This window comes from Phoenix dactylifera, chromosome 11 (genome assembly GCF_009389715.1).
Source record: "Phoenix dactylifera cultivar Barhee BC4 chromosome 11, palm_55x_up_171113_PBpolish2nd_filt_p, whole genome shotgun sequence".
In the NCBI taxonomy this organism is placed as follows: domain Eukaryota; kingdom Viridiplantae; phylum Streptophyta; class Magnoliopsida; order Arecales; family Arecaceae; genus Phoenix; species Phoenix dactylifera.
This window is the reverse complement of record NC_052402.1, coordinates 19,875,425-19,947,513: the sequence shown is the minus strand read 5'-3', so window position 1 is coordinate 19,947,513 and position 72,089 is coordinate 19,875,425. Positions and strand designations below refer to the sequence as shown.

At 38.7% G+C, this 72,089-nt stretch overlaps 3 protein-coding genes across 5 annotated transcripts; 2 read left to right on the top strand and 1 right to left on the bottom strand.

Annotated features, from left to right (window-relative positions):
• Nucleotides 1–13,983: 13,983 nt before the first annotated feature.
• LOC103720497 lies at nt 13,984–14,361 on the top strand. Its single transcript, XM_008810217.2, has one exon. It carries the CDS (start codon nt 13,984–13,986, stop codon nt 14,359–14,361), a length of 378 nt encoding a protein of 125 aa, XP_008808439.1.
• A 13,383-nt stretch (nt 14,362–27,744) lies between these two features.
• Nucleotides 27,745–42,336, top strand: LOC103720496 (NEDD8-activating enzyme E1 regulatory subunit AXR1). The gene is made up of 15 exons (XM_008810216.4): nt 27,745–27,883; nt 29,251–29,423; nt 29,496–29,659; nt 33,242–33,352; nt 33,479–33,558; nt 33,633–33,783; nt 33,888–33,981; nt 35,677–35,765; nt 39,251–39,324; nt 39,412–39,574; nt 39,925–40,010; nt 41,330–41,413; nt 41,516–41,696; nt 41,768–41,873; nt 41,979–42,336. Exons 1-14 carry the CDS (start codon nt 27,843–27,845, stop codon nt 41,849–41,851), a joined length of 1,575 nt encoding a protein of 524 aa, XP_008808438.2. The 5' UTR covers nt 27,745–27,842; the 3' UTR covers nt 41,852–41,873; nt 41,979–42,336.
• Nucleotides 42,337–43,798: 1,462 nt separating this feature from the next.
• LOC103720495 (protein RRP6-like 3) lies at nt 43,799–62,417 on the bottom strand. Of its 3 annotated transcripts, none has more exons than XM_039131846.1 (12): nt 62,116–62,417; nt 60,492–60,730; nt 60,307–60,405; nt 59,147–59,230; nt 55,829–55,912; nt 52,775–52,898; nt 51,391–51,578; nt 51,258–51,296; nt 48,515–49,026; nt 47,936–48,434; nt 46,101–46,750; nt 43,799–44,073 (listed from the first exon to the last, which is right to left on the bottom strand). In XM_039131846.1, the coding sequence occupies exons 1-12, from the start codon at nt 62,336–62,338 to the stop codon at nt 44,001–44,003; spliced, it is 2,814 nt and encodes a 937-aa protein (XP_038987774.1). In that variant the 5' UTR covers nt 62,339–62,417; the 3' UTR covers nt 43,799–44,000. The 3 variants fall into 3 exon arrangements, with proteins under 3 accessions (XP_038987774.1, XP_008808435.1, XP_038987773.1); XM_008810213.4 differs by having other exon boundaries at nt 52,775–52,895; nt 55,826–55,912; nt 60,492–60,733; nt 62,116–62,415; XM_039131845.1 differs by having other exon boundaries at nt 60,492–60,733; nt 62,116–62,415.
• Between the last annotated feature and the right edge of the window lie 9,672 nt (nt 62,418–72,089).

The following is a 72,089-nucleotide window of genomic DNA, read 5'->3' as shown; positions in this document are numbered from 1 at the left end:
TTAAATTTTTAATTTGAATTTCCAATTTTGATATTTTAAATCTTTATTTGAAATTCAAATTTTAAATTTTAAATTCAACATTTAATTCTTAATTAAATTTATTATAATCATGGATTCAAGGTGTCAATTTTTTCAAATATAAACAATTTATATTTAAATTTGTGGTATAATAAATTTAAACTGAAATTTCATAACATCAATTATGCATAATTCAAAAAAATAAACTATTTATTTTATATGAAACAAATTAATCTCAATTTTGTGCTAGGACACCTTTTCACTATAAGGGGTTAATCTTATAGCAGGACAACCTTATAATTTTAGCACAAGATTGATATTTTATTATTAAATCTAGATCTAATCTAATTTAAAAATTAATCAATGCTAATTCTAGATGTTATAGGGCCAATTCCATCGGCCAACCTAACTCTGATACCAGTAGAAGGAAAAAACTTCCGAGTTGTCCGATAAAATCGAACGCCGGCATGAAATCAGTTTTAAATTTTTATTTATTTTATTTATAACATTATAAATATTAAATTTAACTTTATGTAAAATTATCTCAAGCCCGCAGCGGAAAGTTGTCGAGGTAATCTGGATCTGGATCCCTGAAGGTCTTGAAGCTCTGCGAGGCTTGGATCTGCAAGCCTCTACTTCGCAAGAAGGTTGGATGATGTCTTTACTCGTGCAAAACAATCATTTGCAAAAGGACCCTTGGAGAAAGGAAATCAGAAAAAGGACTTCCCTTTTCTTTTTCTTTCTTCTTCGGTTTCTTTCTCCCGTTTCTTCACAGCACGCCTGGGCCACAAACAGCCCCATCTCTTGATCCTGATCACAGAGGAAGAATGGAAGGAGGGAGAGGACACTGAACCTGGGTCGAACTCCAAACCACCAGAGAGAAAGGACTCCTTCCTCTCTCTTCTTCTTCTTCACAGAATCAACCTCTCTCTGTCTGACGTTTTCTTCCCAAGAAAAAATTCTCTCTCTCTTCTTCCAAGAGAAAACGGTGGCCTACAAATAGACCAACGCTGAGAGGAGTTAAGAGGTGTAAATGGTCGAGCGTTATAGAATTCATTCATTATCAAATATGAATGAATTTGATAACGATTGTTTCAAAAACAACCGTGGAATAAACAGCGATTAATGCTAATTACTGTCGGATTTCAAAAATCAAACTGAACTGGAATGTTGGCGGTTCAAAACCGCACATTCTGGTCCAGTCGGCCGTCGGGCCGGAGGCTAGTTGGCCGCGCAATCATCGGTCCAAAGGGCCGCGGACGCGTGGAATAGAGCTTCTCTGTTTCATGCATCCCAGGTAAGAGTCGCTGCTCACAAAAAAGTGTTAATGGTCCATGAGGGAAAGTGGTCCACGGGTCCATGAGTGATATTCACGGTCTGTAGCCAATTCAAATGGGAAAAGTCAACTTCTAATTCAAATGGGTCAGCCCATTTGATCATAAGTTAGCTTATTTGGTTCTAAACCAAATTGGCAGCCCATTTGAATGAATTTTTGACCCGAAAAAATTCCACATGAGTCCGACTCTGGGAGATTCAATTGGGTCCAATTTTGGCTCGATCCAAGTCACGACTTAGATAGAACAAATATGAAATTAAATTCTCAATTAAATCGTGATCGAGCCCATACACTAATTTAGACCCAATCAAATCCAATCTCAACAATTGAGTCCCTGATCAAGTTCAATTACATTAATTGAAACTTGATTGACCCGAAATACAGACTTAATTAGTTTGTTCATCCATGAAATTTAGCATGTACCTTATGTTCAGTGCTAGCTGAACATAGACAGAACCAAATTCCAAATGACCCACAATTGTTAATTCTTAATTAAATTGGGTCAAGATCTTCCTACTTAGTTTGACTAATGTGCGTGACTTCCGATAGGTTCGAATACTAAGCCGGTAGTACATGGACTACTCCATGCACTAATCGAGTTGACCATCTAGCAATAATACCCGACGTCCGGATAGGTCGAATATGCAAAGCAACATTCAAGAACCTAGACGTATGGTTGTTGCATAATTCATCCCTATGACCATCGATGCTCAAGATGACCTTAGAGTGGACTGTCGAACTCTGGGTCAGTCATCCATAGTGTATTTCAATTAATCAAATCAAGTGGACCTATCACTTGGTTTACCCTGGCCAAGGTTTTACTGAATTGAAATACAGCGAGACATCAACTCATATAATCTAGAGCGGTCAATCCCATCTTGACTCATACACAGACTTCGCGAGTACTTGATTGCACCCAGCATCCTTTCGATCCCTGAATTAGAAATTCAGGTCGTCCAGTGCCTAAGTACAGTGAGTTGCTTGCAAGTCACCGTGACAGTCTCAAGTCTAAGGGGTACTTATACCCATACGCTTTGCTAGCTAACTCCCGACAGTGGAGTGCTACGCAGGTGAGTCACTGTTCAGTGACGATGTACTCCTTACATCTTACCAGTATGCCATACAGTGTCTCCACACTTCTTGGTTTAAGAGGATAACCAACTAAATGGCACACAACGACCTATACTTGACATAGCTATCGTCCAATTGATAGCTCATTATTTAGTTGCGAACTGGTTTAAGGACTAAATGATAAAACCTCCTTTATCCACTAAATTAGTCTAAGGACTTCATCACAATACATAGAGGTGGGCAACGGGCCGTGCCGGGCCGGCCCGGCCCAGGCCCCCCGGGCCCAAAGACTAAACGGGCCCGTGCCTGGCACGGCCCGTCCAGCACGGAAGGCCAGCCCGGCCCGCCCAGGCCCCTCTATGGTAGGCCGGGCCGGGCACGGCACGCCACGGGCCGGGCCCGCGTAACGGGCGCAAACGGGCCGTGCCAGGCACGGCCCGCAACGTCTCCAAACGGGCCGTGCCTGGCACGGCCCGTAACGGCTCCAGACGGGCCGTGCCAGGCACGGCCCGTCTGGAGGGGGGAGGAAAATAGCCGTTTCCAACGGCTATTTTCGTGAAAATGACCCTTTTACCCCTCCCAACAGTCCAATAACGGCTGAATTGAGGGGTATTTTGGGAAAAAAAATTTTTGGGCTTCTATAAATAGCCCATTCCTCCCTCATTCTCACCACACCAAACCTCTCATTCTCTCCTTCTCTACTGCTATTATTTCTCTCTTCTAAAGTGCTCTTCTAGCAATTTAATTTTTAGTTTGTTCAAGTGCTACACAAGAGGAGGTTCCTGTTGAGAAGAGAAGGTCGCTTCTGTTGAGAGCACAAGAGGAAGCTCGGAATCTCGGCTCTGCCTCTGCCCTCCGACCCTCTACTCAATTCCTCCTTGCGGTTAGTTTTTATTTTTTGAATTAATCATAGATATGTCATCTTTTGAGGAAAGTCAGTTTGGCATTCCTGTTTCTGAGGAAGAAGAAACTAATCCCAACCCCCTGTTCCTAGTTTCTCTAGAACTGGTGAACCGAGTGAAGGTCAAACCTCTTCTCGTAAGAGGACTAGTACTGTATGGAATGAATTTGATAGAGTTATGGTTGAGGGAGTCTGGAAAGCTAAATGTAAAAAATGTGCCAAACTTTATAGTTGTAGTAGTAGTGGAGGAACAGGGCATTTAAAAAGACATCAAGAGAGTCATAGAATGCATGATTCTCATGCTCAAACTCAAAGTACCCTTAATATACAAGGGGGATTACTTGTAGGTAATTTTGCATATAATCATGAAAATCAAAGAAAAGCACTTGTAAAATGGATAGTTAAGGATGAATTACCTTTTAGTTTATGTGAATCTTTTAATTTTGAAGAATATGTTCAATTAAACCTACAACCTGCTTACAAAAGAACTAGTAGGCGTACATTTAGAAGAGTAGCTATGACCAATTTTTTAGGCAATGAAACAAAATTTAATTGAAACACTTTCTACTTTAAATGTAAAAATTCATTAACTTCTAATATTTGGTCAGCATCTGTAGGTAGTAATTGTTTTATTGCCATTACTGCTCATTATATTGATAATGATTGGCAATTAAATAAACGTATTCTTGCTTTTCGTGCTTTTGATTTTCCACATTCTGGGCAACAAATTTCAAATATAATTTATCAAACTGCATGTTCATATAATATTAATGATAAAATTATGTCTATTACTTTTGATAATGCATCTAATAATAATTCTGCTGTTGTATTATTAAAAGACTCATTGCATCCCTTATTAGATGAAAATTTACTGCATATTAGATGTGCATGTCATATCTTAAATCTTTCTGTTCAAGCTGGCATGGGCATGATTCAAGATGTGATTTCAAAAATTAGAAATGCAGTTTCTTTTATTCATGCTTCTAGATCAAGACTTCAAGAATTTAAGGAATTATGCATAAATCATGGTAAACGTTTTAAAAAATTTAAACTTGATGTAATTACTCGTTGGAACTCCACATATAGCATGATACATGATGCATACCCATATAAAAATTTATTAAGTGCATATATTAATGATCGTGGATTAGGATTTATATTGACTGAAACTGATTGGAATAAAGGAAAAAATTTTGGAAGATTTTTTGCTTAGTTTTTATAATGCTACCAATGTTCTTTCTGGTATTTATTACCCTACTTCATGTTCATTTTTACAACAAGCATATATAATTAGTCAAAAATTTGCAGAACATAGATATGATGATGTTTTAATGCCTATTATTGACCTAATGGAATCTAAATGGAATGAGTATTGGGACAGGATATGTCCTATGCATAACTTAGCTGCTGTATTTGATCCTAGAGTTAAATTAAATGGCGTGCTAATTTTACTTGATGCATACTCTGAAAATATGAATCAAGATGCTGAATCTGCTAAAGATGAGGTAAAAAAACTTCTTTATGATATTTATGCTATATATGATGAAAAAATTCGTGGATCTAGAACACAAATACAAACCTCTATTTCTCCTTCTAGTAGTTCTCGTTCGTCATCTATTTTTTCATTCATTGCACAGAGAAGACACACACATGCTTCAAGTTCCTCTTCATCTTCTTCATCTTTAAGTAGTGAACTAGAATTTTATTTACGAAATAATCTTCATTCTGCATATGATGAAAATCAAATAGAGAATCTAGATGTATTATCTTGGTGGAAGAGTGTTAGAAATCAATATCCTGTTATGTCTGCAATTGCACGCGATATTTTAGCTGTGCCGATGTCTACGGTAGCATCGGAATCCGCTTTTAGTGCAGGTCGGCGTGTTCTTGACGAAAAGAGAAGTAGGATGACGGGCGAAATGGTGGAGATGCTTCTCTGCTTCAAGGATTGGCTGGATGCTGAGGCAAGACTTCAAGATAAAGGTGGACATAATACAACATCCTCTGATGATGATGATACAAACACTACTGAAGACTGAAGACTGAAGACTGAAGAGTGAATACTGATTTACTGAATCACTGATGATTAGTAAGATTTCTTAATTTTTTATAATTGTACATTTTTATTGTATTCTGGAGGTCAGACCAAGGTCCAAACCTCGGCCCTTTCTTAGTTTCTTATTGTATTCTAGAGGTCAGACCAAGGTCCAAACCTCCCTTCATGTACCATTTTGATTTAAATTAATAAACTGGTAGGGGTCTATGCCAAACCCCCCACCATTAAGGTGGCTTTATATTCATAAATCATAAATTCTTAGTGTTCAATATTTATTAATTTATTAAAAAAATTTATGAAGCATTAATTTTTATCGGGCCGAGCCGGGCCCAGGCCCGGACCGTGCCAGGCCCGCGTGCCAGCCCGGCCCAGGCCCTTATGGGTCGTGCCGTGCTGGCCCGCGGGCCGTGCCGTGCTGGCCCGCGGGCCGTGCCGTGCTTGGCCCGCGGGCCTAGACCAGGCCGTGCCGGCCCAGGCCCGAAGCGGGCCGTGCCAGGCGCGGCCCGCTGGCCAGGACCCTCTAGCCCAGCACGGCCCTCTCAAAGGGGCCGTGCCAGGCACGGCCCGGCACTGTAGCTGGCGGGCCGTGCCAGGCACGGCCCGCTTCGTGCCGTGCCGTGCCGGGCCGTGGGCGGCCCGGCCCAGTGCTCATGTATAACAATACATAGGAGTTCAATTTGAAGATGTAACACTTGTGATGAATAGAAAAATGCCAGAATAAATTTTTATTCATTTTAATAAAACATATACATACACCAATTTCTTACAATTAAAAAATTGGCTTTGGGACACAATTCCCAACAACTCCCACTTGGACTAAAGCCAATTTGTACAGTATCTTATACCCATCTTCGATTTGTGATAATCGAACTCCTTTACAGAAAGGGCTTTAGTGAATGGATCAGCCAGGTTCTCCTTTCCATCGATCTTCTGAAGATTGACGTCACCTCGTTCCACGATCTCTCGTACAAGGTGGTAGCGACGCAGAATGTGCTTGGTCCTGTGGTGAGACTTTGGCTCCTTTGCTTGTGCAATGGCTCCAGTATTGTCACAATACAAAAGAACTGGACCGTTGATTGAGGGAGCAACACCAAGTTGATTTACAAACTTCTTGATCCAAACAGCTTCCTTTGCTGCATCTGATGCAGCAACATACTCTGCTTCGCATACGAAATCGGCTACTGAATGCTGCTTGGAACTTTTCCAGCAGACTGCTCCTCCATTCAGGGTAAACACAAATTCTGACATACTCTTACTGTCATCATGGTCTGACTGAAAACTAGAGTCTGTAAACACCACAAGTTTTAAGTCAGATTCTTCATAGATTAACCATTGGGCCTTAGTATTTCTCAAATACTTAAGGATGGTTTTCACTACCTTCCAATGGTTCTCACCCGGATCAGACTGATACCTACTCGCTACTGCTAGTGAGTAAGCAACATCCGGTCTTGTACATGTCATGGCGTACATGATAGAACCTACTGCAGAAGCATATGGGATTCTACTCATATGCTCTCTCTCCTCGGAAGTTGTCGGACAATCTTTCTTAGGAAGAGAAATTCCTTGGCCTATCGGAAGATAGCCCTTCTTAGAATTCTCCATGTTGAACCGCTTCAACATAGTGTCGATGTACGTGGATTGGGACAATCCAAACAACCCCTTAGATCTACCTCTTAGATCGAGCATTTTTGGCTATCATTTGAAGGCTCCCGACCTGATTCACCAAAGGCTGTGAAGCATCTTTTATGGCAGCAGTCATCCCGAAAGACTGCATTTAGGGTTGCAAAAGGATAGAAAGGATCTTCTGACACTGATCTGGAGTGATGGTAAGCTTAGAAAGATCATACAAGAGATCTGGGGCTATGACACTAGAAGTCTAATTAGCTGCAGGAGCTTTTCCTTTGGTAAAATTGAAACCGGGTGGAAAACCATGAAGCCTATAACACTTATCCTTTGTGTGGCCTGATTTTTCACAATGGATGCATATAGGTCTTTCTTTCTTACAAAGTTGTCCCATAGTATTCTGCTTTTGAATGGGTTTTGGATTGAAAGAAGAATGATCATTGTGAACTGACCTGTCACAGGTTTTACTAGCAAACACTACAACTTCAAGACTTTGAACTATGGCAGTGAACTCACGTTGCCTTTCTTCTTGCAGTACAAGTGCAAATACCTTGTTGACTGGTGGTAGAGGGTCCATCAGCAGGATTTGCCCATGTACATTTGAGTAGGAGTCATCTAACCCCATCAGGAATTGGATGACTTGTTCTTCGGATTGATATTCTTGTTGCTACCGAGGTCTGAAGTTTGCTAACTCTTCCCAGAGTCCCTTCAAGCAAGTGAAATAGGAGAACACACTCCCATGATTCTGAGAAAGAGAGGAGATCATCTTCTGCAATTGGTAAATTCTTGGACCATTGCTTTAGCTGAATCTTTCTTTCAAATCGAGCCAAATTTCTCTAGCTGTTTCCATGTAGATCACGCTAGTGCTCATCTCCTTCGGAATAGAATTTAGTATCCATGCAGAAACCACCATGTTGCATCTCCTCCAAGCTGCATGGTGTGGATCATTTGGTGGAGGTTGGAGGATGCTTCCATCAACGAACCCTTCCTTGTTCTTGACACTCAAGGCCATGATCATTGACCTACTCTAAGTGGAATAGTTTTCCTCATTCAAGATTATAGAGATGAGCTGTAGACCTGTGTTGTCACCGTGATGTAGGAAGTATGGGCTTGCCAAGTCTTCAACCACGCTTAGAACTGGCAACGGCACCGAGTTGGCACTGCTGTGGGCGGAGGCAGCTATGGGAAGATGCTTTCACAGCTCTGATACCATGTAAAGAAGTTTCAAGAAAGTCTGTCCGAAAACAGGGGAGATGAGGAGAAAAGAAATGCAACTTTATTTCTGAATGAATCGAATTGCTTCTTCTCCTTACATGATATGATCTATTTATAATGATACATCAACTGAATAACTAATTAACAGAAAGACTAACAGTCTAACTAAAAATGGTTAAATCAGTTATTTGGTGGTTAGCTTCGGTTGCTCTGTTCTTGAAGTGAAGTGAGGAAGATTCTTCCGAGTCAAAGTTGGAAGTCAAAGGAGCTAACTACTTATGTTTCAATAGAAACCCTTGGTGAGACGCCAAGGTTCTTCATTGGTAGAAGCTGGAAAGGTGAGATTCCTTCTCTTTTTTTATGCCAACCTTGGGTTCTTGAGCGAAGGTGAGACTCTTTCAATCAAGACCTAGTTATCTTCCTTGTATCTTCCTTGCATCCATCATCACCACGCCCTAACTCTAGCCCTAGTTCAATTATTTCCCACTTCCTTAACTTGGTCGCTATCCATAGAACCCAATCTCTTCATCATCATTATCTTTTTCTTCCTTCATCCTTCCATCAATCAAAATCCTAACCGCTACTTGAGAAAAACAAAAGAGAGGACAAAGATCAGCCCTTCCGTTCGAGTCCACCACATAAACTCCACCTCCGTTCACTTAGTGATTAATGTTCAAGAAATCTGCGAATGCATGCAACATATCCACTTTGAAGACAATAAAGCAATTAATCACGTCTAAAGCTTTTTAAGATTAACTCAGTGATTACTCTGATTGAGAAATCCACGAATGCATGCTCCATATCCACTTTGAATACAGAGATGGTGCAAAAATACAATGAGAGTCTCACACCAAATGACGAAGATATATGAAAGAGAGGAGATGGTGAACACAGGCATTTTTTGGAAGCAACTGTTGTTTCATAGTCTCTCTAAAATTTGCAGGACGCCAGCACTTTTAACGATAAAAAAAAAAGTGACCAAGGCTACAAGATGTACTCAGGGGTTTTCTTTCTAGAGACTCACTGGAGAATTCTTATTTGGATATGGTGCTCTTTTTATATGCTTAGATTTGTACTTAGATTACACAAAGTTGAAAACTAAAAGCTTGCGTTTTACTTTTTGAGTAGCTTTTTATGATAATTGTTTATGTGTTATTTGAGTCCATCAACTTAGACTAGAGAAAGAACAGGCCAATTTCTAATATGCGCCCATAACGAGCTGATAGAATGCAGGACTTGTAGTGGAATCGTTGTTTCTTTTATATACCTTTGTTGTGGCATAGTCAGAAAACTAATATTTGAGGATTATATTGTGCATAGGCATGCCGTTATACTAATATTTGAAGATCATGTTTTTGTCCAGACATGTGCTTAGATGAAGATTACTTCTAACTTTATCTGAATGCTATTCTTTTTCAATCGTATGATATTGCTCATTTTCATGAACTTCAAGGTTTTAAATTCTAGTAAAACGGGAGCCATCTGATCAATCTCGTCCCATTCATGTGAGAAAATAGAATCAAAAAGGTTATGACTCCGAAACCCATCACCCATCTACATTGGGAAAGAAGAAGAAAGAAGAATGAAAGGAAGGGAGGAAGGAAGGAAATGATTGAAAAAAAAGAAAGAAAAAAAAAGAAGATAAAGGGATAAAAGAAATTAATGAAGGAACAAGTAAAAGAAAGGAATGAATTTGTAACAGCCCAATTCTTTTGGCTAATGGGCCGGCTCAAGAGGCCAGGGCCCATTAGGGATAAAAGAAATTAATGAAGGAACAAGTAAAAGAAAGGAATGAATTTGTAACAGCCCAATTCTTTTGGCTAATGGGCCGGCTCAAGAGGCCAGGGCCCATTAGCAGGGCCGAGCATGCCCTGTTGCACATGGGCAATCCCAGTAGAATCCTAGCTCTTGGGGCAATCCAAACTCATTTAGTACTCTAGAATTTCTTCTATTTAAGATCCTCCTCCTCCATTGGAAGCCATCACCAATTCCTCTAAGGATTGCCACCAAACTCAAGTTCCCTCTTCTGAGACTCTTCCTTGGATCTTCGTCAAAGAAGCCATCGAACTACCTCGTTGGACCGTGGTAGGCTTCTGAGTCACTTAGCTGAGCTAATATAATTTCAAGAGGGAGGGTGAAGTAATGTTAGCCCTGCTTTCAGGGTCCACACCTTGTCTTCTATCTCTATTGTTTTATATTTTTTTCCACTCGGCTTATCCTACTAATCTCTTTAACCAAACAAGGGCTTCTGCACCTTATTAAGATGGCATGCTGTGATTCAACTTCTCCTAAATTATACCAACTGTATAAATTGCATTAATTTTTTAAGACTCGTTTGGTTCGTAAAAAAAAAATTATTAAATTTTTTTTTGAAAAATTAGTACCGTGGATTTTATGTGTTCAGTTGATGATTAAAAAAATGGTACATTCCAAACCAGCTAATATTTAATTAAATATTTAATTTTTTTAAGAAATTAAATAAAATGTTTGTTATGTCTTTAAAAATTTTAGAATATTTTTGGAAAAAAAATATCTCATTTCCAACAGGTGAAAATTAAACTTTTTCATTATTTTTTCAAAAATTATTGTTTTATTAAAAAAAACAACTAAATATAAAATGTTTTTTGTTTTTTATTTTTTTATTCCCCTATGCTCATTCAGCAAATCAAACAGGTCGATATCGTGATATAAAGAAGTACATATGAAACTGGGATATCCATGGCGTGATCTGACATTCCTCTGGGTATACGAATGAGAACTAGGCTTCTTCTTTTCTCTCCCACTTGGGTCGTCAGGCTGCATGCAGCCCCCACCCTAGCTTTTGCCAAAATATTGTTATATTTGATCACCACCAATCTCTATTGAACTATCCGTAGCTTAGCCCGAGCATAATTCAATAAAATTATTTTGATCAAACCGACCAGGATGCCGAACACCCCACTTGGTCAGCCTATGAGGATGTTGGAACTCAAGATTTTTATTTTCGAAATAATTATGATGAAATTCTAATGAAAACTATAATTTTGAGATATTAGGTTCTCAGAAGAGATTTTAAAATTAATTAGATCTATTAGTTGATTTTATTTGCAAGGTAAGTAATAATCTGTCTTTTCTAGATTTTTTATTAAGGCTGCAAATGGGTCGGGTCGACCCGTAACCCGACCCGACCCGACCCGCATAGACCCGACCCGACCCGAATTTTAGGACCCGCGGGTCCGGGTCGGGTCCTAAAATTGGACCCGAATCATTTTCTGGGTCGGGTCTGGGTTTACCAAACGGACCCGACCCGACCCGAATGGACCCGAAGAGAGAGAGAGGAAAAGCAAAAGAAAGTTTTTTCTTTTTCTTTTTCTTTTTGGCGTGGGTTGTGGTACTGTTGGTCAGTGTGGGAGGATAGCAAGTTAGCAACAAGCATAGGTTCACAGAATCCAAAGGAACGTCAGGATTCTCTCTCGATCTATTACACTGTTGAGACCTCTGGTGTCTCGGTAGTTGCCTTTTTTTTTTTTTTCCTTCTGTTTTTTGGTTTTTGTTTCTTTTAACTTTTGAAGGGAGAAAGTGAGGGAACACTGCAACTGAATATGGGTCATGTGCCAGTTTTCTGTAATGGAATTGGATTTTGGAAGAAGGTCTGGGATTTTTTTTGTCCTCGTGAGAGGGGAGCTGGGAGACTGTCCAATCAGTCATATAGATAAAAAATAGTGTGATATGAAATTTGGCTTGTAGACCGACTTAGTTAGTAAGTCATGGGTCATCTGTTCTGACTGGAGCTCAATTGCAAAGTCTTTCAAGTCATGGGTCACCCAGCACCTCATAATTATGATATGACCAAATTAGATTTGCCCAAAACTTTTTCCAAAAGCACAAAAAAATTGGACCCGATCGGACCCGGACCCGACCCGAATCAAACCCGGACCCGACTCGGACCCGACCCGACCCAACCCAATCTTCAACCGGGTCGGGTCTGGGTCCAAAATTGGGACCCGAACAAAAAATCGGGTCGGATCGGGGTCACCTAGGACCCGACCCGACCCGACCCATTTGCACCCCTATTTTTCATTTGTATAATATTATTTTATATCGACTAAATTGTTAATGGATTTATATATGAGTATTTGAATAAAAAATAGATATGTAAATTAGAGTAATATTTTAATATTGTTAAATTATTTATTATTCTTGCATTATATATGCATATTTTAATTGGATTGTGATATATCTATTATTTTATAAAAAAATCTTTGATGTGTATCAGATTTGGAACTCTCAGCCTATGTTCTAAATCTTGCCAATTGGGGATTATGCATTGGCACTCTCACTATTATTGATTATGGCCCCACCACATGATATAAATGCGATATTCTAGCCCACTCCACAAAGTATAAGTGCAGTATTCTAGCTCACTCCGCAAGGTATAAGTGCAGTTCTGTTTCTAACTTGGCCACAAGGTATAAGTGTCAAGTGTGGCCATGTTAAAGTCTCTTGAGTTGAATATAATTTATTTCAAATCAGATTTATGATTTTGCATACAAATATCTGAAAGATATGAATTTTAATGAATTTATATTTGAAACAAAATTGATTATGTCTTTATACTGATTCATCGTAATTTATATTTATATTTTATTATAGGAATTGTTTAGTTAAGATATTCCTTACTTACTAGGTTGTCTAGCTCATTGTATGATTTTTTACTATTTTTATCATGGAGAGCTATTAGGACGAGATATTAACATAAGACTAGATTTTGTTTTAAATTGATACAAGATTTTGGAATATTATTGATTTGGTAAGGCTTGTAATTTAGTTAGAATTTGAATGTTATTATTTAAATAACTTTTACTGTCCGGTTATGATTGCATGCTCGTGGAAAGAAATTCCCATGCTCCAAAGCGTAGGGTACTTCAAGAAATCAAGCCTTTCGATCATCTGAATCATCGCCGTTGAATTTGATGGCGGATATTTTTCCGTGCATGTGCGCGCGCCAGAAAGCGTACCGCGGAAGTCGCGTCCCACGTTGCCGAGAAAGGCGACTCTCGCGCCCCACTTACCAAAAGCCACTCGCATAATTTCCCTTCTCCCAAAATGCCCCTCACTAAACTTCCTAAAATACTCCTCCACGTAACTGCCGACCAAAATTATCCCGTTATAACGACTCCCATATATCGTCACCGAAGTTACCGTGGAAGTAACGGCCTAACGGATGATAAAATTACGATCATCCTATTGAACCCAAAAGGATGCTCTGTTCAGTAAATAATGACAAATCGAACGACGGCTGCCGCCTCCTTTACGTCTTTATGCAGCGGCAATTCTAACGGAATAATAAAAAGATAACGGCTGTTATTTAGACACGCGTTTTCCTTCCCAAAATGCGCCTCCTCCGCAAAAAATCGAAACACGTGAAAAACGCCAATTCGCGGAAGGCCGAAATTATTGCATGAACCAGGTCCAACGGATCCGTCGGTGGATAACAGGCGCCCCTACTTCGGTTGCGTGGCGAGCGACTATTGGGCTGGTTCACGGCCTTCACTGTGGGCCCCCGGCTTACGTGGCAGTCCCGCCTTCCATTTTAAAATCCACTGTTCCGCACCGGATCGCTGGATTCCCTCCGTCGCATCTTCCCGCCTCTTCACCCGCACCCCTTCTGGCTCCTTAAAACCCCCCAAACCCCTCGACGTCTCTCGTCCGCCCATCTCCTTCTCTCTCTAAAAAGAGACCCCAGTCTCTCTCTCTCTGTCTGTCTCTCGCCTACCTTCCGCCATGAACCGAAGGCTTCGGAGCCCCAACGCCAAGGCCTCGCCGTCCAAGGTCGAGGAGCGGCTCCACCGGTACCTGAGGCCGGGAGCCCTCGCCCGGCTCCGGGACTCCAGGATCAGCGCCCGATCTCCCCGATCTATCCTCAAGATCCCGATCCCCCGCCTCTCGGCTCCCTCCTCGCCCCAGGTCCCGCCGGCGGCCGCCGCCCAGATGGACGGCTCCCCATGCTTCGTCATCGGGACCTATGGCCCTCGGTTCCCGCAGCGGAAGAAGCTTGTCGCCGCCAAGTCCATCTTTTTCGTGCCCTCGAGCCCATCGGGAACCGATGTATCGGACGCCGTTGTGGACTTGTTTATCTCCGATCTCGTTGTAGCTCGCTAAATGGAGATAAACGGGGATTTCTTTTGTGTAGGTTTTTTTTAGTCTTTCTCCCTCTTTTTTTTTAATAAAATTGGATGGTGGTGGATGCTATTTGACAAATTTTGTGACTGTTGTGGATTATTAAATGTCTCATTAGATAGATCAAGAATGCATAACATCGGATTCTTCAGATTTCTGGTTTAGGGCTTTCTTTATCTTGGTTGATGAGATGGAGAACTTGGTGGAATGCGTTCCTTTTGTGGATCTGATGAGAAAGATTGGAAGCATTTGATTCGAAAGAAAGGATCTTTGTAACCCTAGATCACTTCCAATGGATTATGGTTTTCTCCATCTGTCCCCTCTAAAAGATAAAACCGAAAAAAAAACCTTTTTGCTGCGGAAATCAAAGGTTCTTCTCAGATTTGATTAATACCAGTTAACTTTCAGGTTTATAATATAATCGTGGTAGTAATTAATCATCCAGAAAAATAAAACTCCATGTGTTTGTGTCTTTTCCTTGTCGCTTGCCATTCTGATTGGGTGTTGTTCTCCAATATGGCTGCAACTCATCAAGATATTTTTCCCCCCTTGAAACTTAAATAACTGTTTCCTTTTATACTGAGTTTGTTTACTGTCATCTGCATTCTCATCTCTCTGATCGAGTTCAAAGATGTCTCTTTTAATTATCCCCTGGTGCTCCAGTATGACCATTTTAGTTCTCGAGTTAATGATGGATCTTCTATTATTTTATTTCCTTATCTTGCTTCAATAATGTCATATTAGTTGCTTTTATCTAGTAAAGTTGCCACTTGAACTGCCATGTCTGCCTTATCATAGGTACTATATTAGACCAATTATCTAACTTGGTAAATTTGGTGTTTCCACCAATGACTGATTTCGGCATTGAGCAACGAATGCTTACTGTGTTCTTTAAATCAACTTTCCTGAAGAGATTTTAAGTGAACTTTCTTCTGGAGAGTATGGCATTTAATTATGAACAGTTGAGTAGTTTGCATTATCCTATTGCATCAGGCTTAGTTGTTCTTTAATTAATTTCAGTTTATCTTTGATGTGCCTATGGAGTGGCTTGAATAGCTCATGCTTGTTGAACATGATAAAGGAAAAATTTGAATCTTGTTTTCCAATTCCAATCAAGCTTCTCTATGTTCTTCCTGCTCTTTTAATTAAGCAGTTCAATTGTCAAAGAAACTTACACAACTACACTGTTGAGTTTAGATGCTTCTCACTTGATTTAATTTAGAAGTGTTTGCTCTCGTTGATTAATGGTATAACTGTATAAGACTGATAGAACTTGATGATGTCAATTTAATATTCATTTTCCTGAACTTGGGGCTGATAAATTATCTGATTACTCTGAGAACATTGAAATGTTTAACCTGGATAGTTCAATTCTTAAGAGTCTACACATATAGCTTTGACATTTGCTGACCAAGTTCTTTAAGGCTTATGGATAAACATCTGTTGCTTCATGTCCTGAGTGGCATATTACAAAAGAGATGGACCTAGTAAAAGTATATAAATATAAATATTGATGTTTACGAGCTATGCTATTTAAGGCTTATGGATAAGAATCTGTTGCCTCAATGCCTGTTGAAATTTTACTGTCTGATGTCCTGAATGGTGTACTACAAAAGAGAGCCCTAACAAGAATGTACAAATATAGGATTGTGATGTTTGCTGACTATGCTTTAAGGCTTATGGATAAGAATCTGTTGCCTTGATGCCTGTTAAAATTTTACTGACTGATGTCCTGAATGGCATATTGCACTAGAGAAAAGTAATCAACTGCTTAGTCCTGAATTATGACTCTGTTAGCCAAAGTCATCTTGGGTTGTTGCTCAGCAGATAAAATCCATGAAGTCTCTTATATTTAGTCATGCCAAATTAGTTCTAATTTATATTATGCTTATTAAAAATGCTTCCTTTAATCAAATCTCCATCTTGCCATGTCTTTGTTTTGAGGTTTGATCTTGGATCTGGAATATTTTGATGTAGACCTCTTTCCTCCTAAATCTGAAGCTTGAACTTTTTCAATTAATATCAACCCTTTATCTGATTGAAAGAAATTGAGGCTATCAATTGACTTTAATGAATATTCTACTAGGGGTGGATTAGAGTAATGCTATGCAAAATTTATTGTATTTGTTAAGAATGACTATCAAGCATGGTTCATCCAGGCATGCAATTGCCTATTAAAAGCTCTGCTTGGGTTTTATTAACCTTTTGTTCTTTATTTTGATCGATGTAATGGAGAGGCATGATGCATATGGTGCTTAGAAAAGGAAAAGAATATTATGAAATTGCCTTCTAATCAAACTTCTTGATTTACTTTCCTTATTTTCTGCCATATATTTATCACTTGACTGTAGGATAGAATTTGTGTGAACACCTTAATTTCTCATTTATCAAAGTCTTGATTTTCCATTTTTGTCTGCTTTAGATCAATTTGATGTTAGGATTTCCCTACAAAGGATTTGCTTCTATACTTGAGATATTCTTGACTGGTGCATAAATGTAATGCCTGTATTATTGCACCATATGGTCATTTTCTTGAATTACGGGCGGATTTATTTTATCTGATTCTCTGAGTTCATTGAAATATGTTACTTGCATAGCTGTGGTCATATCCTGATATTAGTGTACTTAAGAGGAGCTTACAAATAATATAATTGCATTTGCTGCTGCTATTTAAGGTAAATAAGAGTTTGTTGCCTCAATGCCTGCTGATACTTCGTCACCTGATGTCCTGAATGAATTATTGCAGAAGAGAAAATTGAGTGTTCAGTTTTCATTTTATCCTGGCTCTTCTGTAGTCAAAACAGTAGCTTTTACTTTTACATTTGACTATTCAAAATCACGTCATCTGATTAATGTCCATCTTACCGTAGCATTATTTCTCCTTCAAAGTTGATTTTTTTTTTTTTTAAAGCTGTTTTCCTTATAAAACTTCAGCTAATTAATTTCTTACCACTGCTTTTTTTCTCCTTCAATGATGATTTTTTTTAAAAAAAAATTTCTTATAGCAAAACATTGGATTACAATGCCAAAGTTTATAGCGGGGAAGTTGACTATTTTATGAGCCTAGCAGCCAGAATTTTTACCTAGGGTAAAGAACCAACTTGGGAATCATCTCGGAGTCTCAAACTTATGCTCACTTCGTAAGCACTTTGTTATTAAAAGGATTCCAAATTATTCTCATTCTTGCACCTGCTCGTGCACCCTGTCTCGATTTTGGCAACTAAGTTTTTGAGTGATAAATGCTTGTTTCCTTAAGAGGCCTTTGTTCTAGAACTGCTATCGGAGTTGTAATGCAAAACGTGCTAAATTTTCCAAGTATGACCTGCAGTTAGGATTGACTTGTGTCTGCAAAGTTCTTCTGCTTTTTTATTAATTTCTTGGTTTTTTCATTTGTGTAATATAGAGGCTTGTGTTGTATGGCACTTAATGCATAGTCAATCTAGTAAAGGGAAATATTTTGAAATTACCTTCAAGATAACCTTCTTCCTTTGTTTTTTTTTCTTTTTTCTTTTTTTTTGGCCTTTGCTTTATTACCTGACTATTTAACATGATTTATATTTAGCTTTAACTTCTCATGTGTCTAGATTTTTCACGTTCAGGGTGTTTAACCGTTGGACAGGTTGAGATCAATTCGGTGTTTAGGTTTTTCCAACTATGGGCCTTGGAGCTAAACTGGTATCTTAAATGTGATTGATGCTACTGTTATTTCATTGTTTGAGATAATTGTACCTTGATTTGAGTAGCTTGTGAGCATAACTGATGGCCTTGTTAATGTAAAATTGCTCTTGCAGTATGATTCCAAAAAAATTCTTCAATGTTGTTGCTATTGCTATATTTAAGTTCCTAAAACCATGAGTTGTCTCTAATCCATACATTATGGGTCAAGATAACTTTACAATCTTTATAATCTGAAAGTGGCTCGTATTATGCATCATGCACTACAGTTTCCGTATCTGATTTTATTTCATTGTTTGCGATAATTGTACCTTGATTTGAGTAGCTTGTGAGCATAACTGATGGCTTTGTTAATGTAAAATTGCTCTTGCAGTATGATTTCAAACAAATTCTTCAATGCTTTTGCTATAGTTAAGTTCCTAAAACCATGAGTTATGTCTAATCCACACATTATGGGTCAAGATAACTTTACAAACTGAAAGTGGCTCGTATTATGCATCATGCACTACAGTTTCCATATCTGATTTTATTTGGTGTTGAAACAGATTTTCTTTTGGGTGAATCAAGGATGGGTTGACATTGAAGTCTCTATTAGAATTATTGGTAGCATCAAGTAGTTGACATGAAATATGAGATCAATCTCTTGCCAAATTTCAAAGTTTGGGAACACACAGATTGTATTTATATCATTGATTTTGGTTCATCTCCGCAGCAAAATCTTCATCATCTATTTCTAGATGACTTTGTTTATTGTTTTTACCATTTATACACATGAGAGTGTTACATTCAGTAAACGCTAATATTGTTACAACTTCCCGGATTGGTTTCTTAATCTTTTCCCTTTCTTTTAAATTCTCGCTAGTTACTACATTTTATTTGCTTTCCTCTTGAATCTGGACCTATTAACAGATGCACACATTTCTATATATGAACTTACTATCCATCCTTCAGCTTGTAACCTACGCCATACTTATTATTCCTAAGCACTTCTTCTTTCCTTGAGTTATATATATATATATATATATATATATATATATATATATATATATATATATATATATATATATATATATATATATATATATATATATATATATATATATATATATATATATATATATATATATATATATATTAAGGAAGCAATCAGCTTGGAAGTCTGAAGGGCCACCCCTAAGGACTTTGCTTCTTATATGCAAAGGCTAAGATTACAGCACATCACCTCCCTTGAAGCGCCTCGGAAGAAGATCAGTCTCTGCATGATGAATTCAATGTTCTGTTTACTGATTTTTCAAGCAAGTGCTATGTAATCTATTTGCTTTAACTCTACTCATATTTTTCTCTCTTTTCTATGCTGTATCATATTTTGTAATTGTAAATAAAATAGATGGCTAAGCCTTCCTTATATTCGGGAAAAAAAGTCTACGAATGGTTAGGGAGAAGGGATACATATTGAATCCAATGCGCTTATCAAACCATTTGATGATATGATACGTAAATACTCAAGTATGATGCACATCAAAAGTAATAATATCATAGATATGAAAGCATTGTGCCGGATTAAAAATAGAAAAAGTTACAAAGACATCTCTTTAAGTTTGAACCAATTATATTTAGACCTCAAAAATTTAAAAAGTTTCAATTAGCCACTAAAACTTCATTTTATTTGCAATGTAGTCCAGCCGTCTATTTGAATCTTGACACCATTAATGGAGTGGAAAAAGACCACAATACCCTTGATCTAGGGAACTTGGATTGTGGCTTTCATGTGATCTTAAGGCACTCTGTTCATCCACTTGCACGGATTTCAAAGTTCTACATCCTCTATCATCCATCCACATGCATATATCTCAAAACACTATATCCTCTATCATCCATCCACCTATATAGATTTCAAAGCACTCTATCCTCCATCATCCATCCGCTTGCACAGATCTCAAAGCATTATGTTCGTAGTCATTCATCCATCTACATATATCTCAAAACACTCAGTTTGTTATCCATTCGTCTGCACAAACTACAAAGTGCTTCATCCCTATCGTCCATCCACTTGCACAATTCTTAAAGCACTATATCCTCTATCATTCATTTGCTTGCACATATCTTGAAGTGCTTTATCCTTCATCCATCCATCCACCTACATAGATATCAAAGCGCACCATCCTTTCTCATCCATCCACCTACATAAATCTTAAAGCATTCCTTCCTATCATTTATCCACACGCACATATCTCAAAGCAACCCATCATCTATCATTCATCTACTTGCATAGATCTCAAAGTACTCCATCCTGTATCATCCTCCACTTGCACAAATCTCAAAGCATCCTATACTTTGCCATTCATCCACTTGCACAAATCTCAAAGTAATCCATTCTTTGTCATTCATATCCCTGCATAGATCTCAAAGCACGCATACAATGTAAAGAGAATACTTATTGATAATGGAAGCTTCGCAGACACATTGTTTTATGATGCTTTCTAAAGAATGAGACTACCTGCCGAACAGCTCTGAAAGGTCAACACTTCTCTGATCAGCTTGTTGGGAGACTCAGTTTTCATAGAAGAAGTGATCAATCTATTGGTCACCGCGGGTCAAAAGCCCCGAAGAACACATTGAGGCTAGACTTCCTCGTGGTTTGAGTCCCTTTGGCCTACAATGCAATTTTGGGCCGATCTGGCCTGAATGCTTTTCGAGCTGTGGTATCCACCTACCACTTGCCCATGCAATTCCCCCCGAGATGCAGAGTGGCAGAAATCCGAAGTGACCAGATGATAGCCTATCAGTGTTATATGGCCACCCTTAAAGGAAAGAAGTCGTTAAAGACCCTATCGATCGAGAGGCTGGACACAAAGGACGAGCTAAAGGAGTAGCAAGGTCAAGCGGCCGAAGAATTGGTGCAGGTCCCCTTGCGAGAAGATGAGCTCGGTCGAACTGTCCAGATCGGCTTCGGCTTAAGTGAAGAACACTAAGCCAAAGTGATCAACTTCCTCCAAGTGAACACAGACGTCTTCACCTAAATAGCTATAGACATGCCAGACAGGCATAAGCCCCGAGGTGATGGCTCACGAGCTCAATGTGGACCCGACCCACCGACCTGTGCCACAGAAGCAAAGAAACTTTGCCACGAAAAGGGCAACAGATCATAAACCAGAAGGTTGACAAACTCTTCGAGATCGACTTTGTTCGTGAAGTAAGCTACCTGACTGGCTAGCTAATGTTATGCTTACTGGAAAATTTAATGGAAAGTGGTGAGTCTACATCAACTATACCGATCTGAATAAAGCTTACCCAAAAGACAACTCTTCGCTACCGAGGATAGATCAACTTGTAGATGCTACCTCAGAGAACCAACTTCTAACCTTTATGGATGCTTTCTCTAGGTACAATCAGATCCCAATGATGCTCGAGGATGAGGAGAAGACGACCTTTCTTACTATCAAAGGTGATGGGGACATCAGAGCCCCTCATTCAGATGATGGAGTCAATTAGTTACTTTTATTATTGGTCGAGTCAATTTGGTTAGTTGCTTTTATTATTGGTCGAGTCAATTTGGTCATTTGCTTTTATTTTAGTCAAGTCAATTGGGTTAGCTGTTAAGTCATGTAATTGGGTCGAGTGATTGGATCGATTTTGGTATGTAATCAATCGGTTGACTTAGTCAACTAGTTGAGGGGCTAATTTTGGTATATCGTCAATTATTTGACCTGATGTAAGGCCTATATAAAGGCCACCCCTCTTATGAATGAGGCATTGAATGATTGAATAAAATTTTAGCCCCATTTTCTTCCTAATCTTTTTCTTTTTCTCTTCTTCTTCCTCCTCTCTTTCTCTTCTTCTTCCTCCTTCCCTTTTCTCCCTCTAGTGGTCCTCATCAGCTTGGTATCAGAACAGGCCGGCTTTGCCCCTACTGCCAAAGCCACGATCCAGTTTTTTCTCTCCTCTCTCTCTCGATTTCACCAAGCTCCTCTCTCCCTCGATTTTCACCAGAAGAAAAGGGTTCCTCCCTCTTGGTTTCACCAGAAAAAAGGGAAAACTCCTTTGGCGTTTCCTCCAACCGTCGCCACACCCCTATGGAAGGAAAATATAGCCCCTCGACTTCAAAAAGACATCTGTTTTCTCTCCTCTCTCTTGGTTCTCACAAGAAGGGGCAGAGGAAAACAGCCCCTTAGGCTTCAAGAAAAAAAAAAGGGAAAAGCCCCTTCCTTAGATCATCCCACCCGCGGCCGTCCTCATCCTGCTTGCCTCCACCATGCAGCGCCACCTCGCCATCGGTTCACCACTGCCGATCGCCACTAGCAGCGTCGCGTGCCACCACCGCCGGGTTGCCGCGCTGACCAACACCACTCGTGAAGAACCGGGAGGCCTAGTTCGTCACCCCTACATTCATGCCTTACCGCTTGGAGATCGCCACTACCCGAGGTGATCGCCGCCCCACCGGAACCCGTGACCGACCCGTCGCCCGACGCCACAGGCCACAGTCCGCAGCCGAACCCTCTGCTCCACCCCGCAGCCTCCACCGCAGGCTCACCGTCCTCAACTAGCTCCGCTCCCGCGACCTCGCCGTCTGTGATTCGCCGCCGGCCAGAGCTCGTGATCGGCTGCCAGTCGTCGCCGCAGGCCACAGAGCCCTGCCTGCAGCCCGCACCGTGAAGATTGGTGCGACCTCCCGCAACCATCGGGAGGTTGAAGGAAATCAGCCTTAACGGGTAAGTGCTAAACCCATTAACCCACAACCTGGTAACCCGGGTCCCAAAAAAAAATATTTCGCACGTGACCGCACGTGCCGTCGAAAAAAAAAGAAAAAAATTTGCATGTGACCGCACATGCCAGTTAAAAAAAAAGGTACCTATTCATCTTCTCACTTCCTCCTCCGAAGCACCGCCGGCAGACGGCGCGAGCATCGCCTCCTCCTCCTTTGGCTCCAAGTGCCGCCTCCTCCGAGCGCCTTCTTCCTCGCGGCCGACCGCAGCGCCGCCACCTCCACTTGCCATAGCACCGCTCCGCTCAAGCTCCATGGCCTGAGCCGTTCCGAGCGCCTCCTTTGGGCACTGCCTCCTCCGAGCCCCTCCTCCTCCGAGGGCCTCCTCCAAGCTCCTCCTTCTCCTCCATCGGCCACCGCCCCAAGCTCTCTCGCCCTGCCTTCCTTCGGCTGCATCTCACCCGAGGCACCCCGCCTCCCTTGCCCGCCTAAGCACCGTCGCTCGCCCTCTTCCGTCGCCGCCCACAACGCCGCTCGCCACTCCTCCCCCTTGTGCTCCCGCCTGAGCCCCACTACCCGTCTCCCCTTCACACAAGGGTCGGCAAGACCCCCCCTCCCCCCACCACCACCACTTCTACCACGGGCCTAACAAGCCCAAACAGAACACCAAATCGTGTCTCAGGCCTGTACCCCCCTCCAAACCCATCCGCCCCACTGTTGCCCAGGCCCACGTGCCTAGAACCCTCCACCGGCCCAAGCCCACGCCTTGATCCCTCCACAGGCCCGAGCACAACCAGCCCCCCTTCACCAAACCCCTTTTACACTGCAACCCCCCCCCCCCAAAAAAAAAAAATCCCCTACGACCACTGGACCACGCCGGGCAACCACATCAACTTCATTGTCATGTATGTGTTCACTTTTTTCACCAACTTTAGTCCTAACAGCACCACCTTCATCGTGCCTGCAGAAATTTTTTAGCTAGACCTGCACTCAACGAGGTCGAGTTTTTCCCACCTGGGCAGAGTTGATGGGGACATCAGAGCCCCTCATTTAGATAATGGAGTCAATTAGTTGCTTTTATTATTGGTTGAGTCAATTTGGTTAGTTGCTTTTGTTATTGGTCGAGTCGATTTAGTCATTTGCTTTTGTTTTAGTCAAGTCAATTGGGTTAGCTGTTAAGTCGTGTAATTGGATCGAGTGACTAGATCGATTTTGATATTTAATCAATCGGTTGACTTAATCAACTAATTGAGGGTCCAATTTTGGTATGTCGTCAATTATTTGACCTGATGTAAGGCATATATAAAGGCCACCCCTCTTATGAATTAGGCATTGAATGATTGAATACAATTCTAGCCCCTTTTTCTTCCTTCTCTTTTCCCTCTTCTCTTCTTCTTCCTCCTTTCCTTTCCTCCCTGCAATGGTCCTCCATCAAAAAGCCTCTACTACTATAAAGTAATGCCCTTCAACTTAAAGAATGCGGGGCAACCTACTAGCGCCTCATCAATAAGATGTTCAAGGAGCAGATCTGCCACAACATGGAGGTGTATGTGGACAATATGCTCGTAAAAAGCCGAACAACGGAGCAACACATCACCAACCTAGAAGAGACCTTGCTACCCTCAGAAAGTATCGGATGAAACTTAACCCGACGAAGTGCACCTTTGGAGGCACCTTGGAGAAATTCTTGGGATTCATGGTGACACAACGCGGAATTGAAGCGAACCCAGAGAAGATATGAGCAGTGCAAGACATACAGCCCTTGAAGACAATCAAAAAAATTCAACGCCTGACTGGTTGGGTTGCTGCACTGGCGAGGTTTGTCTCTAGGTCGGCGGAATGTTGTCTTTCGTTCTTTAAGGCCCTAAAGTATCCAAAGGACTTTCAGTGGACCGAGGAGTGCCAGGAAGCCTTCGACCAATTGAAGGAGCTCAGCTCATCGCCTCTTCTCACAAAACATAGGTTGGAGAGACACTCTACTTGTACTTAGCTGTTTCTCCATCTAATGTGAGTTCCGTCCTAGTGTGGGAGGAAGAAAAGTGCCAGAAGTCTGACTACTACACGAGTCGAATTCTATGCAATGTCGAGACTAGGTAATCAAAGTTGGAGAAAAATGATCTGCACCCTTATGGCTCGGAAGCTCCGGCCATATTTCCAAGCCCATTTTGTCATGGTTTTGATCGACCAACCAGTGAGGCAAGTCTTCTAAAAGCCCAAAAATGCATGTCGGATGGCAAAGTGGGTAGTGGAGCTTGGCAAATTCGACCTGGAGTACCGACCTCAATCGTCGATCAAGGCACAAATGCTAACAGGCTTTCTAGTAGAGTGCACCATCCCCAATGAAGATTCTGTCGAGCTCCCCAAGAAGATGAAGATCACAGAATGACCATGGATCCTGCACGTAAATGGGTCATCAAACCTAGTAGACAGTGGGGTGGGACTTATACTTATTAGTCCAGATGGAGTAATCACGGAGTACACTTTGCAATTTGAGTTTCAGGCTTCAAATAATGAGGCTAAGTATGAAGCAGTCATCACCAGACTCAAGCTCTCCAAGGAGCTCAGAGTTCAGCAGCTGAAGGTTTTTAGCGACTCACAACTGGTGGTCGGCCAAGTTCGAGGAGAATTTAGGACTCAAGGGCCATCAATAATCAAGTACCTACAGAAGGTAAAAGACATCACCTTGACATTTCATAGCTTTGACATACAACATATCCCCCGAATAAAGAATGCAAGGACTAACCTGCTGTCAAGGTTGGCCACCTCGAAGACTGCCGAGCTAACCAAGGCCACCTACCTCGAAATCTTGAAGACACCAAGCATCAATGAGCCCGAGGTAGTGCTAAATACCGATGTCGATCCGAGCTAGATGGATCCCCTAATCGACTTCTTGAAGGACGAAAAAGTGCCTGTAGATCGGGCTGGAGCCCACCGAATAAAGCGACAAGCCTCCTACTACATCCTCCTCGATGACAAGTTATATTGGAAGTCATTTTCGTTGCCACTAATCAAGTGCCTGAGAGTAATCAACACATGTCAACAAGAACTGGCAGTCTCAACAATCAACAACTTTGGTAGCCTGCAGTTATAGCAGCACCGCGGTCTGCACCCCACTAGCATTGCCTGCCACCCACACAGACTGGCATCCATGCCTTCGCCTTGCTACTGTTCATTATCTAACCATCATTGCATGCTATGTCACACCAAATAATGACAAAGTAGGCTCCCCTATATAAAAGAGCAATCCGAGAGACCTCAGATATACACACAATATTACTAATAGAAATCACACACTGCTAAAATTTTCTCTCTTCCACATTGTTGCCTCGTTATTTTGATTTAGGCATCAATAGATCCCCCGCCGGAAACTTTCCAGCAAGCGGACTTCTAGTAGGCCATCTTCGGAGAAACCCAGCACTCGATGCATCAATTGGCTTGCTCAACTTGCCTCCAGCCAACTTCAGGGTTGTCCGAGCTACACTCCCACCTCGGTCCGAATTTATCAGCAATATTTTGTAATAGAGAACAACGTTACAACAAGTTTAAAATTTTGGTGGTTAATTAATATTTTAAAATTTGTAGGATCTAAACTTTAACGATCCAAATGTGAAAGGATGTTCATATAATTTTCTTAACTCAAGTTTTTTTTTAAAAAAAATAAAAACTACTACAGATAAAGCTGCAAAAGGGTCAGGTTGACTCGTGACCCGACCTGACCCGACCCGACCCGCTAAGACCCAGCCCTATCCGTTATGCTTAGATCCAACCCGACCCATTTTAGAGGACCCGTGAGGCTAGGCCGGATTCTAAAATTGGACCCATTCCATTTTTTGGGTTGGGTCTGGGTTTACTAAATTCAGACCCGACCCGATCCATTTGAATTTTGGTTGTTAATAACTTATTGCTGCTTGTTAATAATCTCAATGTGATATCACTCTGCCGCCACTTGCACCAAAAAATCTTGAGGTATAGGCAATGAATGGATGTGCACAACCGTATCATTTTGCTTTAGTCCCGGCCAAATTTTATCAAGAACTGAATCCATTAATACATTGCAGATTAACCGTTTAAGCTTTTTAAAAGGTCACCAACAAAAGAAAAAGGTTCAATAGAAAGGTTCGAAGGTAGCTAGTTTTGGAATAGTTGCATATATTAATTTGATACTGTAGGAATGAATCTATCCTCGAGGAAGATCTTAGCTTTCTTGGATGTTATTGGCTTTTTAAAGAGAAACTAAGAGAGGTGATCTAACTCTGTCATTAAGGAATTTGTATATGTAGTTTGTGAGAAGCTTCAGAATGGAGTTAGATCCCTTCGAGACTGCATCTGTGATGGTCCGCGGCTTGGAATTTGAGAGGAAAGCAACTAGTTGGGTTTGTTTTGATTAAGCTTGAAACGTCGTTGGTCCCCTAAGTTTGAACTGCCAGCTTTTCATACCAACATTGTATAATCAACTCTGGACAACCAGAGCATATAGCACATATGAGCCATGGCTCTAAAAGCAAAAACATAGTTTTCGTTGTGATAATTTGTTTATTCTATTGTATATAATTTATTTTTCTACTTTATAATTTTTGTAATGGCTTTCAATATTCTAACTGGAATAGGATCCAACCAAGATCCAATATTTTTGGATTAGGACTGGATTATGCATGGATCCGATACACTCGAATAATCTATTGGATCAGAAATTTTAACAATAAATCCCGTCCGGCCCAATTCAATTTTTTATTGAATTGGATCTGCCTTCGATATTAGAACTTGAATGAGATATCGTTTGAGTCATGGCCGCTGATGATTTAGTCCGATTCGACCATTTGCACCTAACGGTTGAATCTTAATTACTCCATCGCGTCACCTGCACGCGAAGTCAAGCCATTTACGTTCTCTCGTGTACGATCCTACGCCTGGGCCCGAAGCCTTAATGATCGGACCAAACCAAGTTTCTCCGACCGAGTCCCTGTTCTATCCTTAAAGCCCCACCAGAAGCTACCCTTTCCTCACTTTGTTCTTTTTTTAACCACCAAAAAACCCAAAAGCTGAGAGCTCTCTCTCCAATCTCTCCCTTCCCTTTCCAACTCCGACGATGGCCGCCGAATCGAAAACCAAATACGATCGCCAGCTCAGGTACCGCCCATTTCCCTTTCTCTACTCCAGTCTCACAACTATGTCATGGAACTCTCTCTCTCTCTCGCTGTTTCTTGGCATTCTCTTCTTGCCCTAAGTTCGTCACCGGAGATTCCCACTCACTTCTAAGTCGATAGTTTCAGCCCTCAAAGCGTAGAGAGTTTTTTTTTCCTTTTTTTCCCAATAATATTTGTATCCTTCTTGCGATTGGAGAGTTGGTTGCTGTCTAAGAAAAGGATAAAGAAACACTTATTGAGTGATAACAGCATCAAGATTTAAGATCTTGATGTGTGGAGGTTTCTTCTAACCCTATTGCTTTACCGACATCTTGGACTTAATCGGTCCTCCTGTTCTCGCAAACTTCAAGATTGATGAACGATGACAGTTCGGTCGGTCACGGGCCGGAGATAGGTAGATAGATTTGGATGTCCTGCATAAATTTTCTTGTGCTGAATTACATTACACATGATTTAACCTTCACAGCGTTAGTTCTCAAGCGCTCTTCTCGAATCCTTCCCGTTAAACCAAAAAAAATACAATTCTGATTTACCTTCTATTCACTTGTTTCTTGGCTTTCGTTCTTTGATTATGTTTTTCCTATAAGAACGTGATCAGACGTGGTTAAACATTACCGTTGAGGTTGCCTATATGTGGCATTTTCTCTCTAGCATTTGTTAAATTCTGCACTTTGATTCGTCTTCACTAAAGCAATCAAATCATCAAAAATCTGGTGCTCATGAGCTGATCAAAGAGATTAATATTGACTGCCAGTGCTCAAGTTGTTTCTATGTTGTTCGTTTGGTGTCTGTGTTGCCACTTCAACAGATCCATGTCTAGTTAAAAAATGCATGTGCGTGCTAGTGCCTGCACGAGTATATGCAGACAGGAGGGCACAAGCACAATTTTAGAACTGAGCTTATCGATTCATAGTAAAGAGAAGGATGTTTTTTTAAGGATAAAAAGTATAAGATAACTCCACATCTTTGTTGTTGCTAACTTGATTTCATTTGACTCGGTTTCTAGGTGGCATGGTGGTTAGTAGAGTTCATATAATGCCATTTCAGGAAAAGTGACCATTCTGCTCTCTTCCTCTCCCTCTCTCAATATCTTAAACCATTCTCTATGGATGATGACACATAGTCAAAATTCTCAACCTGGTTTTTTCTTTGAGCTTTAAGTTTGTGCTATCATATACTTAACAAATATGATAATCTAAACTGCCACTTGATATATATATATATATATATATATATATTCTTTTCTTGAAATTTTTAGTGCTCTATTCTTTATTTGCCTTATTTTTCCACTACTTAGTAAAAACCTTTCATGTATTGTTTCTTATCATCAAAATTTTATTCAAATTGCAGGATTTGGGGAGAACAAGGACAAGCGGCATTGGAGAAAGCGAGCATATGCTTGCTTAATTGTGGTCCTACTGGATCTGAAGCTCTGAAAAATCTTGTTCTAGGTGGTATTGGGAGTATCACTGTGGTTGATGGGTCTAAAGTGGAAGCATACGATCTTGGGAACAATTTTATGTGTATGCTCATCTCTTGCATTTTATAATTTCAACATGCTTTCTTTCATGTACTAACACTTTTTAGATTGTCAGTGGATGAGGAAAGCCTGGGGCAAGCGAAGGCAAAATGTGTATGTTCTTTTCTGCAAGAGCTAAATGATGCTGTTAAAGCCAAGTTTGTTGAGGAGTCTCCTGATACGTTAATAGAAACAAATCCATCTTTTTTTGCTCAGTTTACATTAGTGATAGCAACACAGGTATGCTACTCTATTTTTTTCTTAGATTCTTTTTTTTTCCAAAATTTGGTGCATAAATGAGCACTTGCTGTAATCCTTAAATGTAGTTTACATTTTGTAGCTATAAAATATAAAAGTTTGGCATGCTTTCGGCAGACATCCTCATGCACATGTTTCTGGTCTCATGAAGGGATGAACATAGTTCTTTGATGTTCCTCACAATGCCAAAGTTGATATTATGAAAACGATGGAAAAGAGATATATTTTTATTTCCTTGATGCCTAAGATATAGAATTTCTGTTATTTCATTGGCTAAAAAGGGGAATTAATTTTGCATGAAGTGGAAACATTGATTTAATTTAGAATGGTCATGAAGAGACAAAAGGGGATGAAGAGATATTGACCATAATCTAATTAAAGGGGGCAGAAGAGGAATAAATTATTTCTAATAAAAAGTTAACAACTAATGCAGGATATAGAGATTGTTATCATTATTGAATAGATGATAGATAAAAATGTGTATGGTAAATTATATGTCAGGGCTGATACTTACTGACCTTCAGATGGTGTTCTAAGTGTTTGATGCCTAACTAAGCATTCTTAGCAGTAGGAAAGTGATAACAAGAATGTTGATGTGAAAAAAATGCCATTCTTCCATGGACAGGTGGTTAAATGAATCAAGTGAGGGCAGAACATGCACTTGTATCATTTCACAAGAGGGCTGGAACTAAGGATGAGGCGAACAACATTCATGGATTGTTGGCTTATGTTTATTTGTTGATGGACATATATTAGTTAAAGCAAATTTCGGATGTCATAGATAAACTGAACAACACCATACTAGTTATATATGTATGTATGTGCTTTGTAGGCCCGTACAGACATCAGTTAAAAGAACTTTATTGTTACTATCTTAATATTAAAGTTCCTATTAGGAACACAACTTGAATGATTAAATTGAACTATTTTGCTAGGATAGGTACTAATAGGCATAATGATGTAGTAACAGGGCTAATGAATGTAGTCTGGGATGATGATTTTGCATATGGGATAGTGGAGGTTGACTTGCACATCGTAAAGTCAAATTTTAAGTTAATTTGCCTTAGGAGGTTTTTAGTCAGTCAATCAAAAGATCAGGGTTCTGTCTACACTAATTTGACCTTTTTAAGGTGTTTTAGGTTAGTGTTTCAGTCTTTATTCACTTAACAGCCAGGATTAGTTCTTGCAGCGGTCCTTTCCAGACTTATTTTTGATCCTTATCCAATTGAGGTATATGAACACTAGACCAATCAAGAAGAATCAGGATGGGTTTGTTTTTTGGTCCTTATCCAATTGACTGAGCCACTAATCCAAGTATATGGACCCTTTACCAATCAAGAAGAAGCAGGATGGGAGTCTGGCCCATCCCCTATATATGATGGATATCTTAGATGTCCGACCCCTGTTGGCTGCAGGAGAGTGGCCTAAAGAACAGGAGAATATGGGAAAGTAGAAACAACAGGAAAAGGGGGAAAAGAAAAAAAAAGAAATTAAAGAAATAGAACAATGGGGGAGGCTTCCTAAACTATTTTTTCTCTTCTTTTATTAGTGTCTATTTGGTAAGCATGATGCTTCGTTGTCTTTGGGATGTTTTGGGGAGTCATAGGACTATTAGAAGTACAATTAAACCTGGAATGCAAAATTCAATTGAAACTGATGAAAACTTTTTTCTTTCTTTTAACATACCCTTTATTCTTCAAATTTGGTTCATTAAAGTCAACTTGAAGCTTGAATACTTGCTTTTGTATTAATTGAATACTTTCCTGAATGTTACCAGAAATTTCAGTGGTGTCTGGAAGTCAGATCTGGATTCTAACTTTCAGATCTTAACAGTTGCTGTAGATAAGTCTTTGGAGGGCTGATCTACATCACTTGAAGAGCAATGGATGGAAGCTATACATCTGATTCACAAGTTTCCAATACTAATCGATGCTAATGTTGAACTTATTTGTTTAGTACAAGAATAGCAATGATTATTGTCTTGGCATCCACATAATGGGCTACCAATTGGTTTACAACCATCAGTAATAGCAGCATTATGGAGATAGGCAAAGGTTGAAGTCCCGGCAGGATGAGGGCCGTCCCAACTATCCTATCCTATTTCTTAGAGATTACAGGACCTGGGATATTTCCTCCACTACCCCTCCCCGTGGATCTGAAGCTGGGGACTTGTGGTTCGGAGCCTTCATCGCCCATCCTATCGGGCTCCCCTAAGTCATGACTCGGGTTCTGCAGGGTGGGAAAAAAGGATCAACAGGGAGAGAGGAGGGGAGGGGAAGGGAGAGAAAGAGGAAGGGACGATCCCGATAAAGGAGGAAAGTGATGAAGAAAAGAGGGCGGAGAATGCAAGGTTCGGGAAGGGATGATCGAGTTCTTTCCCCCCTTACCTTGCTCTATATTCTTTTAAGTATAATTTAGTTATTATTTTAGAACACAACAAATGATTTGGGTGAGTGGCCAGAGGAAGTTAGGTTTTGCCGTGCACGAATTCGAACTTGACATTTTGCATTTTAATAAATGTTCTTATGTAAAATAAAAGAAAATACAAAAAAGAGAACATATATTATATTATATACATATATAAATATTATGTATTTTAAAAATAACACTAAAATAAAAAAATTCTAAGTTCAACCTTTACTTTCCGCATATATGAAAATTTAGATATGTTTCTTGCTTATCCCCTCTTCTCTAGTACAGGTCACCATGCTAACTACCTGAGCAACAACTCAAGAACGTACACCAAATAAATTTTACTTATCCTTTTTTTTTTACATAGTATGACAGCCTTGCTTACTTCACTGCGACTTATATACCGTTTAAGCATCAAACTATAAGTTACAATGCTAAAGTATTGAAAAGTAAAAGGGGATGGTTATGCGATGAAGCTCAATGGAGTAAAAATTGTCATTTTTCTTCAATTTGCATCATTTTTGCATTGTCAAGGACTCATGTAGTATCAATTTTAAGAGATAATTGATCATTGCTTCATAATCAAGAAAGAATCTCCAATAACTTGAAGGGTACAAGAAATTATAGTGTCAGCTTTAAGTAGATATATGAGCAAGATAATATGTTAAGAAATATGTCAGCCCTTGAAGTTCAATTAAAAATAAATAAAATAGTAAACTTAATTTGTATCTTAAGAAAAAAATCAGAAAAATATAAAAAAAGTGTCTTGAACAAGTTTCAGGACATTCGACCGAGACAGCCACCAAGACGGGGCGGGATGCGGGGCACAACATTTTCGTGGGAAAATCGGGACAGCCCCATCATGCCAGATTTAAAATCTTGGAGATAGGGTTACTAGATGCCTGTTTTCTTACCGATCTCATCAAAATTTTGTTTTCTAAAGGTAAAAACAATTGGTATCATGTGAGCGTCCTGCATCATAAGCGAAGCTATGATTGTATTTGCTTCACACATCCAACTTTTATAGTTTTAAAATGAGATTAAATATTATTTTGTTAAACAATTTTTCTTGAGTCTTAATGCTGAGGGCCTTAATATTTAAACCTCTTTACTAATGTTTGTTAATTCAACTCTAAACCTTTGGCATCGCAGTTGTTGGAAAATTCATTATTAAAGCTGGATAAGATCTGTAGGCACGCGAATGTCATATTGGTTGTTGCACGCTCATATGGTCTCACAGGGCTTGTCCGAATCAGTTTGAAGGTAATCTGATGGGTATAAGCCTGACTTCTGTTACTGCTCTAATATTTATACTGAAAGTTTTCCAGACAAGCTCTGCCCTTAATCAAGCAGATAAAATCCATTACTCCCTCCTCTATCTATGGATAGGAGCACAATGTGATCGAGTCAAAGCCTGACCATTTCCTAGATGATCTCCGCCTTCACAAGCCATGGCCTGAGCTCAAACAGTAAGTATTATTTGTCTTCCACAACTGGTAGCCTTTTGTCATAACTGTTGCTGACATTGACAAATTTCCTACAGATTTGCAAAGACCATTGATTTAAGTGTGACAGATTCAGTTGTACACAAACATACACCATATATAGTTATTCTTATTAGGCTTGCTGAAAAATGGGCTGATGCACATGATGGATGCTTGCCATCAACTAGGCAAGAGAAAAAGGAATTTAAGGTATTGGCATGCAGATATTCTAAATAATTTGTTCTTCACTCTTCATTTTGTTCAGTAACTAGATCACTATGCATATTGATCAATCTTTTCCCCCCTCTCTGTAGGATCTAATAAAAGCTCACATGCTTAATTTAGATGAAGAAAATTATAAGGAAGCTATTGAAGCCTCATTTAAAGTCTCCACTCCTCGAGGAATTAGTAAGTTGATGTTTTTATCTGACAATCAATATTTATATCATAGAAATGAAATGTGTAACCTCTGTGTAACTATGGAGTTAATTTTATCATCATAATAAATTATAATCTGTTGTAACAAAATGGGAATATTCACCTTCTTGAGACAATCCATTTTTTCAAAAAACTGATCTTCTTTGTGCTGTAAATCTTCCATTTAGGATTTCCACTTTCATGTAGGATGCGGACCAAAATAAACAACTAATTTTCCTACTAGATTCATGTACAGATGTTCTACTTTATTATCGGTCCTTCATCCCCCAGAAATATAATTTAGTGAAACATAATGCTAGCCATTTGTATGAGTGATATAAAGGCTAATCAAGTTTCTAGTTTTATGCCTACAAATGTGCTTGTATGGATGCATGCATGCCTGTGCAGTTGTTTGTTTGGGGCTGTTGGTGTGAGTTCTTAGCTGCCTCTGTTGGTGTGCCTGCTCTTTTATTATCACTAAAATGGTTTTTCTAATATATAAGACAAGCTTTCCTATGTGATTTGCTCATCAATTTCATTCCACTATTTTAATCATGCCATATATTTGTGTATGAACAAGGCAGTTATCAGTATAATTCATGTTGGTGTATGTGCCTGACCTATTAATAAAATCATGATGTTCCTGAATTACTAAAAGAATGGTGTGGATGACATATGGAACAACCTCTCCTAATGCAATTCTGGAATTCCAAGCATTTTTTTAATGATGTATCAGTATAAATAAAAGAAAATGTCACGCTCTAGATTACTGTCCCATATAGATCCCCACTGTAATAACATATGGAACATTTTAGGCTCACAATATGGTTTAAGATCAGACTGAAACATGATAAAATATGATCCCTAAAGGGGAGGGTTTATGTAGATGCTATAGAAGAACACCATTAAACAACTAGAAATAGTGAAAAGAGAAAGTAGTTGAGAGAAAAGAAAAGAGGAAAAATATGAAGAAAATAGAGAAGGGGATGAAGCGGATGTGGAGCACTCTGTCAATGAAGCCTTCTGCATAATATTTAATTATCAAACACCAAGGCACCATGTGACCCAAATGCTGCAAATTGAGGAGCAGGTCATCATATTGTCAGGTTTATGAGATGGGCCAGTGCAGTAAACTCTGAAACATGTTACAAAGATCATTAATATCTTGTAATTCTCCAAGCCTGTTTCGGCATAAATCGAGATTAAGTTCATTATAGGTTTGATCTGATATCATATTGACAAATCCAAAGAAAGATTCTCGCCTTTTAGGCATTTGACATTTGAATTGATTGCATTACAAGCTTTTGATCCTATTGAGATATTGATGGTAGTTGGTGAAAATAGTGCTGCATTGCTCGCCCATTAGTGTTGGTAGGGGCACATTATAGGGGAGGTTAGGGATTGTGTGCTCGATGTGTTGCTTATCCCAATTTGGGTTAATCTAGTGGTTCTATTTAATTTGTTTGGCTTAGTCTTCATTTTAACACTTATTGACACCAATAGTGGTGGTTTGACTTGGTTTAGGGTTTAGGGTTTAGGGTTTAGGGTTTAGGGTTTAGGGTTGATGAGCACAATGTAATTAACTTTTAAGTTTGCATGTATATGTATGGAAAATTAGTATTTGGATTGTCGGTAAATTGATTGTATGTTTGGGAGGTAATGCTCGTTGTGTTTCTTACAAATTAGGTTCTCATCTTTGTCAAATTATCAATGATGCTGCTGTTCAAGTTGACTCAACATCGCCAGATTTCTGGGTTTTGGTAGCAGCTTTAAAGGTGAAGTCATTTCTATTATTAGTTTTCAAAGTTCTACCTCTCATTTCCTTTATGCTATAGAAAATTTAATGGCATATTTTCAAATCATATTTTCACTTAAATGGAAATTTCCATTGGTTCTTGTGGTAACATATCGAAAATGCCAGTGACATTCCTAGATATTTATTTTGTGGCCCTTGTTGCATTGCGATGTTAGAGCTCTACAAATACTAGGTTTAAAGTCCCATTTCAATTTAAATACCACTTATTTGTTCTTGATAATGCTGGTAAAGGATATTAGAAGAGGAAGAAGGAAGAAAACAATCAGTACTTGTGACAAGGTGATGGATCCCAATTGTATATTTAATATAAGTGTCTAAATCAACGATATTAAATCACACAATATTTATTTGAATCTGATCTGATGATCATTCAACCATTCAGCTATATTTGGTTCAGGAAAACTAAAAAGTGAAATAGGAATGATGATTTTGCAAGTTATTCCTATTTCTATTTGGGAAAAATACCTAAAATCAAGGTCCATAGTTTTGGTATCTGGTGCCGTACTCATACCTGACTGGTACGGCATGGTACCGAATGATAATGCACCACACTCAGTATGGTAATGCCTACTGGTTCAGTATTGGTACAGTACTTTTTGTCTATTTTGTTTTTTTATTTTTTTTTGTTCTTAAGGACTATTTTGAGCTTAATGGATGTTTAAGGGTATTTTAATGTTATTCTTTTTATGCCGTATTGATCTCAAGAGATTGTATGATTGCTTAATGGATGCAATTGTAATAATTAATATAGACAATGCTTAATGTTGATCTTGAAAGCACATAGACCAACTTGATTTAAATTATAAAATATATACGATATCTAGTTCCTCATCAAGTGACCATGCCGCTTGTAGATGTCGAGATCTTATTCATTACTCAAAACCTTGGATACAACTCCAACCCAATACTATACCCATCTTTGCATCCCATAATTTGAGCCTCGTCATTGTCTTCGAGATCTGACACCTCATAGGCCTCTAGATCCCTAAAGTGATGGTAGCTTGGTTGCCCCAAATTAATATTTGCATGCTTTTCTGCACTTTTCTTGCTCTCTTTAAAGTCGTAAAAGTGTTTCTTCATCAACTGTCGGACCTTTTGTGAGTATTTCTTATATGTAATCATATTGAAATAACCACAAGCTAGATGCTGCCTCAATCTCATCACCTGCTCCCCTCCACTCTGTGCCACACCACTTGCACCTCTAGTAGCGTTGGTTTGAAATCATCACACCGTGCTTCCAACCTATGTCAAAATCATTGCCTTTCTTCTTACTTCGTAAATTCATCTGCAAATTTTTTATGAACACACACCATAGACCACCTCATTCATCACCATAAATTACATAAAGTGAATCTACACTTTATAGAATAAACAAAATTTTATATTTTTATATAAATTGGTGACTTTTATAATTTACTTAATGTAATTTATAATATTATATAAAATCTACGCATGTTCTAGAAAATATGCCCCAATTACAAATAAACATTACCATATTTTTGATGATTTTTAGTTGAGTTAATAATAATTTAAGTGTTTAAAAATTTCATACTCTACATCATAAAGGAAAAATGGTCAAATTACTTCAAAAAATAGTTTGCGTTATCTAAACGGAATACTAATTTTTATATCGAATATTTTTTTAATTAATTTTTAAATAATAAAGTAATATTTAGTTATAAAATATATAAAATATTAATTGTATTTCGAATTAATGTAGAATCTTATCTGAAGTACTACATTTTGTTAGCACATGGGTATGCTGTAATCACTTATTTTTGAAATTTATCTGAATTTGGGCTTAGGTTCGAGTAGCCATAACCATGCTCAAATTTGAATAGCTTGCTATCAAAATAAGATAGCAAGTAACATCAATATCTTCAAACATGATGCCTTTTTTAAATTTTTGAACATTATTTTTAATCCAAAAATATTTTTAATCTAAAAAATTACAAGATGAACAAAAATCATCATTTCTTCTTCTATCCATAGATCATTCTTAGATACCATGAAATCATGTCAAAATACAAAATTTTGACATGATTTTCCCTGATTTTATCAATTGTGGCCTACTTTAGGCATAAGAAAGAAGAGACAAGAGAGGAATGAGTAGAAAATAGAGGGGACTATACCTGATTTTGGTGAAGTTTAGTCTCAAAATCGGCAAGAAATCTCACTTCCCTGAGTTTTTTAACCTAAAACTACTGTTTTTGAGGAAGAAAAGGTAGGAGAAGGCCACAGGATGGTCTTCTTGTACTCCCCTCTATTATTGGTGTGATAAGGGGCCCAAACAATCTCAAACTGCTCTGTAAGTAAACAATCTCAAACAATGTTATGCTGATTCGGTTGGGTTTGTCCCATACCAGGCGGTTTGGTTTGGTAAGGCATTCCTTGCCCCGAATAACTCTAGGCTGGTAGTGTTCTCTCCTTACAAAAGATGATGTAAGTAATTTTTTGTGCATACTTTGTAGGATTTGTGTGTTTTTTTCATCCTTAAAAATATGCATTTTCACTATTATCATGACTATAATTTTTATTCTTCGCTAACATTTGGATATAAGACAGTTGTTACAGTAAAATTAAGCTTCATCAAATTACATAGGTTAAGGATATGGATATCTAGTTAATCCAAGATGAATAGTGAGCTTATCTGGAAAGGTAAGAGGCCATATGATTTCTGATGCCAATTTGTGGTACCTGGTGGTCATAGCTTATTAGATGAAAGAGGATTTGTAAAGCACTCTGTACCATTGCAAGGAAAAGTCATTGATCCTTGAATGAAGCTTCAATGCTTAACAAAAATGCTGTAATGTAGTTAACTAAAGATTTTATCTGCAAGGAAAAACAAGGTAAGTCATAATTGAATAGAACCTTAGTTTCTGAAAAGCCATCTTGCAGCAGCTTAGTCTAAAATTTCTGATTGCATCGTCACCAATTCGGCTATTTCTCTCATCTGAAGTTAGATCAAGCAATTACTGTTTCATTGAGAAGGTAGTTCAGATAACATATTAATGGGTGAAAAAGCTTATTACCGCCAAATAATGCTGGATTTTTATTCCTTCTGGTATTTCTTAATGGTTCAGCTTTGCTCCTGATCCCCATTAATTTGTTATATAAGATCGTTGCCCATATTATGCATACTATCTCCAGAATGATTTCCATAATGTTTATGTTGCTTTTGATAATCTCTGAATATTGTGTGCGCATCACAAAAAATGTGCTGTTTTTTGTTTTTAAATTCGATCCGGTCATTGTAGTCGTTTGGTTTGTAAGGAGTCTGCGAGTGCAAACTAAACAAAGGTTTCTGTTGTTTCATATTTATGAAGTCTAAGAGTATCCTACATATCCTGTTTGAATATTTAAGTGATTTCTCATCTTTAGGTAGGTGCCACTTAAACATACTACATTATACAGCCTAAACTTTTATCTTATTGTTCTTCACAGGAATTTATTGAGAATGAAGGTGGTGGAGAGCCACCACTTGAGGGATCCATACCTGATATGACATCTTTAACTGAGTTAGTGACTGGATCCTAATGTACATAGCTCAGTTTTATTTTTGAGTTACTACATTTTGTTATATCATTGGTTCTTCTGTTGTACAGGTATTATGTCAGCCTGCAAAAGATCTACCAAGCTAAGGCCGAGTCTGATTTTCTTGTGATGGAGCAACGTGTGAGAAATATCCTGAAGCGAATTGGTAGAGATCCTGATGCCATTACAAAAGCATATATTAAAAACTTCTGTAGAAATGCTAGAAAGATCACTGTGAGTATTCTCTTATCCTTTAAAACTTAATTTTGTGGAGTCAACTATTATTTTTCAACTGAGATCTTCCTAATTACCTTAGCTACTACATGCTGTTCAACCTACCTAATGGTAGGTAGATTCCATGTATTTGTCTGCCTCCAAATGTTGCCATATTCCTTCAGCAATTTGTGCCAACTGCATTCATTTTCACTTTATTGTAAAATTTGCATGTGAACTGTAAAATTGATCTTATAGACATTGTCATGTTTGATCACAAATTTTGAAACTTCTGTGTTGGAGAATAATCATGTCACTAATGTTCTGTTTCTTTAATATTATCAAATCATCTGTTGATCCCTCTTTCACAGGTATGCAGATACCGCAACATTGAGGATGAGTTCAGCATTCCTATTCTACCAGAATTACAGAAGTACTTGACAGATGAGGACTACAAGTGAGTCCCTTAACATGCTCATTCAGACATGTTACAAGATGTGTGTCTGTATTTAATTTTTTTATATCAATCCTTCGCCATATGATCCTAAAGTAGTCGGCCCTGATATTTTTTCTTGTAAATTATCGATTCATTTACCAATATTTTGAAGCATACTCAGGGGAAACTATTGACTGGACCAGACACTCTACCACCCCCACTGCCTCTTCAAACTTAAGGGTTGTTTAAGTTCCTTGTGGTTGCTGGAATTTTTAAGATTATAAAAGTGCAGGCCAGAGAACTGCTTTTTGGAATTATATTTGATTTATTGGTGCTTGTCAAGTGTGAATCATTTCTATTGAAATGTAGTTCCAACAAGCTTTGTTTTGTTACGGTAATGAAGTTACTTTGGCTTCAGTACTAAATTTCTTCTCTCCTCTCTTCCGCTTAAACTTGCAGTCAATACTTTGCCAAGGGAACCGGCAACGGCCTCCACCAGTCCAGTATTAAAATTTTGTAGCCGCGGTAGGACCCTTGTTTCATTCGAAACAAGGGAACCGGCAACGGCTTCCACCGGCCCCCGCGGCCTCTGCCAGCCCTTCACCGGCGTCCTCCACCCTCCTCTGGCTCTTCCTCCCCCGCTCTCTCTCTCTCTTTTCCTCTCTCCCACGGTCCCTCTCTCGGTACAGGCCTGGCACAGCCCGTACCGAATTATCTCACCGGAAAACCGGTATGGTATCCAGTACCGGTTCCTTCGATCTTGATTGGACCCTTCTTGTTTGCAAGAGGTTGTGGGTTCGAATATCCTGGTGGCTGCATATGGTGTAAAGTTTTCATGGGACAATGTATTTGAAACAAAAGATGGGCTCTTTGCCCAGTTTGGCCCATGTGGCTTATTGCTAGGAAAAGGCTTGCCCCATTTTGTAGCACACACTAGCCTTGCCCCAGAAAAAGGCAAAAAAAAAAAGGAAAAAAAGAAAAGGTGAAGCTTTTGTTTTGTTTGCTTGGTCATAGTTTTGTTTAGGTGATCATAGCATGAAGGCCATGACATGCTTTTTTTTTTGGTTGGCCACTTGATTATGCAAGCATTGCCTTGTGCACTGCTGATTGCTTGATCAGACAATATTTTGCGAGAGCATGATTTTTTATGTTCTGTAACTTCAATATATATATAGTAGATATTAACAATTGTAGTCTAACTTCAAATTACATGTTGATTATTTGATTTACAGGTGCTTATAAGCCAAATACTTTGAAACTTATGAATACTGATGTGTTAATTAACTGTAGTGGTCAAGAAGCAGCATCTTCTGAGGAATTATTTATTTACATATTTGCAGTTTTGCCGTTGGCTTTTATATCCTACTTCGAGCTGTGGACCGGTTTGCTGCTAATTACAACAGATTTCCTGGCATTTTTGATGGGTACGTTTGGAAGCTGTGATTTTTGTGTGTGTGTTTGTGTGTGTGTGTGGTTGCCAAACTTCAGTCATGAATGCTTAGCTATGTCAAGATGGTTTTGCACAGTGAAGTGGACGAGGACATTTCAAGATTGAAGACTATTGCAGTTGGATTATTAAGCGACTTGGGATTCCATGGTCCAGCATTATCCGAGGATCTAATCAATGAAATGTGCAGATTTGGAGGTGCAGAGCTCCATGCAGTTGCTGCCTTCATAGGGGGAGTAGCTTCCCAAGAAGTAATCAAGGTCCGTCTCTTGAGTTCTTTTATTAAGCTCTTCTGCAAAGGTAATACTCATGTATTTATGGCTTGTTTCAGCTTGTCACTAAACAATTTGTGCCATTGACTGGGACATTCATATTTAATGGAATTGATCAAAAATCACAAGCCTTGGCACTATAATTGCAAGCATCAGCTGATAAAGGTATCCTAACTTTGTGGCTAGGAAATAATTAAATTTTCGGGAGTCATCTATTTTTTTTTTTCTTTTGTGCCTGGGAGAACTTAAATCCTCTTCTTTTGCTGATAGGACTGTGGCTGCCTGTGACATCATACCTTGCCAGAAACCAATATATGGAGATTCTTGCACTTCTTACAAGGCAAAAAAAAAAAAGAAAAGAAAAGAAGTCAGGCGATCGCCATTGAAGAGGTTAATATCAGATAATCGTGGAGATCTTTTTTCAAAGAACTGGTTATGATACAAAAATTTTCGGGGGACACATTGCTTGTAGTGATCATATATTAGCCAGAAGTTAATCCCAAATGGTTCGTCTGTTGGTCTTGTATGCGAACCGCTCTGTAGTTGAGGAATGCCTTGATATCAGGGATCTGTAGAATGATATGAAACACATAATGGTCCTAAGATCTGTCTTTTTGACAGTGTCAAATCTCTGTAGTTACCATTGTTAAGCTAACAAACCACCCCCAACAGCCACTACCACAAGCAATAAACCACGAAAAAGAAAAGAAAAATTAATGAGGAAATGGAATGCAAATTAATAAAATGACAATGCCAGCAAGCTAATTAATGCAGGCAGGTTGAACTTCTCACCTCGGGAACACCAGCTAGCTTGTAGAGGTCGAACATAAATGATCCAAGTCCGGTGGGCCGGATGTTGAAGGCCTGCGTCAGCTGATGCCAGGAATTGGTGAATGAATGATAGGATACGCTAGGAGTTGTTCCAATAAGAGTTCTAGGAGTAAAACAAAGCAGCCTAGGGCACCCAATGTTCCAGAGCTCCTGAGCCTCTATCCTGTCTGGAAAGCAACGGTTACTGCAATTTCTCCGATTGATTTCAAGGGGAAACTAGGGAACCATTATTATTGTTGTAGCAACCAATTTCAGGAGCCTAGATTCCTTCTTGATGTCTTAATAAAATTCTTCAATTGTTCTCCAAGAATTTAATTTCCAAGTACTATTAGTCATTTATAATTTACAAGTTTTTGTGAAACTCGATCGACAGGTCACAATGGTACATAGGGTGAATACATCACTGCTGATCGAGAGCATCCATTCTATGAGGCCAACATGCTACAATGGAGCTGCTCAGTTGTTGAGCAGCCATACCAACTACTTCACGAGACTCAAGAGTTGCCGTGTATTCAGTCCACTCTGGCTCTAACTATCCAGAAAATGGGAGGATTTTATCACCCCCGCATATTTCATGATCTTCATGAGCCCAGTATGTGGACGGAAATGATATTGCCCAAAAATACAATGCCTTGACCAGTAAATGCACCGAAAATACGTGCTCTGGATTGGTGGCTGTTCACATTGCTGGCAGCTAGAAACTTCCAATCTCACGAGAACGTGGAATGCGTCGAAAACATACATCTTCTCCCAAAAAAAATCGACGTTCGCTTTTGGTTGGGCGACATGACATGGACAAATAAATATATTTATAAAATTTATAATATTTTTTTGAATATACCAAAAAGTATACTAAATTTTGTTTATGATAAGAAATATATTTTAATATATATAATTCATTTAAAAATATTTATTAGCTCTCCATCGAAATACCCCATATTGATAGCCTTCATGGACCTAAATAGACTAAAAAAATAGACTGGATAATAAAAAAATTATTACTTAAATTATTTATTTAAAACTATTGTTGGAAATTTGGTAATAGTCCTATATTAACCAGACATTGTAATTTTCTAATACAATTTTTTCAGAATAATTTTTTCACCAACTAAACATAGTAAAATTTTGTTTTTCCCACAATCATTTACCTAAATTATTCTCAGATAATCTAACATACCTCAACCAAACGAACCCCGACAGTCCGTGGAACTACTTTTATTGGAAAACGAAGACATAGTTACCCAAAAAAATTGAAGACATGATTAAACATTCTCATCCCTTCCATTATTATTAATAATTTGACTGCCCAATGGACACAGTTATTCCGACCGTTTTCCAACACAAAGGGTACTGGTCCCACCAAGACAACTCTCTCAACAGAATCCTCTAACGTTACAACAAATGACTTTCTAAATGAAACGGATAGCAGCCTTTAAGTGGAACAAAATTAAGATCCTGCGTCTACTTGTCTGCTGTTTGAAGGTCTTTCCTTGCAGGATTATAGACGCTATACTCACCGAAATCCCGCCGTCCACTGTCAAAAGAGATCAGAGCATCAACAAATCAGAATTTGTAATGTGGTTAAGCACAAAATTCAGTTATATGATAAAATATTAATTTGGTTACAAATATCTGCATCATAAAAGAAATGTAATTCTAATTGCATCATCATAAGATCTTTTGCATCATTTTGTATTGCTAATATTTGTAACAGCCACTACTAATGATATTTCCTTCACCTTATTTCCTCAAGGATAGAGGCTAAAGTGAATGAACTTTGCCCTGGGTATCACAAAATATGACATACTTGGGTGGTTTTACAGGCTGCCATTGTACCAGATCATCAAAACCCAGCCTCCTGTTACGGATAGCGCAAAAATGCTTCATCAACTTCGAGCAACTAATCACAACCTCAACAAAAAGTCTGCATCAACACACCATAATGGATTTTATTTCCTATTTTTTACTTATTCAGCATTTTCTTTTTCTTTTTTTTTTTGTCAGCATGTACTGGCACATTAACGCAACCTCAAATCCTGGCCAAGTGACCCCTTGAATTACACATAGAAATACCCTCCAGGAAACATGTAAAACATATACTCTAAAGCTCACTGTCCCAGAAGCCCACTATACGGCCAAACCAAGTCTTATGAAGTGTGTTTGGTGAGATAAACCCTAGAGTTACCTAGCCAATATGCACGTAAATTGTGAACTATACAAACGAAAAATCAAACCAATCTACTTGCACTTTCTAAAGCAGAAAATTTTTGCAGTTCATGTGTCCACATAAAAATAATGGAAGGAAGACTGACCACTAATTGATGCAAAAGCCTAAGCTAAGCTTTTCACAAGCCTGTGCTGCGTTTTTCTAAATAAAGAAAAGGTCTTAAAATGAGACATAAATATGTATTGGATCTGATTAACAGGCATTTTTATTTAGTGCTCATAATACTAGGCATTTCTTTTTCCATTAAACCCACTTATGTTTTTGTAACCTTGCAACTGTAAGTTGTTTACTTCATAGATAGTGACAACTAAGTGATCTAGCTCCCGGATAGCAGCCCACTTTTCCAAAATGAAGTCACTAGGCATTTAGGCTTTTGGAAGCTGTACTTTCTGTTCAGAATGTGTATGCATTATAATTTCCACTTGGTAGATGAGGTGATGCCACCAAGTGCATTGTGTCTACAGTAGATTTGCCAAACTGGTACTAGAGGTCATACCGACCAGCCATCGTATAATATTCATACATACAGTACCGACCTAAGGTGTAATGAAACAAGGGGAAGAGAAAGAGAGGGGGAAAAGGAAGGAGAGTGAGGGAGAGAGAGAGAAAGCATAAGGGAGAGGGAGGGACATGCATACCTGCCTCCGACACCATCAACTTCAACAGCAACAACAAAACCCTACCTAACCGGCCTAGCCATGAGGTCATTGTCGCGGAACCCTAACCATCGAGTCGACATTGACATCATTGATATCATCACAGGAGAGGAGTTGCAGAGGATCGGGAGAGGGGAGAAGGAAAAGGAAGATCGGGAGGGAGAGAGGAGGGAGGAGAGGATGATAGAAAGAGGGAGGGGAGAGGTGAGGAGAATCAGGAGAGGGGAGTGGATAGGGAGAGAGGAGAAGATTTTTATAAAAGACCTCTTCAAACCAGATCGACTTGCTGGACCATCTCGGTGACTAGCCGGTCTGGTTTTGCACACCCAAACTACCTAGTTTGGGGCGACTAGGCAGTCCTTGGTCTCCATACAAGTTTTTATAAAGGCGAAAATTTATCTGATTCTAACTTACAATCTGATTTATATGACTTATGTCCAATTTCAGCACTAGAATTGGATAACTTCTAATAACTGACCTGATTAAAATAATCAATAGCACAATTTTAGAAATACTGATAACTATAAGGTACCACCACTAACCCCCACCCCTCTCCTCTCACAGGCCTAAGGTAACTACAGAGTGGATCAAAGAAAAACAAAGAGGACAAGTAAATGCATTAAATATCTTGGTGATCTACTATGGAAAAATAATAAACAAGATCAAAGATGGGCTTACCTGTGCATTATGTCCCAACCAGAAGGTAGGAAACGAGGATGAATAGCATCAACAAACACTTGCCTCCATCTTTGGCAAAATTGGAGGATGCCATCCTCCCCATACTTGTTTAGCAAATGCTCCACAACTTGCTTCCCATGAGGTCCATGCCCCAACAATGATAGCTTCTTTGCACTTTTTGAGGAGGTAACTTGATAAGATGTGGATGGGATAACAGCTTCACAAGTCTCCTTCTGTAGAGCTCCATGCCCATTCCCATTACTTGAAACACATACATTTCCTAGCTCCAATTCTTCTGTTTTGTTAGGACACTGTATGTTGCCACTAGGAAAATCATCTCTATTGAGCAACAAAACTGCATGCATATCACTAGCAGATGTATTTGTTTGTCTACCATCAGTATCCTTCACATCATCTTTTAATGATTCCTGAGATATATGAATGCTATTGTTCCTCTTAATATTATTCTCAATCGTTTTATCATTGCTAGATGTGCTACTTTTACAGATAATGCTCTGTGCATGATGTCTCAAGGATAATCCTTTTTTCTTCTCAAGCCGTCTTCTCTCATGAGGACTCATGCCAACAAGTAATGCCATTTCCAGGTCTTCTCGAGATATTTCTCTTCCCCCAAAATATGCTTTTACGACCTGCAAAGGAAGGAAATAAATAACAATAGATGTAGGAAGCTTTTTTTTTGAATATGATAATTTCCAGTACAAGCAGAAAAGCAGTTCATATAATAGGAAAAGGTAAAGAGAATAGAGTTCCCTGCTAGAACTCCTGAACATCCTCAACTGATAGTTCACAGATACAAGATTCCAACACCTAAGAATATGGTGGTATTCTTCCATGCCTGCATGATGGGCAAATGTGAATTTAAAAGGAATACAACATTCAAACGTCAAGTCAAGGTCCATCAACAAAGAGAGAGCCGTACGATGCAAGTAAGTTGCAGCACTGGATTCTTAGTATCATCACCAACCCATTTTGCAGGCAAGTGGAACAGACCACTCCTAAACCAAGGTATGGTGATTCTGCTTAACAAGAAAATAGTTCAGCTAGACAAAAGGTGGAAGTAGCAAATTGGACAGAGAAAGTGGTTTCTGAACCCATAAGACAAGCATTTAACTTCCATCAGTCGGCCAATCATATTCCACATTCTCAACAAAGTAATGTGTTTATCTAAAGTGATGAGAACATAAAAAACTTCTAGAAGTACTCATAGATGCAAGTAATAGCCCACAGCAGGTTTTAGAGGTGAATTATGGAACCTTGTTGTATTGAAAGCAAACATTTATATAAAAACAGACAACAATACTTGAGCGAAGGTAAAACAAAAACTTTTTACTTGTGATAACAGTAAAATCATATGGCTGTTTGATACTTGTACTAACAAAGACATGAAGGGAAAAACAATAAACAAATAAAGAAAGAAAATCTAACATTTTGAAGATAATTTAAATGAATTAAGAGAGGAGGGTCTCATTGCAACATCTAATTCTGATCATGTAGAAGTTTCCAGTGATAAGCATCAAGGATTCACAGATCATACTTAAAAACTTCTGACAATGCATTAAACCAGTAAAGTGATATCTAAAATAATAAATCCATCACGTTGACATTCTTCACCAACATAATTATTGCTATTAGATAGAAAATGCTTTTGTATATTCTTGGCAAAAGAGGTCATTATGCAAGGTAAGCCTCATCATAAAGTCAACAAAAGGTATGAAATAAACAGCAATATTCAATTATTCATTATCCAAATATTCTAAGCTGCAAATGGTGCAAATTGAAAATGGCAACTATGCTTTAAAGTTGCATTTCCTGACCTGCATCAGCTCTTCATGCCTTCTTGCCGGCATGCTGGATCCATGGCGTAGAAGAGCCATTGCTGCAGTTCGCAACTGCAATGGGGACACACCTGTTTCCTCAATTCCACCCACAGATTTTGATGTCACAGTTGCTACCGTGCTCTCTCCTGAGTCAACTATCATTCGCACAAAAAGGGGGATTCCGAATTCTTCTGCTATCTGCTTCTTAAACTTTTCAGCAGCAGAATGAGCTATTTCATGACAGTCCACGCAAAGTAGAACAATATCATGAGAACGGTGGCTTTTCAAATGCTCTGGAAAGTGCATTCTGTAGCATGATGGTATTATTCTGTAACGTAAGTAGTGATTCTTTTCCCCACATCCAACACATATATTTTTCTTACTCTGAATATAAAAGTCATTATCTTCATCTTCTGGACGGCCTTTTGGTTCAAAAAGAAGCATAATTGCTGGAGGATCATCTTCAACAATCTTTGCCAAATCTCGTTTAAGGTACCTGCAGTATAATAACAACATAAATGTCACACATGATGGCATTACATACTGCTAAATATGAATAATTCAAGGGCCACTAACCACTCCAACTTTCTGCGATCACAATAACAAAGCAATCTCCCATCGCTAGCATAGATCCTGCAGTTGTGATACACTGGGGATTTGCATGAGAATTTTTGAACAAAAAGTTCACGTGAGGCCTTTTTGCCAACCATTGAGGTAAACTTTTCTCCTGCATGCTTCATGAATAATTCATTGGTTTGTTTCAAACAGAACTCAGATAATAAAGCATAGTTATAAACTGACAGTGGACAACATCCTGTAGGACCCAGGTGCTTTTGCAGAAATCTTCTAAAAACATCATCTATGTTGGCGCTCACTTCTTGAAGGAGAAAGCAAAGTTCCTCTATGTGGGTACTGACAACAGGTGACGGTGATGGCAAGATAGAATAGATATTTGAAGAACCATTATTTAAATCAGCTTGCTGAATGACATCATATACTTCAGTTGGTTCCTTTGGAATTCTCATGGCAAGAGAAACAATAGCTTGATCTGATAAGACATATCTTAAGCTTTCATCATGAATTCGAGCCTGATTTACAGTCAAGGAATTAGAGTAAAAATACAGCTCACCACTTCACTGACACATGCAAATGCATAGAAATTTTAAGAAAATAATGTCCAGCAGTTCTGAAAATGTGGAATGAAGAGTAGCCTAGTAATCAGCTTGTTAAGATTTTTGCAGCAAAAGAGAGCAATATAGTGAGGGGGAGCTGATATGGCAAATGTTGTAGAATCAAAGACAACAGAAAAGGTGTGTGATTACATAATTTTTAAAATTTACTGTAAAACCCATAAACAGATCTTCAAAAGGCACTTGGCATCTGTACACTCTCTCTCATGCGTATGTTTTGAGGTTAAGAATTATATATATACTTTGCCGGCATAGATGGCATCACCATATGGGCATTAAACCCTATTATTAGTTGGGCTTCATAAGTATAAGAAAGAAGGCAGGAGAGACATGACTTAGACATACCAAGTCACTCTAATCCGGATTTTGTAATAAAATCAGTATTTAAATAACAACTGAATAAGAGAGATGAAGCAGCACATGCATATATAGAAAAGCTAGCTATGGAGCATCCTATCAGGAAAAATACTAAGTCACAGAACAGGGTGCCTTTGTGTAACACACTACCACATTGGTGAGATCGAAGGGATGAAGCACTCATCCATCAGATAACATCCTACATGCAACTCACCAACATGCCATGCTTTGGAGAAACACGTGTTGATATTAGTTGAGCACTAATTATATAGGTCAGCAACTTTCTTACAGAGATACTGGATCATATAAGTAGATCACACAGTTGAACTATTACTTTGTAAGAGTTGTGGTTTTGTTTGAGAATAAAATACTCGTGCATGCTCTTTACTGCTTTTTTTATAGCAATTAATACATATTAGCCACCACATAAATCAGCATCTGATGGGCTAAAAAATGTTCTATGGAACTTGAGAATTCGCGAAAATTGAATGTTCATAAAATAATCATTTAACAACAAAGGTGGTAATGTGATGCGCTTACATAATTCTAAGATTTCTTAGGTCAGACCAAAAACAATTATCCATAAGTTTGAGCATACAGGAAGATACTAACCAATTCTTTTATCATATTCTTTTTATTGTCACGTGGTAAGCATATACATAGTATGAATAAGTTTGAGCCAAAATAATTGTTTATGCAACTTATACACCCATTTACACTCCAAAATAGAGAAGTTCGTTTCATTTCTTTTTGAATAAGTGCAACATGTTTCAAAGAATCACTACTAGTATCATTTTTTTCGAAGTGAAGAGCCAGCCGACCCTGATAAGAGGCACAACATTCCTCGTATTAGTGATATGATAAAGAAATTAAATTATCATTACTGTGATTAAGTATTGGCCAGTAGGATAACGAAGTCCAGAAAACACCTTGTCGAGATCCCAGGAAATGTCATTTCTTGTATCAAGCTGCCTTAGGTTGCACCATGTGGTGTCTTGTTGTTGTGCCCAGCCACATGCCTGGGCTCATAATAATAAAATTGGGTCAGTTTTGCACTGGTCCATGCCAATGCATGCTGACCAGCTAAACTAATACACACTAAAGGATACATATATATAGATACCATACCCATGTTTTTCTGGCAATCTAAGTTCCATAATGCACATACAGGATGGCACAACACTTCAATTCTGCATACCAGAAGTTTGTCACCATCCTCTAAATTTTTACAGTTCTTCGTAACATGTTCACTACAAGAATCTATGACTTATTCCAAGTTAGAGATCAAATATTAATAGACATATCGTGAGCAAAAGAAATCATGAAGGATAACAGGAATTGGAGATTATCTGGAGTACAAAATGTTCGTAATTGTTTACATGCAAAGTAGATATAAGAATTTTGTTTCACAAATATGAATCCAGCAAAGCATCTGCAGATTGCAAGTCATCTCCGTTGGTATGGACCAGAAGACGCTCAAACCAGACTAGCATGCAGCTAAAGCTGGTAGACAACATACTAGGGTGCACCAATGGTGTAGCGGTGCTCCACAAACAATTTAAGAAGCTGTAGTACATCCTTTAGAGCATTATTATATTACAGGTGAGGGCAAGACTTTGGATGTATATCACTAACTCCGAAATCAAGTAAGTATCATTGCAATCAATTCTCTCCAATTTTTCAAAATGGCAACTTCTTAGCATTCACACTTCTTTTGAGGAAGAAAGTCAGTAGGCAACGATCAAACACACATTAAGGATAAGTCAACTAACCATTAAGTCCCTCCATGCGCACAGCTTCCAGATCAGATCCTGAAATCGAAAAAAATTAGAAGCAATATGAAATGGATCATCCAATTATAAAGTATGCAAAGTAGGGTCAATACAAAAGAAGAGCAAGGAATACCTTTATTTCACAACTTTTCCAGGAGGTAACTCCTTGAACACTCAGGTTACGTGATAATATAGATGCTGCAGCAGAAGCGCCAGGAGTAGATTCAATCTCTTTCGCATAAAGTTGCATGCACACCATGTTTGAACGATGGCTGGCCTCGAAGAAAAAATTGAATTTGTCATCGGGACAAGCTGAGGTATCTGATTAAATTGTAATTGTTGATTAAATAACTGCCAAAAGGTCTTTAAAAGTAGAACCACCATGGCAATGGTTGGGCTTGAGCATTAAATGAAAATTCAGGCAATTCTCTTGCAAACATCTGGAGATGGTAAATTGACTGCACAAATAGGAGCAACTATACAGTCTATGGAAGGAGCCTACAGTATGGAGATAGACTAAAATTTTGTGTTCAAGGAAGACCTTGACTGATCTGGATGGACATAGTGAGAAAGGAAATATAAAGAAGGGGGCACTTCCAGGAAAAGCAATTCTTAACAGGTGTAACCTAAGTAGCATGTGTTTCAATAAATTAATGCAAGGAATCCACTATATGTCCATCATTTACACCAACAAAAGAGCCTGCCATCTTATAAGCATGTACACATTGATTCCATCTCCAGGCATATCCGCAAAGGCTGCTGTTTTAGTATTGCAAAATTTAATAATATTGTCCTCCAAAACTTCCTTTACAGGATCACTTTGGTCCAGAACTGCATTAGGAAGATATTGTAAACACTAGATCTGTCTTGTACAACAAAAAGCTGTGGTGCAACAATTGCACACATTTGTAATCATCAGTCAGATTGCATATGTGGACCTGTTACATTCCCAGTAGATTTAATGAATAAAAAATTCCAAGTAACCTGGTCAATCCAATTCACATCAGTTGAGAGGAGAATGATTAGGTAACAATGTCAAGCTTCATCTACTCTTGGAAGCTACAAATGCACAAACAGTCATATTTTATACGTTACGGACAAAACAATAATCAAGATAAATTACATCATCAGATCCAACAAGAGAACTTTTGTATACTGCCCGCATATTTTGGCATTACACATAGAAACTCACAGAAATTTAGCATGGGATTGTTATTAAAGCCAATTTAAAATACAACATGTACTACAGTAAAAAAAGAGTTGGACTAATTCCATATCAATATATAGAGTGCTTAAAGGGCTCTATTAATCAAATTTAATGTTGAATTTTTTTATGATTTAACTTTCCATGCAACCTTTGGCCAATAAACCATGATATACAATAAATTCTCAATGATAGCCTTCCATGATGGATCAGTTAGGTTCAAGCCCATCTGCTTCAAAAGGTTTAGCAGATCATATGAGCCATGAGCCCAAACAATAGATATCATTGTTAAATAAAAAGAATAATCACATACCAGGGGATTTGCTTTGGAGCTCAGAGGCTAAACAGTCAGCAATATATAGTAGATAGTGAGCATCACTACGAGCATACTCGATCATTTCTACTGATAATGGACGTACTCTCCAATCTTCACGCTGTAATTCAGACATGGAATGAATAAGCCAATGACGTCTCCCAGCTAACAGATCATAACACCAAATTACATTTTAAGGAAATAAATATCACTCATCAGAAAATATTATTGAGGTATAATGAAGGTATCTTAAATTTTGCAGCATAAATGTGTTTAATGAGTGAAGAATGAATATAATCACAATGTTCTCAAGTTTAATATAACTTTTTACAAGTAAACTAAAATGAAAGGAGAAAAAAAGAGGGACAAGACAGCCATCCACCATGAGTTTTGGTCGAAAGTTTGGATAAAAGTACATAAATATCCCATGACAGATCATATATGATAAGATTTGTATACGGTACCACCAGGGTCAACCATTAGCAATTTTGATGGCCTTAGAAGCCTTTATGCCACTGCAAGCGGAACAAGGATGACCTACCAACAAATATATGATTAAGGAGACACCAAAGCCAAATCTTTAATCCAGCTTAGCATTAGATAGTGTCTTTCAGAAGAATGAATCCTCATACAATTTCAAAAGGCAAATCTAAAGTGGTTAAATTCAGTGACAATTCCATCAACATCATTCAATAAACCAAAAATTATGTTGGTGAATGCATCGAAGAAATGACAGGAGTGATGAGAATAGAAGCAGTGAAGTTGCAAAGACCGTATTAAACCATAAAACTTTCAGAAGAATTCACTTTTCTCGCAATTAGATTTTGGTAGGAAAGAGTGTCAAAGGCAAGTCTACATTCTACCAAGTACAAGCTTTGTTCCTTGAATGTAAAATCACTTGAAGCTGTATGTACCATTATGCCTTGAAGCGAAACAGAAAATGTGCTACACTAAACGAAAGAAGAAAAAGTATCTGCTTTATGCATCAAAAGAGAATTGATAAAAAATCATGCCTAAGTAGATGAAACATGTTGAATTTTCTTTTCTTTGGTTATTAACCCAACACATTGATAATGCTGAAAATTAACATTATAATACAAAATCTATATTCAGTTGACATCACAACATAAGCGCTGAACTAATGAACATTGCAAAATAATTTTTTGAAGCAACCAAAGGACCAACTTATGTGAGCTTTTTCCTTGTAAATATAGATTGGAACTTTCCTCGGTGCAAGATTTCCCCATATCTGATTTCTTCAAAATGATGAATTTAGGATCTTTTTTATCACCTAATGCAATATCACCTTTAAAGAATTTTATACATACATATATACATACATACATACATACATACATATATGCCCTCTTTAATATGGGTTTTTGAGTGCAACCAACCACAAAATAGTTGGGACAAGGTAATGGTTACGATGATTATGGTTATGCATATATATATATATATATATATATATCCTTGTAAACGAATTTGCAGGCATACCACTTTAAATTGCTTTTCATGTGGCTATGCTCCTAGCATCAATGGCCATCCAATGAAAGGGGTAACTCTGCAGTCTTGCTGGGTTAAAGAATAACCAAGCCTGCAAAATTACCACTACATCCTTCCTTGAAGGTAATTATGTAACTTAGAAGTGATTTTAAACAATTTTGGACCTTTTGCACCTGAATCCTTGGTTTTTGAAATCCACAAATGGCAGACCATGGAGCAAACTTGTACAAAGACAGGTATGCATGCAGATTGCAGGTATACATGCAAAAGGGCATATCTTGGAGGGTATATATGTACCCCCCACGGGGGGCAGGAGGTGGGGGTTGCACAGTTGGGGGACTTCACTTGACCTGTGGCAAATCTTGGAACATAATGTGGTGGTTTCGGTGTTGTATTATGGACGGATTCTTCTACCTGCTTGTCAGATCATACTTCAGTACATGGGTAGTTCTACGACTCTCCAGGGTTCCTCGAAAACAAAAATTCCGAAAGCCAATGCCTGTGATTATAGGTCAAATATGTATCTCCCATCGGCCACCTGTTGTGTAATTGCATTTTGTATTCCTATCCTGATAAATATCAGGTAGAACCACTCATGTACTTCTCCAGCTCTCCAGATTCCTCCTAACCAAAAATTCTGAAAGCAATGCCTGTGATTATAAGTCAATGTGCATCTCCCATTGACCATCTGTTATGTAATTACATTCTTGTCTTTCTATCCTGATAAATATTAGGTAGAAGTTTGTATTATTTCTTACTCTTTCTCTTGTTCCTGGACAAAACAATTATGAATATCTAGATTGAATTTTAGAATATACACCACAGTGTCTTCATCAAGCAATCTCCCATTGTACATAGCATTGAAAATCTTCCTACAAATTAGCCAAAGTTAACCATGTCATAAAAATCATCCAGGTCAATTATATTATTAAGACTTTCAAATATTATTTCCTCTAAAAAGGACTAAGGACAGTAATTTGCACCTCTTAGTGAGCAATTAAATTATATTTGAGTTGTCAGGAAGAGTTTGTCAAAGAGGAACCTCAAATAAAAAAAATAAAAAAAGAAGAAGAGAAGAACAAGAAGAAGAAGGAATAGATTAAGAGCCCCTTATCATGGGAAAATGTAAATACACAGGAAAAAATGCTCACTAAGAGAAGGTCACATTTTATATTTTCAAGACGAAATTATGGACTAACTTTTCAATTCCATTCTCTGGCTGGCGCACACATGCAAGATTTTACAAGTCTCTACAAAAGCTGGTGAAGAGAACATATCATTCAACCTAGTCAGCATCCATCAAGCAAATATTCACCATGATTGTCCAGTTTGAGTTGTCTAACATGTGAAAAACAGTTAACTTGCATAATACGGCGATGTTGAACAGATAGCTTGCTTATCCCATCTATCAGTTAAATGCGACGAATAAACTAATAAATACTACATAAAAGAAAAGGTTCCTTAATATAAAAAAAAATAGCTTAACCACAAAGAAACCAGAAGTGCCCCCAAGCTAATAACACTCGGAGAATGCAAACAGGAACTCTGCAGTGTTTTGTCAGTTGACACTCCACAATATGTCTCAAGTAAATATGCTAATGACTTGTGGGGTTTTGACAGGATCTCACATGCCTGCAATAGAAAACAATAAATAAAAGATTATCATTATAACTCCATAGGATAATATAGTTCTCATTGCCTGCCCAAATATGAAAAGATGGAAACTTTAGCATTCCAGGCAAAAGGACATCCAAGATTAAAGCTTTCTACAAAGAGAGAGATCTACAATTCAAGATTTGGAGAACATTTTTTCATCATCACCTAAGTTTTCCAGGAAGTCAAAGCACAGCAAAAGCAACACAAATCACTTCAAAATGAATAACTAATGTAATTCTCAGCGAGGCATCATGGCAGATTTATAGAGCACTCACACAGGACAACCTTGACATGCGTATTTAGGCATGCCAAAGTGCAGAACTAACAGAATTAATGTTAACAAACACTTTATAGAAATCCAGTCCAAGTAGCATTAACTGAAGGAAAAAAGCAAAGAAAAGCAAGAAGATCCAAACTAAAAGACAAATGTGAAAAGGCAAAGATAAAAGGCAGGCTACGAACATTAAAAGCTCCAGGTCAATTGAATTAGAAGGGCATTTAGAAATCATAACAAGTTGAGACATTGCTTGGTCTGTCCACAATCAGACATTCCAGATTGTCATTCTCATCAACTCTGAAATTCCATCTCTTCAAGCACTACCATTGTGGGTGATAGTACATGTAATATGTAACTGACATGGGGATCCTAGAGAAATCTCGCCAATTAGCACCAGCAAACTGGCTAATCCAATTCAAGGCTCACTGTTAAAAAAACTTGAACATGCGATTTTCTACTGAGCCAATTAATAAAATCCTACAACCATGAAAAGGAGAGCAATTCTCAAGTAGAGAATGGTCACTCTTATCTAAGAGTGCAGATTTTTTTCCCTAAAAAGGGAGAGAGAGGGAGAGAGGGAGACTCACCCACACTATAATTACATAGGAGCTAATTTTTGGGGATGCACCGTCCAAGAATCAAACCTAGAATCTTTGATTGCTGGGCAGAAGGGCCCACCATTCATGACAAGGACCGCCAAACCATTCTGAACCATATGGTTTGAGGCATATCAAACCAGACCTATTGGTTGCCGAGACGGTTTGACCTATCAATCCAGTTCCTAAACCTTTTTTTTTTTTTTTACAAAAACCCCTCCCGTCTCCCGATCCTCTACCAATCTCTCGATTTTCCTCTCCTCTCTCCCCTCTCCCTCGATGCTCTGCACAGCATTGACAATGATGACACGAGAAGATGACGACGATGCAAGAATGCGAAGGCGACAATGTGAGAATGAGAAGACAATGATGCAACAAGGGTTAGTGTCACTCCTTTCCTCTCTTTCTCCCTCTCCCTCCCTTAGTTCCGATAAGTCTCAGCTCAGTACAGTAATGTATCGATAGCTTACCAAATTGGTCGCCCATCGGAACACCCTCAATACTGGTTTGGCGAACATTGGTTCATGATTTATTTTCAAGTTGTAATCCATGCAAAGCAATAACTTTTTTTAATATATGTATGAAAAGATCATGAAATTCTTTCATGGTTCAAGCACCACTATGATTCTTGTTAATTGTATTACATGGATAAATTTTCAAGAAATATAAGAATAAATTCCATTTTGACAAGCACAAATATCTATGATGAAAGGATAAATAGTTGAACTATCGCAATACATGATGATGCTTATCACAAACCAAAACGGAGATGGTCGAGGGTTCTTATATAATCACTAAACTAAGGGAATTCCAAGTACCTTAGAATGAGGATAAAATACATGCCCCCAAAAGAAACCAACCAAATAAGTGAGGGTTCATAAAGGATGCAGCCTAAAATATAAAAGTGAAATACCTATAGCTAAACCTAGAAAACAAAAGCAGCTAAAAACAGAAGTGACTTGTAGAATAACTGACACACAAGGGCAAGAGAGAGGAAAGGGTGCAGCAAGTCATTGGGCGGTTATACAATGTTGGGACGAAGTAGCTATTGAACAGCATACAAAAATGTTAACTTCCTTTGGAGGTTTTGAACCATTAACAACATTTCAACCATGAGGTCCTATTTCACGCCAAAAGTTGTTGCTTCTGTCCTTAGATCTCAAGAATAAAGTGCTATTAATGAAACAGATTCTTCAAGATAGATTCTTAACAGTAAACAATTGAAACCATGGTTAGCCATACCGCTAGGAACCGCTTGATTCAGGCATACCAAACCAAACCCATAGGGAACCGGGACAGTTCACCCTATTGGATCGGAACAGAGGCCGACCGTTCGATTGAACCCGCCTCTCTATTTGAGAGACCCAGTTTGATTAACCACCACCACCCGGCTCAATAAAAAGCCCCCACTTTCCCATTGGCTCGCAATCATTCGAGAACTCCACCCTACACCACCACCACCACCCCTCCCCATGCCCACGTGCGCTCGAAGCACCTCCTTCCCTTGCTCATCAACACTGCTCCCCCCACGGCATCACTGGTAAGTGCCTCCCCTCTCCCTCCTTCCCTCCTCTCTCGCTCTCTCTCTCTCTCTCTCTCTCTGCTAGGGTTAGGGCTAGGGTTTCCCTTGGCCCTCCCCCTTCCTCCCTCTCTCCTTCCCTCTCCGTCTCCCTCCCTCTCTCTCACTATCTACGCTAGGGTTAAGGTTAGGGTTTAACCCTCAACCCTCCTCCCTCCCTCCCTTCCTCTCCCTATCTTGCACTTTCCTTTTCCCCCTCTCCCTCTCTCTCTACCTCTCTCTTTCTCTCTCCTTTCCCTCTTCTCCCCCTCTCTCTCCAAGTTTTTGGTACACCCAAAATGGCACAGTATAGATCCATACTGCATCGAACTGATTGCCGGCCGATATATCCTCCAGCACCACTTCGACAAACCTTAATATAAACTATATTCAATAGTGTACATCCTTGCAAATAAAATGATTTAAAACTTATACCGGAAGTGGATGTGTTTAACAAGATAGAAATTATAATATGTTTAAGCCACTATACATAATTAACTTGCAGAAACCCGACTTGTAAAAAGCCCTAAATTTCATGATTGAAATGAACATATCTTACAAAAAGTAGGTACTTAAAGCAAATTCAACCATGGAAGAGGTACATAAAGCATCTTAAACAATCATGCTTCAGACAAAATGTAAGACCCTTATGATGATTTATATGTACATCATTTCCAATATTTGACCTAACTGCTAATCACAATATTGAATTAATCAAATGACATTCTAGTGTAGGTCATCAGAAGAAAAAAAAGCATTGCTGTAACATGGTTACTTACTTTTGCAGTATCAAACATGTTGACAACATATATATGGAAGTCTCTCTGGAGCCAAAGAACATCATTATCAGCTCCATGAAAGACCTGAAACATATGATAAGAAACATAAGCATTGAAGCATTGATATCAAGATTACAACATATATATGGAAGTTCCTCTGGAGCCAAGGATAGTATCACCAGCTCCATGAAAGACCCGAAACATATGATAAGAAACATAAGAATTGAAGCATGGATATCATCATATCCAAGTTTGACTTTTCTACAGCCCATGTCGGAACTATAGAAAAGACTAGAAGTAAATATTGAAGCATAGAAAAACATATAATGTACATATTATTATAAGGGTACTATGCCTAGCCATATGTTATGATTTTTCATATGCAAACTATTTGAAAGAGGCTATAATTATCCAGTTTGGTAAAAAGTCAAACTGTCACTAGTTAATGCTCGTCAGAGATGGGTAGGCAACAGGAAAATTAGCATATTACTACTGCATCAAATATATTTTCCTGATATGGGGCTTGAATATGATTTTTTTCCAAATCCACGAACTCTATTCACAAGAGTTACAATCAACATTTTCATTAGACATTAGGGAAAACTAGGGCACCAAGAATGTCGCCAGGAAGCACCAGCTGGCTGCTCACAGTTTTAGGTGCCCTAAGGCTCTTGCTTCCATCATGATGAAATCAAGATAGAAAATCATGTTACTTTATTATCAAGGAACCTTTTACATATTATTGTTAATTAAGAAAAACAGACCATGTTGAAATATCCATCACACCCATCTACCTGCAAACATAATAGGAATTAAGCTAAACCTCAAGGCAAACAGCATAAATCTTAATTAGATAAGAAATTTGCTAAATACAGAAAAGCTCCAAGTGTGCTTGCTCAATCTAAAAGCAATCGTATCAAAGTTAGACCTCAGAGCCAAGAGTTTTAGAAACTCATACATGGACAGATAGAAGTTATGTAAAAAGTTATTCTCGGAAAGGTGTTGTAATTTATTTTGAGAAATATTTCTTAGATGGAACAATAAGCCAAAATTTAATAAACTCATGCATAGGGTAGTCTGCTATAAATCTCATGCCTGTTTCTCTGAATGTCTGCCTATTCCTTACATTGTTGTCGGACAGAAAATGTCATAAAGACTACCTTGCAAATTGAAGGATCAGCAAAAACAGGGCGTAGGATGTCCATCACATCATGCAGAGCAATTGTATCAATCAGGAAATCTTCTCTCTCTGTAGAGATCTGGTATGACCAATAAAATATATTAGCAGAACTTATAAAAGAAGAAACATTTATAAAGTTTATATTCAAATGTAGCTCAACATTACCTGCATTAGAGCAGTAAACCCAATGAATGATCGAAGACTATGTTGTTCTGTATCAACAGCAAAGACTTGTTCCTTACTTAGTAGCTTGGCAAGGTAGTCTAATTGGTGTTCTGTGTCTATCCAGACATAAGAAGCACTCATATCTGAATATTCATGAACGGTAACGAAATTTAATAGAGCAGGAGGGTTCTCCAATAATGAAGTGATCTCTTCTTCAAACGGATGCATCTTCAAAGAGACTTCTGACACGGACGTGAAGAAGTCAAGCATTGACAATTGTTTAAACACAACTAGAAGTTATGCTACATATATGTAAACAGAAAACTGATATTATTGCAATGGTTAGACATTTAGCATATTTTATCCCATCTATTTGGAAAGCTCGATGAATTTTGCTAAGCAGTTCGTCCCATATACAGCCATAGTAGTAAACCCCAGTTAGAAAGGCAGAATATTATGTACTTATTAACACTGTTCTTCTGCATATGTCATCAATTTCTTCAGCAACATGGCATCAAGCTATGTGGAGATAGGTAATTGACATTATTCAAGCTCAGAAAAGAATCCTGTACAAACACTCGGACGGTCATTCCTCAAATTAAATAATTTGAATGTATGAGGGACATACTGGGGATGTCGGAAAGAGGAATGTGAAATTGCCACATGCATATTAGATTTAAAACACAACAGTGTTAACCTAGAACATACTGCGGCCCCACCTAAGATGTCAGATGGGCCTCAAACAAAGCTAAAGTTGTGCTATGCAGATGACTTTCATTTTTCATCTACTTGCATGTAGACCTAGCATTCCCAATGTGAATGCTAAGAGAGGAAGGTCATCATCGCTAAATCTAGTAGGCATCACGAGCCATAAGCATAGTCTCCTTGAAAGCCAAATTCTTCTAGTCTGCATTGGACCTGTTATAATCTTGCTCCTGCCCCAATTTCGTCATATTGCAATCCTTTTCCAACATAATATGAAGTAGATAAGCAACCTAAATTTCATTCAGATATTTTTTTACCCTAAGTTTCTATAGACTCACTTCCTTGTTCATGCAGCCTATTCCAAAATCATGCTCACTCCAAATTCAGGTAACCAAGATAATTACATTATGACCATGTAATGCAGATTATAGAGGTCATAGTCACTTTCAGATAATTTTTGAAAAAAAAAAAATTAGTAAGATAAGCTGAAAAACCAGAATTTTTGAAGGTTACTTATAGGTAACGCAACGCAAGACCTATCACAGAAAATTACCAAAGGAAGAACGAAATACCAAGTCGAGTCGTTAGGAAACATAAGAGTCTCCAGGTGTTCTCAGCAGCCCTTTCTGTCATCTTTTTCAAGTAATTATTGGAAGAGGTGCGAAAAAGTCTTAACCTTTGCAAGAGAAAAAGGAAATATCCGGAATTTTTAGAGAATTTTGAAGCTTGCTCAATGTTAGCATGAGCAATTTTATGCCAAAGGCCCAAAGCCACAGATTCTTGATATGAAATCTTCAAATGAGAAATCAGTGAAGATTGGACCTCTATAATAGATGAAAAAAGATTAAAACTTTTATGTGGACTTAAAGAATCTTCAAGAAGGTAAGTCTCATGGAAGAGAGGGCAAGAGTCGAGTTACCTTCCTCCGTTCCCTCTCGCTTGAAATGCCTGAAAGGCGCGTAGGAATTGTCGGCAAGAACGTGCTTGAATCGGTTCTGGGGCTTGTCCTCGAGCTCCGAGCAGCATCGCCGGCCGGCCACCCTCCGCCTCCACAGGCGCCGGCAGAGCGCCGCCACGACAAGGGAGGCCGCCGCGACGCACGCGACGGCGACGATCGCGTTGATCTTTCCTCGGGTCGCCATGGCCGTAGCTCTCAAAGGGTACTAAATCGTCGCAAGAACTGCGCTAGCACTTGCCATGTCGCCTGGAGTTCCTCAAAACGTGCGGAATAATTGATGCGGAACTAAATACTGCCCGCACGAGTTTAATCACAAACATCAGATTCAGCCCCTCATAAACACTATAATTAACTTGTGATCAGCCACAATAAATTTATACTTTTATAATAATCTAAAATCTTATCCAAAATAGCTGCTCGTGCTGCAGTGTTCCTAGTTTACATAGATTATGGGCCGAATTCGCTCTGATACTATTTGTAACAATACATAACCTCATCCAACATGGCTAGTATTATTTAGATTTCTTAGTCTTATATAAGTATTCAAGATCTATCCAACAAATAACCAATGTGAGATTAAACATATGCTCACATGGATCTTCACATAAAATAATAGTTTTAGCAAAGTAAAGCATTTCATAGGCCAGATTCATTCTGATATTATTTATAATAACTCGAGACCTTATCCAAAATAACAAGCTGAAAAATATTATTTGGATTCTTCGTTCCTATATAAATATGCAAGATCTATCCAATAAATAATCAATATGAGATATCCTTACGAGTGCTCGCTGTTAGCTCATCTTCTCCTAGCAACAGAGTTTAACTCCTCCCAGTAGCTGTTAGCTCATCTTCTCCAAGCTGACAGTTCAGCCTTTCAACGGTATGGACAACTTAGCGTTCTTCCCACGAGCTTCACAAACTATTTTGGACACGGAGAGGTTTTCCCACGAGCTTTTCGTTATCTTTGTTATAATCATTATAACTACAGTTTGTTATAGCTAAAGACTGTTATAACAATTACATGTAACTACCTCTCTCTCTCTCCCTCACTCTCCCTGAAACTCTGTGACTCTCTGAAACTCTATAAATAGTAGAATGAACAGTACATAGTTTGGTAAGTTGGCCAAACCAGTTATCCATTTCTTCGAGCTTTCTTTCATAGTATCAGAGCACTCAAGCTAACGCTTGATCCTTGGGATAACTTCCGAAATCCACATAAATGGCCACTTCCAAAACTACTTCTTCCTTCTCCTCAAGAGAGATTTCGGTACCATTTATCATACCCAATATTGCACAGCTCATATCTGTGAAACTGGATGGCTCCAATTATCTTGTTTAGAGATCTCAGTTTTTGCCGGTGCTTCGAAGCCATGATCTACTAGGAATTGTGGACGGTTCTTAAGCATGTCCGCCCATAGCTCTTGCTGATGGCTCACCAAATCCGGCTTTTGTTGTTTGGCATAAGAAGGATCATTGTTTGCTAAGTTGGTTCTTATCTTCCCTTTCGGAAAAGCTGATCTCTACTATCTATGGTTTAGACACTTCCAAACAGGTATGGAGTGCTCTTGCAGTATGTTTTTCTTCTCAATCTAGATCTCATCTTGCTCATATCCGGCGGCAACTTCAGTCCCTTTCTCAAACCAACAAAGGTTTTATGGAATACCTGGAATATGCCAAATCCTTGGCTGATCAACTTATTGCTACTGGTAAACCTGTGGATGACCAAGATCTTATGTTCTTGGTGGACTGCATCCATCATTTAATCCTTTTATAACCTCATTCAACTTTGCCTCTCGAGATAAGGAATTTCCTTTAGAAGATTTTCAAGCTGAGTTGCTTAGTTATGAATCCATGCTTGACATTCAGAATACCTCTCTTCATTCTGATAATGTTCAGTTTGCTCTATCAACTCTGAAACCAAAGGCTCCTATTTTCATAAGAAAGACAAAGCCCCAGTCCAACATATCTTGGTCACAATAGCAACCGAATGCTCAACAACGCATGACTGGGCTTCCAGCTAATAGATTACCGAAGAGTTCACCTCGACTAAATTCAAATTTGAATGCCGGAATTCCTATATGTCAGATCTATAATAAACCACGGCACACAGCTCTTAACTATTATCATAGATTTGATTACTCCTATCAAGGCCGTTTACCACCTTCTAACCTTGCTGCAATAGTTGTTGAAGCAAATGCAACCTATGATCATCAGGTTTGGTATGCATATAGTAGAGCTAATGCACACATCACATCTAAAGCAACCAACCTCATGCACTAAGAGCCGTTTCAAGGGGCTGACGCTGGTACTGTTGGAAATGGTTCGGGTTTGCCAATTACAAGCATTGGTTCTTCTTCTCTTTGTGTTGGAAATTCCATCTTTAATTTGTCCAAAGTCTTACATTGTCCTAATGCTTCTACTATCTTCTTTCAATCAATAGGTTTTGCCTAGATAATAACTGTTATTTTATACTTACTAGGACTGATTTTACTGTGAAGGAGAATAAGACAGAACGACTTCTGCTCCATGAAAAAGTTGAGAATGGTCTCTACCCAGTTGCTGATCAAAAGTGCTCTCAAAATAAGTTCAAATGCTTCACTGTCAATCTTGGTGTTAAAACATCACTTGATACTTAGAATTCAAGGTTAGGTCATCCATTAAAGAATATTTTAGACCAACTACCACGTCTTAATCTTCTTCATGTTACTAAGTCTTACAACTCAATTGAGAGTTTGTTCCCCCTATCAGCTTGGCAAAGGAAAATATCTTCCATTTAACGCCTCTACACGTCAGTCTACAGTTCCTTTAGCCCTTGTTCCTTCAGATGTTTGGACATCCCCAGTGCCATCAATCAGTGGTTGTAGGTTTTATGTTCTTTTTATTGATGATCTTTCTCATTTTTCATGGTTGTATCCACTTCGTCATAAGTCTGATGTATTTGTCATTTTTGTGAAATTTAAATCTCTTGTTGAAATGTTCTTTTTCTGTTGTATCAGACAACTTCAAACTGATAATGGCGGTGAATTCTTATCAAACCAGTTTACTCAATTTTTAGCTCATCATGGGATTTATCATCGTTTGACATGTCCATATACCTCCTAACAAAATGGCATTGCCGAGAGAAAACATCGTCATATATAAGAAACAGGCCTTACTTTGCTAGCACAATCATATCTGCCTCAAAAATACTGGGTTGATGCTTTTCAAACTGCAGTCTTCCTAATCAATCGCCTACCCACTGCAGTTTTACACAACTCATCCCCGTATCTTTTACTCCATAAACATCACCCAAAATACTCTGAGTTGAGAGTTTTTGGTTGCTCCTCCTTTCCTCTTTTAAGACCCTATCAACCCCACAAGTTAGCATTTCACAAGTAAATATTGTGTCTTTCTAGGTTATTCTAATAATCAACATGGTTATCGGTGTTTAGATCTTCCCACTGATCGAGTATTTGTCTCTCGATATGTCGTTTTTGATGAGCACTGCTTTCCAGCAATGAAGGAGGGTTTGCATTCAGCCGTCAAATGGAGCACGTCGTCTACTACTACTCTTTTACTCATTACCACTCTAGTAATATCTCCTGTTACACCTTTTACAGGCTCCACTGTTCCTCCTGGTCACCTTCCTGTTACACCTCTTGTAGTTTCTACCTCTCCTATCTCTGCATCTCTTCCCATGAACTCAGTTGCTTCTGATTCTCTCCCTATAACAACATCCCACTTAGATCAGGTTGCTGACCGTCCTATTCCTCCGCTTACCTCACAACCAAACACCATTATCACTCAGTCTCAAATAACCCATTCTAAACCAAAACAGTTTCCAGATTTTCATATCTTCTACTCTACTCGTCACCCTCTCCGAGCTCTTTCTAGCATTCTAAGTGAATCTGAACCTACTTGTTTCTCACAAGCAGTGTCAGATCCTAAGTGGTGTGCTGCTATGGGGCTCGAGTTTGATGCATTGATGCAAAATGGAACTTGGTCCTTATGTCCTCGTCCTAAAACTCATTGTATTATCCGAAACAAATGGGTTTACAAGATCAAACGACGACCCGATGAAAGTATTGAAAGGTTTAAGGCCCGTCTAGTTGCCAAGGAATTTGATCAGCAAAGTGGGGTGGATTACCATGAATCCTTCAGTCCAATTATCAAACCATCTACTATTTGCCTGGTTTTGGCTCTAGCAGTTTCATTACACTGGCCAATCCGCCAATTAGATGTTTCTAATGCCTTTCTTCATGGTATTTTGGATGAAGAAGTTTACATGGAATAGCCATGAGGATTTGTTGATTCTTCATGACTTGATTTCGTCTGTCATCTTCACAAATCTCTCTATGGCCTTAAACAAGCCCCAAAAGCTTGGTTTAGGAGGCTGTCATAGCAATTGTTGGAGTTTGGTTTTATTGAATCTTCTGTGGACTACTCCTCGTTTACTTTCCACTCTGTCAAGCTTTCTATCTTTGTGTTGGTTTACGTTGACGACATTATTATTACTGGTTCAGACTCTAATGCTATTATGGATCTCATATGTCAACTACAGTTCCGCTTTCATATGAAGGATCTTGGTCCTTTAAGCTATTTTTTAGGCATTGAAGCTTCAAGGAATTCAACCAAGCTACATTTGAGACAGACCAAGTATATCATTGATTTATTGATCAAAACAAAGATGGTTGGTGCCAAGCTGTTGGCTTCTCCACTTGCTTCAAGTACCAAGCTTTCTGTTGATATAGGTGATTTACTGTCTGATCCTTCTGCATATCGACAGGTCGTTGGTGCACTCCAATATTGCACCATCTTCCGTCCTGACATCTCCTATGCTGTTAATCAACTTTATCAATTTATGTACAACCCCAGAGTCCCACATTGGGTTGCCACAAAGCGGGTTCTTCGCTATCTTAAGGGAACCGTTGATTTTGGTTTACTTTACTCACCATCTTCTCTTCAATTACATGCCTTCAGTGATTCTGACTGGGCTGGCAATTCGGATGATCAACAGTCTACCAGTGGCTATGGTGTCTTTCTAGGTCAAAATCTGATTTCATGGAGTGCTAAGAAGCAACCTGTGGTGTCTCGCTCGAGTACAGAGGCAGAATATAGATCCATGGCACTTGCAATAGCTAAATTATATTGGCTCCGGATGCTGCTATCTGAGCTTCGCATCTCCTTGTCCTCCCCTCCTGTTTTATGGTGTGACAACATTGGTGCTCTAGCTCTTGCATCTAATTCTGTCTTCCATACTCGAACTAAGCATATAGAGGTTGATTATCATTTTATATGAGAGAAAGTAGTGAACAAAAATATTGAGGTTCGGTATATTGCCACTCAAGATCAGGTGGCTGATGTCTTCACGAAAGGACTTTCTGCTGTTCATTTCAGTTTTCTGCGATCCAAACTGATGGTCTATCATCTCCCCATCAGTTTGTAGGGGGTGTTAGCTCATCTTCTCCCAGCAGTTGAGTTTAACTCCTCCCAGCGGCTATTAGCTCATCTTCTCCTAGCTGACAGTTCAGACTTCCAACAGTATGGACAACTCAGCATTCTTCCCACGAGCTTCACAAACTGTTTTGGACACGGAGAGGTTTTCCCACGAGCTTTTCGTTATCTCTGTTACAATCATTATAACTGTAGTTTGTTATAACTGAAGATTGTTATAACCATTACATGTAACTACCTTACTTTCTCTCTCTTTCTCTCTGAAACTCTGTGACTCTTTCACTAAAACTCTATAAATAGTAGATACCAAACCAGCTATCCATTTCTTCGAGCTTTCTTTCACTCGCAAGGAAGCAAAGAACGAGGGAGGGGGTGCCCACGTTTTATATTGCAATTATATTTGATGAAGAGCGGAAGGGTCGACTTCGGGGCTTGGGCCGCCGCCTATCAGGCCCGGGTAACGTGGAGGCGGCAGTGCGATAAGGATCGATTTACTATTGCAAGCCGGCATGCAGAGCATTGATAGGATATTTCAAGATTGGCCCAGCAACTTTGTTGAGTGTAAGTTCGGCCCAGCAGCATCGTAGTCTGAATAATTTGACTAATGGGGTCATGAAAATGAAAAGTTCCTCCTACTACATTTCAAGAGTGCCCTCCAACGGAAAGAGTAGTCTGTCCCTAGATTTAAAGGGATATATTATGTGGATAAAATGCAAGTAATCTTGCCCAAAGGTATCTTAATGTGGAGCACAAGCAGGTTGGATTAGATAGAGAATTAGCACAGCTAAGATCCAATCTTCATTTTTGAATTGGATCGAAAAAAAATTAAATTATAAATACAGCTCATAAATAAAATGATAATAAGCAATATATTGACAATATCATCAACCCAATCCATAGTCAAAAGGAATCAATAACATAAATTGAGATTTAAATGATAATTAATAACATAAACTAAGAACTAACTTAACGATTCAAACCCAATCCATAGTCAAAGGAATCAATTCTAAATTGAAAGCGACTCTATACAATCCACTTGCAACTCTAGTCTTTATGCAATTGAAGTATAAGCAATCTGTAGAAAGTACTTTTGATGCACTTGTTAAGTGCACACGAAAAGTTTCTCAACCCAACTAATGAGCAAACTTTTTTAATGATTATCATGAGTTCTGAGAAAATAAGTGAAATGATTGCTAATGAATTCACCACCACCATCAAATTTAAAAATTTTAATTTCGGAATTAAAGAGTTTTTCAGCTCGTGCTTTAAATTCAAGGAAAATGCCACAAAAATCATATTTAAAATGCATGGAAAATATCCATGAATAACGAGAGAAATCATAACAAATAAAATACAATATTTTAAAAAAAAATTGAACAAGATAAAATGGGTGCAGAACCCCAAACATCACAATGTATTAATATTCCAAAGGTTCATAGAACTGGAAATAGAACTAGAAAATGGCAATTTGCAATTTTGCCTAATTGACACGATGAGCAAATGTGTTTCTATCCTTTGTTAGCAAGTGAAAGATAGGAGAAATTGGCCTATTGGCAATGAATTGTGAAGGTGGTGAAATGGGTAAAGTCCATTCTAGATCGTTCCTTAGTAGACAGTTCGCAAGAAAACCATAATCATCAAAAACAAAAAACAATTGTTATGTTTGGAATATTGTTTGATTGAAAGTAAGTTAGAAAGATGCATCGGAATAATGCAAAATATGGTTTAGACGAAATGTAGCATTTGGGAATGAAATAGAAGAGGATCCCAATCCCATGTTGGAGATAAACAAAGCTTGCCCCTTGCCAATCTGAACCATGTAGTATCAGAATACCAAGTAGTGTCATTAGTCATGTGGTGAAAAGCTGCCATGGCCACCACCAAGGTGGTAGCCCAGTTGGAACGGGGCGTTTGCTTCTAACCAAGTGGTTCCAGGTTCGAAACGCACGGGCGTCGATTAAATCTGGGGACCGGATGCCCCGCGCCTGGACACGGGGTCTGGAAGTGCTACTGGTCGGCTGGTAGCCTGGGTGGTGCCAGGTGTGACGTACTCACACGGGATACTCGTGCCAGGGCCCAGTGGGGTAACTGAGCCGGGGCCACGGGTGGGGAGGGTATGAGTAAAATATGGCTGGGGTCTGGTGAGCTGGGCCTATACCAAACGGTCATTCTGCCCGCATCGAACATGCTCCTGGCGGGGTGGGGGGCCAGTGTGGGGCTGCTACGCGGGGTGGGCTTGCCCTTCCCCCCTCTTCCCCTTTTTCTTAGCAAAAAAAAAAAAAAAAAAAAGCTGCCATGGCCGCCAATTTTTCAGGAAGATGTCATCCTTGATAAACAAAATTATGTGTTGATAGCAATCGATGGCAAAGGTGGCCCATTTTATTGTAGAGCTAACAAGTTGGCCTAGATGAGATCCCAACTGCATTGGCATTATTACACGACCACTGTGGACATGTTTGTTGCAGTAACTGGTTATTAGATTGCCTTCCATGGGCATCGTAGCGATGATATGGTCCTAAACTAGGTCTATTGTGTGTGGTGTTTTGTCCTGACCCATGAAACTAATTAGGCCTAGTACTAGAACCATGAAATCCGTTGAAGTTTTGACATTAGGAAGCAAAAGCAGTACTTTGGTCTACAACATCTCTTCCTCAAGACTCACCTCATCATAAATCAACATATTGCTCTCTTCCTCAAAGGAGATAGATGAGGTTCAAGTTCAATCTCCAATGATAGAAGCAACTGGATGATATATTGGGGGCAAACCATCCAAAATGCAAAAAAGAAGTTGGATCATCTTTGACAACAAAACCAGTGGTGGCAAGTTGGTCTGTAAATACTTTAAAATTTTGCAAGTAATCTTACATTAAGAATGAATCTTTTTTGATGTGATGAAGCTATTTCCAAAATGTCGATAACGGCGTTCCAGACTTTCCATGCTTGCTTGGCAAACTGTGATGGCCACGATGCATGGCAAAGATGAGATTGACAAATTTGCATTAAACCAATATAAAAGCATTTGGTCTTTTGCATACCAGTCACTATATTGAGGATTGTCTTTCGGTGGAGCTAATGTTGAGACATCAACATCACCCATTAGATGATGCCCATGAAGTATTGGTTCAAATAAAGACTTTGTCATCAAGTAGTTAGTACCATCAAGCTTAACAGGTATAAGGCTGGAAATATTTGTTATAATAAGGAAAGGTGATGAAAGGAAGACAAAGTTTGAGTTGGTGGATGAAGAAAATGATATGGAAAAGGAGGAAGAAGGTGAGGATGCCATGACCAGGATCTAGGCTGTTAGGCATATAGCTCTGATACCATAAATATGGAATAAGATTTGATAAAAAATGATCATCCATCCATAGGCTTAAATAATCCTATGTTTCTATTCATATAGATGCACCATATTGTACACCCAATAGACTTCCACGCTAGCTCGAACAAATTGTTAACAAACTTCCTGACAAATTCAAGTTACAGATGAATGTATAAACCAATCAACACATTTCTATGTTGGACTGTTATCAGATTTGGCAACTTGATGCTCAACCAACCCTTGTGTTTGATGGCAATTCTCGTAAGTTATACTAATCACCGCATACCGCGTTACATAAATTGACTTCTTGTGTGCAAAATAGGCTCCCTGTAGTAGTAGTCATCATTAATTCATATAATTACATGTTGAATAGCTCCTCCATTTACTTTTTAAATTTATTATGTCTATCAATACTTCTCTAAAAGGATTTTAGAAAACTTTATAGTAGTGGATCAATGCAATAGTTATTACTATATCAATATCCGTAATATTATTTGGATGATAACAAGTTAGAATCGATTGCTTGACCTTTTTTATAAACTCTTGTCATAACATTATGGTTTCCTTGTCTAGCATTTTGTTTGAACTGAGAGCTACAGAGTGAAGAGGAGAAAAATGAGAGGGATTTCTCTCCCTACTAAATTTTTAGTCTCTCGGCAGTGCAGAGATTTGGTTTTCTGCTCCCTTGAACTCTCTTGTTTGAAGTTCTCATCCTTTCCCTTCTTTTCCTCTTTTTTCCCTTCCTTTTCTCCTCCGCTCGGAATGGATTCTAAACGCCAGAAGATCATGGCTGTCTACTCTGTAAAGTATGGCTTTCAGGCTTTGTAAATTCCTTCCTACCCCTTTCAATGAAGCATAGGTGGACTTCAGCCTCCCTTTCTTCTGAAAAAAAGAAGTATTGGGTTTAGCTTAATGTCCCACTGAGGGTCCTTTTTGGACTACTCTGTGTCTGTCTAAAGATTTAAAATTTCTTTTTTACCTAATCAATATGTAATAAAGTCTCTTTGCTAAACTAGGATGTAGGCATAGTCTCTTTGTTAAATTAGGATGTAAATGAAGTATTGACTTAACTCGACTTTTCCCTTGACAATTGCTAATAAGATTTCTAAAGAAGGTTTAGATGTAGAGTGGACCAAGGGACAGAAAATATACAGAATCAGAGCGAATTTAGGAGAAC

What these genes read in the sequence shown, in the direction of transcription:
- LOC103720497 (XM_008810217.2), top strand. Translation starts at nt 13,984, where the DNA reads ATGAACCGAAGGCTTCGGAGCCCCAACGCCAAGGCCTCGCCGTCCAAG.
- LOC103720496 (XM_008810216.4), top strand. Translation starts at nt 27,843, where the DNA reads ATGGCCGCCGAATCGAAAACCAAATACGATCGCCAGCTCAG. An exon ending in TCTTGGGAACAATTTTATGT is followed by an intron (nt 29,424 to 29,495) that starts GTATGCTCATCT and finishes TTAGATTGTCAG; the next exon opens with TGGATGAGGAAAGCCTGGGG. An exon ending in CCATGGCCTGAGCTCAAACA is followed by an intron (nt 33,559 to 33,632) that starts GTAAGTATTATT and finishes AATTTCCTACAG; the next exon opens with ATTTGCAAAGACCATTGATT.
- LOC103720495 (XM_008810213.4), bottom strand. Translation starts at nt 62,338, where the DNA reads ATGGCGACCCGAGGAAAGATCAACGCGATCGTCGCCGTCGCGTGCGTC. An exon ending in GGTTTACTGCTCTAATGCAG is followed by an intron (nt 60,406 to 60,491) that starts GTAATGTTGAGC and finishes TGGTCATACCAG; the next exon opens with ATCTCTACAGAGAGAGAAGA. An exon ending in GCGCATGGAGGGACTTAATG is followed by an intron (nt 49,027 to 51,257) that starts GTTAGTTGACTT and finishes ACTGTAAATCAG; the next exon opens with GCTCGAATTCATGATGAAAG.